This window comes from Rhagoletis pomonella, unplaced genomic scaffold (assembly GCF_013731165.1).
Source record: "Rhagoletis pomonella isolate Grant_MI unplaced genomic scaffold, Rhpom_1.0 Rhpom_scaffold_00005, whole genome shotgun sequence".
Lineage (NCBI taxonomy): Eukaryota > Metazoa > Arthropoda > Insecta > Diptera > Tephritidae > Rhagoletis > Rhagoletis pomonella.
The window spans coordinates 44135634-44207722 of NW_023458559.1; the positions used below are offsets into that span (position 1 = coordinate 44135634).

The window sequence follows — 72089 nt, forward strand, 5'->3', positions numbered from 1 at the left end:
CATTCCGGTGCACGTAAGAGACCATCTAAGTGTGAAGGGTACTAATAGACATATACCGTTTTGCAGTATCACCGACGATATACTACTTAATCGCTTTCAAAATGCGGTCTACTTCACTCGCTTGTGGTATTCCCTCAATGGTCATTTCGTATTTCCCTGACAACTCCATTAAGTCGGGGTGAAAATCACATTTTCCTACTTCTGAAAGCTCAGCAATCAAAGTGACAGCGAAATATTCAATCCATGCACTCAAATCAATGTAAATTGAAAGGCCCATCAACGCGCATCATCAAAAAATTACAAAAGAAAAGCGGTCTTGAATAAAATAAATATTTTTAACTTTTTCGTCGGCAGCATTGCCAACGCCGATGTGCCGAAAAATGCGAAAACTTTTTCAATTTCGGCTGCGTGCCACATGTAAGCAACTTTGTGTTGCAACAACAGGCAGATGGATAAAATATAAAATATTTTCGTATACGAAGTGGAGCTATGTATGCAACAAGAAAAAAGTGGAGGAAAAATACTTACATATATATACTATATTAAATAGTAAAGTCAACGAGTTTTACAACTGTTACAATGAAAAGCATAACAACAACAACAACAAAAATACAAACGACTACAAGCAATATGAAGCAATTTGTATGCAACTGGCAGCTGGCAGCCGTCACCAACATTTCTGATGTGGCTTCTTCGTTTAACGCACGCAGTGCGCCAGTACATACATAGATATGCCTTTAGTATACATACATACATACATAGTAGTGGATATAAGAATTTTTCATTCACTCGCTCAGTTCACCGCCCACACGCCACTAGGCAGCCATTCACTGAAAGTGTTGCTCTTGGCGCCGACTTAAACCACTTTGCATTAGCCACAAGTGCACTTGCTAAAATTTATTGCATGCAATTGCCGCACGATTATTGTGCAAAGTATTGCCTTGCATGGATGATGATGACCGCGCTGCCCGAAGGATGCCTGCAGTATTAGACAGTTGCGAATTAGTAGTAACCGCCTAAAACATGCGCTCGGAAGTAGGCGTGGCACGCAAGCACGATTGCTACAATGTTTGCCTTTGTGCAAACTGCAACTGAAATGCATCGTTGTGGTGATTGCACATTGCAAAATGGGCACACAACCGAATCACTGACTCACTGACTAACCAAATCGTCAGTGGTCACCGCTCGCCTGTTCGCTTTGCTTGCACCCTTTGCTTTATCTATGTACATATGTACGTTAGTGAATGACATTGGGTTTTATGTAGTTTACTGATTTGTGGCAGTTGAAAGTTTAGTTGCCTGTCAAGGGGTTAAGCTGAAAATTCAACTTTTCCTCTTAATGCGCATATTTGTTATGCACTTTCGTAGTTCTGTGAAATCGTTCATTTGGTTGTGGGTGAGTGCTGCGCTTAAGCCAAAGATAATGTCTGCTTAATTTACTGTGTCGGTGTAATCAATTTCCTGGTAGCAGCTGAGCGGAGATGTTGTGGCGTTTTTAAATGCACACACGCACACAGTTTTGTGCTGTTTGTGCGAAATTTTTTTTTCCCCATTTTGCGATTCGGAATTTGCATAATTTTTGTTGTCAGTCTATATGTTAATTTGCGAACACAATTGTTCTATGGCCAAAGTGTCGTAAGTTAGGCTACGTGGTGCACCAATCTTTTCGGAAGACAATGCGATACTTTTATGCGTCGATTACGGATAGCAACGCAACCACGGTTCGGTTGCCAGCTGGAAACGCAACTGGAAAGAAAATTTGTATTACGGATGTCAACTATCGTCAGTTACTGTAGAGTTATCGATAATCGAAATTTGACAGTTCGACAACCAGCAAGCGGCTGGAAACAAGCTGTGCGAGTAAAATTAAATTATTTAAAAAAAAAGGAACAGTCCAGCGCCTTCGTCTTGGCCTGCAGGCTGTATCGGAGATACAGCCGCTAAATTTAAACGTAGAATACGTGGTATGGTTAAGAGCATATCCAAGTAAAAAAACAAAAGCACACACTAAGCAAAAAATATCGATAACAAAAGCGATAATAATATCGGTAGCAAAATCGATAAAAACATCGATAAAGAAATCGATGAAAATATTGATATCAAAATCGAAAAAATATCGAAAGCAAAATCGATAGCAAAATCGATAACAATACTGATTACAAAATCTATCAAAATATCGATTACAAAATCGATAACAAAGTCGATAACAAAATCGATTATAAAGTCGATAACAAAATCCATAACAAAATCCATAGAAATATCGATACCAATATCGATAGCAAAATCAATAACATTATCGATAAAAATTTCGATAGCAAAATCGATAAAAACATCGGTAATAAAACAGACAAAGTATCGATTATTATACCGATAAACCCCGAAAAATGTACTTACGGACACATACATACTTTTTGTCTCCTTCCCACGCTTCCAATGCGTGCACGTGTTTGCAAAATTATGACGAGGTGATTTTGTATGGAAAATCATTTATGCCCATATATTTGAATAAAATAAACATATATAGAAGATATCAACCAATACTTCCCATATACCAAACGAAAGGAAAACTCTTGAATTTTTGATTAAAGAAAACAAAAACAAAATCAATCGCGCGGTTTTCGAGCATTTTGGTAATGAAAAAAATTTGCAAATTTTTTCAACAATTTTTTGCCTTAAAATGCTCAATATTTGTTAAATTTATATAAAATTTGTACCCGATAATATTTCTACTGCTCCAAAGAACCTATATCCCGAAAATGAAAGTTATATATGCCAACAATAAGTTGCTAGAGCACTTTAAAGGCTCAAAATTGACCCCAAAATAAGGCAATGTTTACCGTTGTTTTTACGACAGAAACCGAATTGGTTATTTACAAAAATGAATATGTCGACAGGTTTGGAATTTTATCTTTGAAACGCCACACTTTTCTTTGAAATCGCTTTATTAGTTCTCGTGCAATAAGCGTTTTTGTGAATCTCTAAAAATTACAACTACAACATTTGAACATAGCCCCCATACCTTAAGGTAAGACGTATTCTACGTCAAAAGTGTTTTAAACAAAAGACAGCAGTAAAGCTAAGTTCATCGCAATTATTTGTTTAAAAGGAAGAGAAGTGCGTGAATGCGACATTTAAACGATAATTCCAATCCTCTAGAGCTACCGCGTACACTGTAAGCAAAAGTTAGTGCTTTCAAGGTTTTTTGTTTTATTTCCCTTTTGTGTTCATTTTCAAAGCATATTGAGGACTTCCAAAAGAAGCTGTTGTATAATTGGTTAATAAACAGATGAACCACTTCGTTCAACTCCAATACCTTCGCTCATAAAATTTGGAAAACTTGATGTGTGGGTAGTTTTAAAAAAGGTGCTTCAGTTGATAAAGGAAAAAATTTTCGCTTTTGTTTCGCCAAAAAGGCGTACTCCACGGGAACTAAAATTTCAAGTTATTGTTTTGATATTTTCACCATATTCTGTAACAGCAAACTGCATTGCAAAATGTTAATATCGTGTACATGATTAAAAAGTAAAATATATGACAGAATATATTGTAGTTTGAAAATATTTTGATATAAGAATTATTTAAAAAGTAAAATAAAATATTACAGTTTGGCTATACATATATCGAAATTATTTTGAAAATGCTTCACTTCTGAAGTACATGCAGGACGGTTACCGCCTGTTTTAAAATTCAAAATCAACTTGAGTTAAGAAAATTAGGGAATTTAAATATATATGTATGTATGATACCCATTATCAGCCGAAGCAGGTTTTAGAGTATTTTAGTTAGAAAACATTTAGAAGAGGGTTAGAGAAAAGATAAATGTGAAAATTTCTTATATTTCGGCTGAGTTTAAGTGGGTGAGGGCAAACTAGTATGTAGTACATAAATCCCTCTTAGAATCGGCTTCAGCGAATATATACACAAAAGACTGAATAATAAGGAATGAGTTTATATTGAAAAATTTTCGTACATACATATTTACAAGTTTAAAGTTATTTAAAACTAAAATTTTATGGATATGACTCAGTGGAAAATTTACGTACAAAATAAATGGGCAATAAAGCTATTTGTAAGCACATCAAAAGTTATGCGCCGAATTGGCGCTGTGCAAAAAAAACGTATACAATGAGCCGTCAAAAGCAATGGAAAAACATTTAAATATGGGTCACTACGAGTATTTTATGTTTCTCAGCGCTATGGCTACCTTCACGATTGTTGTATTTGTTGTAAACAATGTACATATTTAAAAACAGCTCATCGTACGTCTCATGCTTGCTCTTATCAACTTTACAACCACCTGTGCGACTATCGTATACCCTAATTTGCAAGGCAATAATAAACAAAAGACAAAAGCGAAATGCAAAAAGAAAAAAAGTTAAATTTCAAAAAAAAAAAAACGAAGGGCTGCTCAAAGCTGGTGCTGAAAAATTGTACGCGCGGAAAACAGGAATTTAATTAAATTTATGCCGGCTTGTAAGTATGTACGATATACACACACACATGTTTGTATAATGTGCGAAGAATCGTTTTTCAATCGACGTGGGTGATGGGTTGCACCCGCTGCGTACGCTACTTTGACTCGCACCTCAAAAAAATACCTATAATTACGGTGACCATTCGTACCGATTTTGGCGGGACAGTACGGATTTTGAAAAAAATTGTCCCGTTGAATAACTTTTAAAAGTCGGGACGTAGATATAAGTGTTCCATATGAATAAAGGGCAGCCGCAAACATAGCCAGCATCATTTTTTCTATGATCTTTGGTTATGTTTTATTTTGTCGATGGACTATAAACCGGCATGCTAAAAAGTTCTAGACATTTTATTAAAAAGTTTAAAATATTGATCAACATTTGTTAAAATTCGTCGAATTTTAGTAAATTTTCTATAAAGTTTTAAAAATTTGATTGACATGGTTTTTTTTAGATAGTAAGCAATACTTTCATAAAAAAAATAATAAACATTTTTTAAACAAAGAAAAGTACCCTTAACTTGCGGAAATGTATATATTGCGTTATACATTTTCGCGATAATTTTCAAGTTTCTTTTTTTTAGTCTTAAATAAAACTGTATTAAAAGATGTTATGTCGTTTTATTCTAAAAACAAAATTGTATGCTCGGATTCGATGCTTTAAGAACGCCTCAATTTTTGTTCACAGAAATCTGGTAACCGTACCTAAATATAGTGTATACAATAGGTATGAGTATGCTTGTTTTATTGTGTGTATGCATAGGTTAGCGGGCGTACAATGGCGACATGTCGCGCACGTAATAAAAGCACGCAGTGACATTTAAAGCGGGCTTTTGGGGCATGCAACCGCTTGTGCACCAGCGAACAGAGCAGCTAACACACTGAATGGTAGCGGTGAATATGGTGTTTGTATGTACAAATATGTAGGTGTTTTTACTCCATGACAACCGTAACCAAACTCAGCATATTGTTTAAATGATACCCGCACCCACCTACTTTTGTTATTGTATTTTGTTATCAGCAACGGTAATTAAATGCTGCTGCTTCTGGTGATTGCTGCCACTTAAAAAGCGAATGAATTCAACGAACTGCGCGATACGCATAGCGTTTACAGGGAAGCGGTCTAGGCTAAACCTATTAAAATTGGCACTACTTTCCAAATTTGTATGTATGTACCTACATATAATGTTCAAATGCAAAAACTTTTCTTATGAAAGAAAAACACTCCAAAACGCGCCTGTCGGATGGTAGTATGCGCCACTCAGCTACATATGTATTTAAAAAAAAAATTCTGAAAACTTGTATCTTTTTACCCGACTTCCAAAAAAGGAGGAGGTTATCAGTTCGGCGGAATATTTTTTATTTTTATTATATATTTTTTTATTACTTTTTTTTATTTTTTTTATGTATGTTATATATTTGCATATTTTGGCGAAAAGGCATAAAAATGTATACAAATTATTATTTTGGTAATAATTTCATTAATTTGCGCATAATTTCATCTGACAATACCTTTGCGGATTGACAAGAGAAAAAGCTGGCAAACAATGGAAAGTGCCGTTATTTTCTAGTAAACAATTTTAATATACTCGTGAAAATATTTCGATGCGTATTTTTAGTGAAGTTTCACGCTAAACTGGTTTTGTGGTTGAAAAATTCAATCAAAATTTTTCGTTTTTAGCGAAAGCTGTTTAACGTTTTCCTGGGATTGCATTCTGTAACTATGTATGAATTTTCAACTGTATCTACAACGAAAATTGTGTGCACTTTTCATTTTGCGATTGAGGAGGTGTGAGAATGGGTTTTAACTGTAAAAATTGTGTACACTTCTCTTCCGAAAAACTCACTGAATTAAATTCGGTTTTTGGTTGTAAGTTTTGCACTCGGTGTACACTACATTTTCCCACAGTTACAGAATCCAGCCCCAGGAGTGTTGCGAACTGAGCAGGGAGATTTATTCTGCATATATTGTAACTGCTCAATATCAACAACAAAAATATTTTGTGTGAAGCAACACTTCAATAAAATGTTGCAATATTTTCACCTGGAGAAGTGTTATCTTTTAAGTTCTGTCCAACAAATTCTTGTGACGTAGAGCGTTCATATTCAATATATATATATATATATATATGCAAGGTGTGATTGACAGCTCAGGTCGGCTCTCTTTTAAAATACTATTATGCCAAAAAATATGAACAAACGATTCAAAATTCATAAAATTTGTTTTCAATTTGACTTTATAGGATAGGATGGTTCTTCTGAGAACAAGGTCAAATTCAATCGCACTTTCATAAATACAATTTGTATTGGTGTGAAAAAACTTTTTATGCGATCGTGAAAAAGATTTTCGTTATATACATTTTGGGGCATATATCAAGCATATTTTTAATATTTTGGAGTCATTTTATTATTACTCACAATTCAACACATTCCGGAGTCAAATATTCAACCAGTCGCAATGGAATGGCCCATTAATGAAAGTGTAGGTCTCTATGAAATGCTATCAATACTATATTACTATTTTCCTTTTATATTTGTTTGGTGAATGAAATATAGTTTTTTTTTTAATAAAAAATCTACATTTTCGAGACATAACAAAATGAAAAAAAATCATATTCACAAGGAATTGAAAGGAAATTTTCTTCTCACAAAATTTCTTAAATCAGCTCGCAGCTCTCAAGAGAAAAAGGTTCGCATATTTTCTCTTCAAGAAATTTTACAGCAAAAGCAAAGTACTTATTGAACCAAGAGAAATAATGAAAAAAGTTTTCTTGTAATTTTTCTTGAGAGCTGCAAACAGCCCTTAAATTAAAAAAGAAAATTCTGATATTTTTTTATGATTTTTTTTTTAAATCTCCAGAAAATTTTTTTGTATTGGAACTAAATGATATTTATTTCAGGCGTTTTTAGGCGTTTATAAATTAAATGTTAAATGAAGAAGATTAATCGCAATCCGGCAAAACGTGTGAATCTGCTTCATAAATATAAAAAAAACTACTATATCTGCAACAAATGGCTCTATACATACATATGCACAACATTGAAAGCACTCAAAAAATGCCATAAAAATAAATAGGTATGTATGTAAATATTTACATACAAAAATTAAATTAAAAAGTCAAAAAGAGTGTAAAAGGAACATAAGTAACAGAAAAAGCTGTGAAAAAGTCATAAACACAATTTCTGTTGTTTATTATATGCGATAATAAATATATATAAATAACCATCATTATATTGTCGCACGGCCACCAATGCGGATGAGTAATGCATGTAAATGTAACGAACAAATGCCAAACTCGAGTGATAAGCGACGGCAGCAATAGCTGTTTAACGACGATAATGATGATGTTGTTGACTTCAGCTTAATTAATAACTAAGAGTAGAAAAATTTGGAAGCTGCCGTTGCTAAATGTAGGAGTGTTCGCTATGCAAAAAATTTGTACAAGTTGGTACCAATTGTTACCAAATCGTGTTCGTTTAGCCAAAAACCCAGTAAAACTTGCAAGGAGAGAGCACAAATTTGACATTTCATTTGGAGGGGAAGTTACAAATTCCTGCTGGGAAAATTTTTGCCAGTAAGAATTTGCAAGCAGGATTGTGGCACACGGTTGCATTTTTGTCAACATTAATTTGAATCAACAAGTGCGTTAAATTTAAAAATGAACAATCTTGTTGCGATTTACTAATGAAAGAAATATGAAATATTTGTTTATTCAATTAATTTAATTAATTCCAAACATTTGAAAGGTATCGCACGAAAGGGAACGCACTCGACAGCGCTGTCGATATAGGAAATCCCACAGTGATTTCCTCAAAGAGGTCCTGTTTTCAATTCCACCTGAAATAATTTAAAAAATTGATTATGCTCGAAATGCAACCGTGGACGGCGGCTGACAGTGAAGCTTGCAAATGTTTGCTAATTCCTGTTCGCGCAAAACTTAGTAAGTTTCTTTTTTGGGAGAGTAAGGTACCATATTCTTCTGAATTTTGTTACTGGCCAATTCTTACTGGCAGTTACATAGCGAACACTCCTTGTTTTAGGGCGTCAAGCGCCAAAAAACTGTCAAAAAAACCCCATGCCCTTACAATTTGTATGAAGCATCCTTCGCTAAAGGGGGCGATAACGCCAAGCAAATGCAATTTTAATTTTTGACAAGGCCATATGCAGTGAAGTTGAGTGCAGAAAACAGCAAGAAATAGAAAAAAACGTTGAAGACAAAAGGAGATTAAAAACACGGAGATATGAGAAAACGTCAAAAATTGGACGCTTTTAATTGGGTATAGCACACCCTGTCACTCGTTGGCGTTAGAAAATGATACGCTTAGCGCTCCAATTTAGAGACTGCAATAAAATATGGATGGGATGCTTTTTGATTGGGTGCTTTGATAAGGTGCTTTGGCCTCTTTTTTACAAGCGTTTTTAAGAGCAGTTCGCATCTAAATTGTAAAATTTTTATGAAGAATACATAAACCCGTGTGAGAATTATAAACCCACCACATATTGACAAATTTTAATTTTTTATTTAATTTTAATTTTCTATGCATAGAAGTCTAACTTAAAGTATAGGAAGAAAAAGTAAGATAGTTGCCACATGTTTGAAAATTGCAGTTCAAGTAAATAGATAAAAAAAAGTAAATATTGCAATATAGGAGGTTTAAGAAGGCTTACAGCCGAAAAAAATATTTGTTGAGGGTTGCTACCTGTTTGAAAATTTTAATTTAATTTAATTGTTTATATAAAATGAATATTGCAATATGGGTATCGAACTGAAGCGGTTTAGGAAAGTTTAATGCCGAAAATATTTTTGAGGATAGTTGCTACCTGCCAATTAAATTGAAGTTTAATATAGCTATACGGACGGTGTCATTACTTTTCTTTCATACAAAGTACGCCCGGCTACATTTTATGTGGAAGAAAATGGGCCGCAAAACTGCATACACAAAAAATTTCTAAGAAATCTTATTAAAATGCGTAAACAAGGTCTTAAACTTATATTTATACCGTTTTTGTTAAAGAATAAACTACAAGTTTATAGAAAAAAAACTAAACTTAAGTAACAAAAAAACAAAATTGTTAAAACTTGTCAATAGGTATGTGGCGCGTTTATAAGTTTGACGCGGGATGTATTTTGGCCGCCCGCCCAACGAAGCATTATTTGTTCGTCATGAAAAAGCTTCTCATGAAAACCAGCTTAAATTCTCAAAGATAAGAAAATGAAGTTCGCTGCCCTTTTTGAACAAAATTTATTAACAAATTCGATCAGAATGAATGTATGCATGCCCTTTAGCGTTAGATATTCGCAAAAATATTATACTATTTTATTAATAAAATGGCAACTAAAATCAAGTATGTATGAGCTTTAAAAACAAACTTACCCAAATAATGTATTCAACACTGCAGATAACTTCTAAATACTATACATATTTACTTTAACTTTTAACCTTCACACAGCTTAAACCAAAACCATAAAAGCATAGTGAAACTAACGTAAAAATAAGCAAACAAAACCATCAAATAAACACTTGAAATCCAAACAAATAAACATTGCATAAATATGTATGCATAAAAATATATCGTGGGTGCGGGTCATTCATCCCCCACTGAAGAAACTCTTGAAAAAGAAAAAAAAATCTTCTCATAGGCCGATTTCTTCTGGTACATAAGTTGCCGCATCTCGATGCTAAAGTGGCACTTAGCTGCAGGCTTTCCCACCCAAAGGCAGCTTATCGCTTAACTAAAAATGTGTCTACACTTTTCATTCGCAGCAATAAAGACACAATTTACACCCCACCTACGCTTTAACAGCAAATCACACACATCGTTAGCTGATACATTTGGGTTCGGAAAAACAGTAGTTGGCTAGCAACATACAATTTCTTGCCTAAGTAGTAAAAGATAATGGAACACTAGTAGTAGTAAAAAGTAATAAAAATGTAGTAAGCTGGTAAATGAGTGTTTGAAAAAAATATATACATATGTATGTAGACCTCTTAAAGACACAAATGCAGTCATGTGCATTCAGCTGGCCAGTAGTTAAAATTGTGATAACATGTGCTTTCCCGTACCACCTGTTCATATAGTCCAACTAAAGAAATACTCAAATTTATTCAATTTGAATGGAAGTGCAAAGAAAAACTTGGACTGCGATCCATTACATTTTTGTAATTTTAATTCTAAAACGATTTCTCTAATTGCGTAGTATTTTTTACGGGAATATTTACCAAGCTCAGAACTCGTGAAATACAGGAAATTAATTTTCGGTCTGTCGTGATCTGCCTTGAGAGGTGATATCCGGTAATTTTTTCTTAGAATATTTTCAGAGATTTGGTGAAAGGTGAATATATGTATGCCTTATTGTTGGCTTACTATTTCTAAAGTTACACCGTAAAATTCATCATTTAAATCACTGCGGTAGTTGGCACAGATTGCAGTAGCAACCTTTTTGTGAATAGTTCCGAACGTAACTTCTAAAAATTTCAATCACCAGGCATGCATTAATCCGACTATTTCTTCCATAGGAGGTTAACATCGTCCATAATTGTTGGCTCAGAGTATTGTTATTCTCTTTTGGCTTGTTTACTGTTAAGGATTTCGTATATATTGGTAGAATTTTCGAGCAGGTATATACATGTCGGCCAGCATTGGCCAGCATCGGTCACTTCGTACCCTCGCGCCGTGTCATGTTCATCTACTTTTCTGCGCTTCTTACCTTCTTGGCATAGTTCTTCTTATTCCATCTTCCCGTTAGCTGCTGGTGAATCTGTATATCCACCTTCTTTGAAGAGAGTTTTCCTAGCGATGTTACAATTTTTCCACTGATGCATATTTTTCTTCCTTAACTATCTTCGCTGTTTTGGTGCCATTCAAACTCTTTTGTGACTCAATTCTCATTCTTTCCTCCGCTGAGCTAAGCGCATACGCGTCTCAGCGCACAGAACCTGCGGAGCGCTTCATAGAGATGCCGGTATAAATTTTCTTCCATCGCTCTTGCCCAAACTGGGTTTGCATACATAAGTACCGATAGAACTACTCGAGCCAAGAGAGCACGCTTTCTGCTTCGAGGTCCACTTATAAAAGGGAGGATATGTAGAAGGGCACCGTAAATCCTTGATACCTTTATTGTCGCCTATTCCGCATCCGAAGCGAAGTTAATTCTGCTGAGGTAAATGCATTTTAAACATCCAGTGTCACAACTGCACAATACTGCATCCCCCACCTCTCCAATGCTTTCTGGCGATCGCTTATGTTGCTTGCGAAAAGCATAAAGCGAAAAGCTTCCCCATACTGCCCAGTAGGCAGGAAGTTTCCCTGGTTTCGGGAGCAGAACTATTTTTGTTGTGTTTTTACAGATATCCGAAAAAATGTTGAAGACAAATCTGGAACATTTTAGCAAAAGCATGCGGACTTTCTGCTATTGCGGTTTTCAATGCCTTGTACAGAAATTCCATTCGGGCCTTGGGATTTGATGTATCCAAACATATTTCCTACAACCATGACTTCTTCCGGTATCGCCTCAACTACCTCGCCGATGTTTACTGGTTTTCTCGGCTTGCCAACTATTTTGCAGGTGAGGAAGCAGGGTTGTAACAATTTTATTGAGAATAATTGGGCATTTTCCCTGAGGAGTTGTTAAAATTTTGAATATTCCCACTTCGGGATATGCATCCAGGAATGCCAAAGATCCGTACACACTCTTCGGCTGCATATAGCCAATCCTCGCTGGGTTGTGGTATTTGGAGAAATAAGAAAGCAGACAAGTGCGCCAAAAAGGGTATCTAAGGTCGGATTAGTAGAAACGAGACAAAGGGAGCAGTTATCCTTTTTCACATTTTAGTTTAGGTACCAATGCTGTTTAAAATAATAAAATTAAAAATTTAACCGAGCTTTTAACAACATTTCGGCCACCTTATTTCACTGCCAGCTGAGAAAAATAATCACGCATTAAACGAGCATTAAATACTCTTCAGGGTAATTTCTAAAACTAGATTAAAGTGATTGCATCGCTGATCTTGATTTCCCTCGCCATTTATCAACATTATTTTTCTATAATATGCGTACACGTGTCCCTCAAAAGTCAGCAGTGCATCGCAACGACAGAACAAAATGCCAAGCTAATCAATCACCAAAGCGTCGAGCCAAAGCAGAAAAAATAAAATCAAACCAACAAACAAACAATTCAGATTGCGTGTGGTCAGTGCGAAGGCGGGAATGCATAGTAAGAATTTACATATATGTATGTACACTTATTTCTTTGCGTTATTTGTATGCATGTAGAAATGATTCAAAAACGCATTTTAATATACAAATATAAATATTTCATGTTTGTGTGAGTATACAGGAAAATACATACATATATCTTTGAATTTGTGTACGTTCGTTGATTACGCACATTATCGTATGTATGCATGTACTTATGTATACACACAAATGAGCGCGGGAATTTTTCTTTAAAATGAAGCGTAGAAAAAAAAAGAATATGAAAATGAAAAAAGAAACTGCATGCAAGTTAAATTATTGAATTGTTTTCATAAACAAACACAAAGCGCCTGACAAAAGCACAACAAAAGCAGCCACAGTTAAAAGTACTTAGCTACAAATTAAAAATAATACAAATATTACAAAAATAAGTATAATGAAAAAAGATACGTGCCAACAACGACAAAACCGCCGACTGACCCACTGCCACTGACGTCAACCGCAATACCCCCGCCCAACGTCTGAGAGACCAATAAGCAGCAAACTGGGACTTACTGTCGGCGTTTACTAAATTTGTAATACTTCTATATATGAATATGATGTCCGTATGTATGCATTTTTAAAGGGTTTCTCAATATATGTGCTAAAACTTTAATAAATTTGCTTACGGAATATGGAAATGGCGTTATGGAGTGAGGCATCGATGCTGTATGCCACGGCCCATCTCCGACGTAATGTGAAAGCAGTCCCGCAGAGGCGACTTTATCGCAGTTTCATATGGGCCACTTGATGGATAGTGCGCTACCCCGATGTCCGTATAAACAAAAATAAAACTGTAATAACAAACAAATAATTTAAATTGCAAAGAAAGTTACTACGTACAATGTAAAAATATTAACCTTTACTCCGTCACATATCGCACGTTTAATAATATAACGAAGTATTTCAAAATTGCAATTTTGTGGGAAAACGCATCAAAGTTTTATCGATTCATAGGGCTGGTTTCTCCAACTCAACTTAACTTAGTTAAGCCAATTTTCTTGACTAAGTCAAGAATAAGCTGTGTAAAATGTAGGCTAACTTTTGACTTAAGTCCAAAAAGTGGCTAAACTAGGTTAAGTTGAGTTGGAGAAACAAGCCCATAGAGTTGATATACCAAAAAGACAAATGGAAAGGCGAATACCTTCGCCATTTTTTTTTATGTTTTGTTATCAGTTAGGCTGAACACATTCTCCTTGTCAAGCTTAATAATTGTTTGATGAAGTCTCCAAAAAAGTAAATTTTGAATTAAATCTCCATATTATTAAACGTGCAATATGTAGGTATAAGGCCAACCCGATACAAGTAACAAAAATGTTTCGCATATACTTTTTTTAATTCATTCCACTCATTTAGTAATTTTCTGTAATAAAAATTCTGAAAGTAAAAGTAAAATTAAACATAAATACTACTCTTGCTGTGGAAAGGAAGATTTGCAGCTTCGGCAAACTTTTTGTTCTAGTAGACCACTTTGAAAATGTTACTGGTTTCGGTGGAGCCCCTGCTGCTACATTTATACCAGGCCTCGACAAAAAATGTGAATATTACTCTAATTATGGAAATTTGCGTCGCAGCTGACTTGCAACCCTAAATTCGGAATGGTAATATTTGGAGGCAGAACGCTCTTTTATGAGGAGGGACATGAGAGCGTGAGGGAAATATTGAGGTTAATACATTGAGTTATATAAAAAATTAATTTTATTTAAAGAACTCTGTTTCGTTTTTAACTCGCAAAAAAGGAAATCAAAATTGAATGGTGACGGTGAACAAAAAGGAGGGAAACATTTCCAAATTAATTTTTTTCGCGCTGTCTGTTAGGATTGCACGAGAAACACAGCTCCAAAAAAATGTTTGCCAACAAATCTGAAAATTAGAACCTTGAAGCTTTAAAATGCATTTTTGAAAGTCACACTTTAACCCTTTTTCACCGAAATACAGCCTGCCAAATATCACTGAAAAATTTGGATAGTTTTTTACTTCCCTACCCCACGTCTCCACCCTCTACAGATTCTGTTGAAAAAGCTGTGTTAAAGCAGAAATGACCAAATTTCCATTGTTAAAATATATCTGTCTTGCTGAATTTCTTACCATCACGGTCTTAACATCAACTGTCATTTCGTAGTTTGACAGCTCAATTTTTATTTTACCGCTCTATTTACATTGTGGGTGCATATCGATCTCATTGACTTGCTGCTATTTTGAAAACGAAATGTTAGGACAGCTAGTTGGCCTCATGCGAAAACGAAACAAAGTTAAAACAGAAATTTGACCGTCTTGTTTAATACACCTGGTTATACATGATTTATTTCTGTAAAAGTTCTTACTGTTCAAAAATTTCGTAGTTTCGTAAACTTGCTTGAAGTATATTAAACCTTTTAATCTCGATTTTTTTTTTTATTGAACTTCCACGAACCTAATCTAAGTCAGTTGGAAATTTTCTTCAGTGTATTATAACGCACCGCGTTTTTTTCATTTAAGCTCTGAAGAATTCCTTTAAATTCAAAAAGCGAAGTGGAAAGATTATATTGAAACACCTTGTACACACACATATGTAAATCGGTAAATCGTCTAATAGACAGCCTGGTGAAACGTGCAGTAAAATTGACGTTTTGACGCTGCTATGTATGAGTGGAAGATGCAAATATGCAATCGAAATTATTCAAGCAAAATTTTTTTTTGTAAAGTTCGCAACATCTTGAATGGATTTTTGACTTGACAGCGATGGAAGCAGGCAGGCATGCTGGCCGCTTTGCTGAAAGCGATTAATGATGAATATGTATAAATATAGACATGTAAATGGGTAGGGATGCATTTGTGCACTTAATTTGAAGATGATATTAGTAGAGTTCACTCTTTGATGCGAAAATGCGAAAGGCAAAAATTAGCGTTTGCTTTTTTTTTTGCTTTGCTGTGCAGCGTTAAAACTTCACTACGATCGTAGTAGATTAGCTATGATTTTTGACGAGAATTAAAAATTTACTACGCTACTCCGCTTTACCCAAGATCTACTTCGGTTTTCTTTCACAAATAATAAAGAGCACTCATTACAGTATCTGAACTCAAAAAATTGTCTTAGGGTCGTTTTTCAAGTAGCTTTAAAATTTATGTGGCCTTCAAATACATTTGTCGGTAAAAATAATACTGCACTTTTTTTTTAATAGAAGAGATCAAAGAGTGATTGGCTTCCAATTACACTGTATGTATGTAATTTTTTAACTTTTGAATTTTTCTAAAAAAGAGTATTCAAATGTTAATTTTTTTAAGATATTGGTGTTTGATTTTTAATGGTGCTTCATTCGTTCAAGGACTCGCTGAAATTATTCGATGAATAATTTTGTGAACCCCTTCAGGAGTCCTAATTTAAAAAAAATTTACTAACGTTCACCAAAAAACATGAACTTAGAATGTTATATAAGAAGTAAAGAACATTTTTACGTTGCTATTCCTTTATATATGCTAAATAGTATAGTTGTAGGGCACGGTTCAAGGCTATTGTTATGCATTATTTTATTTTTGTAATTAAAAAAGGCAAATTATGAGGAGCTAATATTCATAAAAAATATGTACTACGGAATTTTATTTTCTCCTACGCTTTTTCACTTCATTTACTCCGATTTAGGCTTGCTGTAGTTGTATGTTGAGGGAAGTCAGAATCTTTTGTTCACCTGTCCGAAAATTTGCGAGCTTTATTTTTACCTTTGACATACTCGAAGTGAACAAAATCGGTCAAGTACCTTTAGTAAATGTTAGAGCTGATTGCTAGATGCAAGATAATTGCAAATATTTGCATATAGATGTCAAAAAATTCTTACTTACACGGCCGCAAAAAGCTAATTTTAAAATGTCACTTTGTTGGACACGCAAATACAAATGATTGGCATGTTGTTGAATATTTAACGAAAAAATTAAACAATTAAGCGTAACTTATTATTCTTTCATTCAAAGTCAAATATTCTAAAGTCACTTAAATTTTTTTCATAAAATGCCACAGCTTTGCATACATATTTACATATCTGAATGTACCGGTAAAATAAGTATAAAATGCATTTCATACAAATTTTTACAGACATAAATATACCCTTACAATATAACAATATATAACAATAAATCAAACTTGAAAATTTGGTTATCGTATCTCTACTTAAATCGTAAGCCGTGCATGCATTTTCCAAAAACAGCAGAACATTGGATTTAACTTTAGATATTTAATATTTAGAGCACAAAAAAAATATTTTTTATACATTCATATAAAAAAGCTACGACTTAAATATACCTTTAAAACTGAAAAATTCAGGAAAATATCAAAAATTACCATATAAAACAAAGAAAGTGCCAAAAATTACGAACAATTCCTAATGGTTCCAAAAAAATTGCGAAAGTTTAAAAAAAAACTCCTAATGATCCCATTTATTTCGTAAAGGCTCCAAAATAATCCCAAAAATCTCGAAGAGTCTTTAACATAATTGGAAATGGCAAGAAATTCATTTTTAGACATTTATATAAAAAACATTTAAATAAAAATTTCATAAAAATAAAAATAAAAACCCAAATTAAAACAATAGAGCCACAAAAGATTACGAAAAACCGTAAATAACGCACGAAAAAATCTTCAAACACCCCGAAAAGACTCGAAAATACTGGGCAATCACAAATAAATTATTTTTGTAGTGTTTTTTTTTTTAATTTATTTTCTAAAGCAAAGCTTAATAAAAATTAATTTTTGACTTTTGTTTTTAGACAACTGAAACTGATAGCTCCCGAAAAATGCCGGAAATTCTCAAATAAGACAAAAAAAGTATAGAAAAATCATGAAACGCACAAAAGATAGGATAGGATCTGATAGGATTCGAAGTTGCGAAAAACACAGAAAATTGCGTATCACTTCGTCAAAGATATTCCAAACAGTTCCGAAAAGTCACAAGAAAAAATATACAAAAATTCGAATAAGATTTCAAGAGTGCTTTCCCCTCAATGTTGTCATCAGAAAGTCCTCAGTACTAATAGTCAAACTACTCATTTATGCCATACTACAAAAACAAATGTGTAAATGTGTGATAGAATTTTTGCCTAAAGTGCTCAGCAATGTCTCGAAAAATACGAGAAATTACTTATCACTTAACCAAAAAAGCCAAATAATTCCAAAAAATTCTGTAGAAGTCTCGAAAATTGTTGAAAACCACGAAATATTATTTCAAAGCATAAAAAACTAAGAAAGTCCCAAAAAACTGCGAGTAAGTTTTTAAATATCACGAACCAATAAAGAATTCCTTTATAACTGGTAAACAAATAAAAATCATATATTATATATCAGGCAATTTAGCCACAATTTTTAAATAAAAATTCTCGAAACATCCCGAGGATAACTCGTAAAGTCTCAATAACTCTGAAATATAAAAAAAAAGCGAAAAATTCCTTTAAAAACGCCGAAGAAATAAAAAATTTTTTCAAATGATTTCTTAAACAAATAACGCTGTCTTCAAAAAACTTACAGCGACAGCAAAGAACTTCTTAAAGCGACCGAAATAACGAAAATTATTTCTTGAGATTTTTCTTGAAAGCAGAATACTAACATTTTTTATGAAAAAACCCCAAATGTCCTGGAAAGAATCTCAAAAAATACCTGAAAATTCACGATTTTTTTTTTAATTTTTCAAAATAACCAGAAAATATTATGGATTCCACTTTCTCAAAATAAAAAATTAAATGAAAATATTCGTTCAAGTTTCGAAGTTGAACTGATTAAGTACATCCCGGTAAGGTATTTGCGCAAATATGAACACCCATAGCAAACTTTTTCTTTTTAAGTATATATGTATGTAGTTTTTGTCGTCTTCATACAAAGATTATTTCCTTTAATTTTTTTTAGATATTTAAAAATTCGTTCTTATTTTACAACCATTTGGCGAGCGCCAATTGCATTTAAGAAAGAATGTCATTAAAGCGACAGCCTTAAGTGTTAAAAATATGTTATTGGTGCATGTCAATATGCGTGCTTACACATAAAGTACAAATATACGATTCCCCGACATATGTACATATATACATAAGTATACATTGACATGCATAAATGCCAGTAGATGTATGTATGTACGTACTTACATAAATAATGAAACAAAAAAGGGGCCTTAAATAATTTTGTTCACTGAAAAAAAATGACTCATAAAAAGTAGCGTCACCATAAAATTTTTGTTTACGCGTATTGTCTCGCCAAAATTTATGGATAAATATCTAGGAGTATTTTATCTTTCTATTTACGTGTAAGAATTAGTAATCAAATTCAGCAATATTTGTTTTTGGCATAGAACAAAATAATTTTATAAAGTGACAAAGTGCATAAGTAATATATACAATTTGACATATAAAGGCCATATGCAGCTCTCAAGAAAAGCAAAGACTCCATATAAAATGACGTACAAAAAATGGCAAAGAAATTTTCTGAAGTCTAATTTCCTTAAGGCAGTACGCAGTTCTTAAAAAATTTGCTACGCTTTCTAAGTACTACGGTCTTCTAAAGTTTTTTTTTGTGGAAAAAAAGCGCAAGGCAAGCCATTGTTGCAACAGTAATATATGCCCGTTTCATTATTTCTTGAGGAAAGAGTGAGACAACAGTCTGTGAAGTATTAGATGTCGAAATTCCTTGGACACACACACACGAAATAATGGCAATTCTTTTCTTGAGAGCTGCATACTGGCCTTTCTGCTCAATAACAACTTTCCAAACAACACCAATCTGTAACTGTGAAAATGTACAAATTTTTGAACTCAAATAAAAAATTTTTGAAAACGTTGGTACATTCAAAAGGTTGCTTACTTAATCACTGCAAAACATTGGATATTAGACAGAAAGATCCGGCATGGAAACCAGTCCTTTCCATACGATCTAGCAGGATGACTCTGGACCTCGTCCATTCAGATCGCCTACCCGTAGAGAAGTCTATAAGAGGCGGCTTGGAAATTTGTCCTTTGCCACCGCTCAGTGTTTGCAGCTCTGGAAATTAAACTCTTGGACCGCATGTCATACACGTGATATATTTACGGCACTGCTTGGAATCTCGTCCATTTCAACAACATCGAGAATATGCCACTCTTAGTTAATTATACATAAATCATCTTAAATTGTAAAAGGTTATCTTACATTAAGCTTTAATTAATGAGTTATGACTCTTTTGAAGACGGTGTGCGATTTGTTACAGAGTATATACGTGTATATATATAGGTCAGATGACTGTAATAAATAAATAAATAAATAAATAAGTACCTTTAATTACTCAAAGACTTGTTCTCCATACCGTTGTGGGATGATACTATTTATATAGTAAATCAGTTATATTCCAAGAGTTTTATTTACGATTTTCTGCTTATTTTTAATATATTTGTACATACATATTTAAATTCACGCCTTTTTTGTGAATATTTCACTGGTCTATTTTAATTAGTTTTTTAATCTCTTACAACGATCACATTTTAAGACAAGAATGTATGTACATACATATGTATACACATATTAGTACATTGCATCGAAGTTTTATATAATATTCTCATTGAATATATTTAATTTGGAAATAAGCACACATAAACACATGAAAATATGGCACAACAAAATACATACATATATACATAGTATTTTTTTTATTTCCCATAATAATCTTACTTGCCTAAGTATATTATTTCGCATACTATTAATTATGTACATATATATGTATGTACATTAGATAGAACCACCAACCTAACAAGCTAACGAAAAAAGTTCGCGGTACATCACTGAGTCTAAATTATTTTTTTCACGGCAATTTCTATAAAAAGGATTTTTTTTGTTTTTGCCGAACCTATGGGTCGCCTTTTTTATATTTTTCGTTATATTTTCGGCATTTACAGTTGGATCTTAAATCATAATATATGTATATCGATGTTCTTGTCTCGAGGAGAAATATTTTTTTTTTTAAGCCAGAGTTCATTGACCGCAAGTACCCCGTTCTACTTAGAACTTACCCACCAGATGTCAGTTTCTACCACGCTAACGTAGCTCGTCAAAAATATCCAAACTAAAGTATTTTGATTTTTCCAGTAGAACTATTTTAAAGAAATATTTTTTTTGCCGAATGTATGTAGGTGTCACCAAAAAATTTGAAGACCCTTAGGTTCTGCGAAAAAATAACTTTTTATTCGAAATTGCCTTGCAAAAATACTCCGGCTCACCGTATTCGGCGAACTTTTTTTTTTGCTATCTTGTGTGGTGGTGAAGTCTAATCTACACCCATACATATCTACATTGAAAATAAAATAATATATGTACTTAATTAAATTTTCACGTGCACACAAACACTTGGCCAAAAACAATGTGTTTTATTAAAGATTTTATCGTCGCTATTCACTTTCATCTGAATTTTTGGCATAAATTTGTATGCCTGCGCTATGAAGTCATGGCAAAAAAATAACAACAGCAAAAAGCCGAATAGAATTAAAAAATAAACATTCCAATAAAATTTTTAACATAGAAAATAAACACATGGCAAGCAAATTAGTTCAACGTTGTGGCCAACTAATTGTAAGCTGACATAAAAACGGAAAATCGCATATAAAATTAGGCGATTAAAATTACTGTCACGTTTTGGCGAAGACATTACAAGTCGAAAAAAAATGGACAAAAAAAACCGGAACGGCCTGAGGCGGGGCGTTATTCGATACGCACTCCACTAAGGTACTCATAGTGAGCATCTAGTTAACCAAATTTTGTTGGAGATTCATGCTTTTATTTATTTGATTTTTTGTGTGCATTTTTTTTGTTTGTGGGCCAGTATTTTTAGCTATGATAGCGTGTCTCCTCAATATTCTCTTATTATTTTATGTGTGTGTGCGAATAAATTACTTTGATTTGAAAATAAATTTGTTGTGAAAATAAATTTGACGCATGTATGTTTGTTTAAAGATGTGCGTAGAAATTGATTTTTAAAGTGAATCTCGCGTCTTAGAGGTAGACTTCATCGGCTTTTTATTTGCTCGCCTTTCTTCTGCGCTTCAATATTTTTCGCTTTAGAGAATTGAATTCGCAAATAAAGACAAAAGTGGCGCACGGCCTAAAGAAATCGCATGAAATTATTAGCGATTTTTGTTATCATTTGTATTTGATCTTTTTTGATAATGTTTTCTTTGTCACTTTGCACCTGGAAGACGTAAATCTTTCATCGAATTCAAATTCTTTTAATACTTACTATAAAAAAACACGCATAACTATGTACATTTCACAATACATGTGTATGTATGTATGTACATTCAATGCATATAAATTAAATAGGTCAATTATTCGATAGCGGAATGAAAATGTTAGCTAGGTAGGTTTTTTTTTGTCTTCTGTGACTGTTCAAACTAAACAAAAAAACTTTAGTAATAAGTTTTAAATTTTATGCACAATATATATTTTAAAGACATTTTTCAAAATCTTTTTTTAATGCATACAAGTTGCGGTTTTTTAATAAAAAGTTTTTTTAATAAAAAATAAATAAATACCTTAACTCTGAAAAATTATTTAAATTTGCTGTTAAATTTTTAGTAAGGAAAATTATAATTTTCAGAAACTTTTATTTTTAATGCATACAAGTTTGCACTTTTTTATTTATTTCAATAAAAAAAAATACCATTTTAATTCTGAAAATTTTTTTAAATTTGCTAATGGGCTTTTGTGTAGTCGGAACTTGTACCACAGCGAAAGATATTTTTAGAACGATAACTAATGTATAAAATTGTTTTAACAAAAATACCAAACGATTTCTTAGTTTTATGTAACTATCATTTGAATGAGTGTGACTGATGGAACACTGAAAAGAACTCCATTTTACCCTTGTGTACTCAAAGATGAATTTTAACCAAAACACTCAATCTTCACGACGATGTTGTTGTGTTGTAAATTATGAATTATACGCTTTCGTTTTCAATAAAAATTAGGTTTATATAATCTTCAGAGAAATATTAAAAAATATTTAAAGTTGTGACTGGTGAGACATCTCCTTGCGACTGGTGTAAAGTAATTATACATGAAATAAAAATTTCCATAGACAAAAATTACAACTTATTTTGTTTTTTTTTTAATATTTTCCAACATATTAATGAAATGTAGTGATTTAACAAGTAATTTTTAGCAAAAAAACCGACTTCAACTCTCATATAAAAAAAGTATATATATATATATATATATATATATATATCTCATGATCCACTGATCGGATCGTAACCAGATTAGTATGGGACCATCTCTGAGACACTACTTTTCCGGTGCAATTATCGAAATCGGTTGCCGTGGTCCAAAGTTATGCGGTAACATAAAAAATTAAAAAAAAAAATTAAAAAAATTTTTCCGACGAACTGGTAACCTACTCCTTCTTTGGAAGTCGGTTAAAAAGAAGTTACTGCTGAAATAGAGATAATAAGGGAATATTTAAATTTATGTTGTTTTCCTCTTTTCAATGGAATGACCCTAATCATTATAAATTTGCTCAAGTTACTCGTTTTTATTAATGAAATTTGAATTTTGAAAGTTTGCACTTTTTAATTTACTTTAATAAAAAGAATATTTTTTTTTTAAATTCTGAAAAGTGGTTTAAATTTGCTAATCATTGTTATTTTGCAAACTCGAGTTACTCGTGTTTTAATGAAATTCTGCTAAAATTTTAGTAATAAATTTTATGTCCAAGATATTTTTCAAAATCTTTTATTTTCAATGGATACAAATTTCCACTTTTTTATTTTGAGTAAAAAAATATATGTATTTTTTTTAATTCTGAAAAGTTGTTTAATTTGCTTGTCACTGTAATTTGGAAATTCAAGGTTACTCGTTTTTTTAAGAAATTCTGTTAGTTTTTATTTCATTTTTTTTTTTAATAAATTGCATCTACAAATTCCTAATCCATAATCCAAAATACCATTTAATATAATAATAATAATAATACCATTTAAAATATTTAAAATTCTTTGTTTAAAAAAACCCACTTTATTTTTACTAAACAATTCAATTTTTTATTTCTGAAAAATTTGTAAATTTACCTACTAATCATTGTAATTTTGTATATTCCGGCTACTCAGTTTTTAAATTCTTTAATTCTCATAAACTAATGACAAACCTATCTCCCTTTGGCTGATGAAGATGATCGATTAACAGAAACGATCAGATACTGCTTGCAGTATATGTGAAATTTCTTCAATAAAATACTTTTAAATTTATTATTTTCGCTTTCGTAAAAATATAGGTTTTTTTAAATTATTTTAACGATCTATCACTTATTTCGATAAATAAATTATTTTTTAACAAAAAACTAATTAAAAAATTAACAAATTTTAATTATCCTGGAAAGAATTTAATTTGGAAAAAGGTTAAAATTTTCGCCACATTTTTATATATAGAAATAAATTTCAGACATGTATATCTAAAGACTTAGACAAAATAAAAATAAATACATATTTAAAACAAATTTTAGTTTTTATAGAGGTAGTAAAACTTTTCCAACAAAATTTTTCATAAATTTTTTTAATTCTGAAAAATTTTGTAAACTTGCCAGTCATTGTAATTTTGCAAATTTTTTAATGAACATCTGTTCAGTTTTTTAATTTACTTTTTAAGAAATTGCTTCTACAAGACTCATGAATACGTTATCTTTTTTTATATAAGTAAAATTTGTTTGAAATAAAAAAAATCGTTCAAAAGAAGAAAGTAAAGTCTAACAATTTTTAACTTTCATAGAGGCCATAACAATTTACCAAAAAAAAAATGCCTTCAACTTCCAGTACCACACATTTCAGGCGGCAGCAAAGAAGTCGGAGAAGCCCGGTACATAACTAATTATAATTTTTAACCCGATCATAAGGGATTTTAGAATGCAATGTACCTGAGAGTGCCAGAAAGGGCATGTTTCGAAATGTATAGAAATATCCAACTGAATAGTTGATTAGATACTGCAAATGTCTACAAACACGTAGTGTTTTTTTTCTGTGAAACATGGCTTTACTTATTTATAAATTATGATTTTAGTAAATTATAAATTTAAAATTTACTTATTATCGTTTGACGCATAAATATTTTTAAGATTTTTATTTTAAAATTAATTTCAAACAAATTTACTTTGAAGTTTTTTTTAATGAAAATTACCTTAGGTCTTATATGTACATACGTACTAGAGGTTTACGCCGACAGGCTTTGCGGCGGCGGCGTGGTCAACTTCAAAAATATTCGGCGGCAGCGGCGACGCCGGCGCGTTTGGAAACGCCGGCGCTATTGCTCATAAGGTAGATTTCAAAGAGCCATGAGGCTACTAATCTTATCATTTCAACTCGTCAGCGTTAGGCATTCGCGATGCCAATTATTCTGTTATTATAATTCTATTTATTTCTTTATTGAATTAGTTTTAAATTTAAATATTGTTACTTCCTACTTGAATTAAAATGTTGAGTGTCTGGCGCTGAGTGATGGGCGAACAGAAGAAGGTCTGAGGTATATACATACATAATCACACGGATCTCTATGTTCTCTACAGATCCGTTTATGCTATTGAAATTTAAAGAAATAAAAAAATGTTAAAAGTTTAGTTGTTGGGGTAATTTATGTCGCTCTCAATAAATTTTTGCAATAATCTTATCAACCGTTATATTAAATTACGGAGTTCCTACGATTTTTTGCGGATTACATATTGAAAACAAGGTTTGTCTACTTTTTTTCCAAAAGTTTAACCCATCAACTCGAACCAGAATGGGCCTTTTTGACCCACTGTTGGAAAAAATGGCTTATAGATGGTTAACATTTCCACTAAAATATGAAGCGCCAAATTTTTCTAACGAGAACCGAATGTAATGAAAAACAAGTAAGAGCAGCGCTGTCTTCGGCTATGCCGAAGGCTTCATACCTTTCATGAACATCTACAAATTTTACTTTGACAGATTACTGCTTTTGAATACATCTGCATACATCGATAGAGGAGTTACATACCTATATAAAAAATCGCATCTGAACAATCAGAGGTATTGAAGATATACCTTATATTAGCACCAATCTAAGTGATTTTCACTGCTATGTGATCGGTATGTAAACCGGTAACACAATTTATTGGGTTTAGTTTCCTACATAAAGAAGATATATCGCAAAAACTGGTATCTGAACAATCAGTGGTATAGGAGATAAAGCTTATACAGCATAGATTTTGACGATTTTCTCAGTAGACTTTGTATTATTATTTATAAAATATCTTACGAAATTTATCGGTTTTAGCTGTTCAAATAAAGGAGTTTTACAGTAAAATCCCATATCTGAACAATCAGATGTATGGAAGATACATATATGTTATAGTCACCCGATCCTTGTTATTTTCACTGTAAGTATTCTGTTGATAATGAGTGGAAATAGCGCAAAATTTCATGGTCCTAGCTATATAAATGGAGGAGTTAAAACGAAAAATCTCATATCTGAACAAACACTTGTATGGGAGCTATAGGTTATAGTTACCCCATCTTTTTAATTTTCACTGTAAGTTTTCTGTTGATAATTAGTGAAAACAGTGCGGAGTTTCATGTTCCTAGCTATATAAATGGAGGAGTTATGACGAAAAATTTTATATCTGAACAATCAGTTGTATGGGAGCTATAGGTTATAGTGACCCGATCTTTGTAATTTTCACTGTAAGTATTCTGTTGATAATGGGTGCAAGTAATGCAAAATTTCATTTTCCTAGCCGCATAAATGGAGAAGTTATAACGAAAAATCTCATATCTGAACAATCAGTTGTATGGGAGCTATATGTTATAGTGGTCCGATTCTTCCGGTTCCGACAAATGATTAATACATTATAAAAATACGCCCACCCACCAAATTTTATCCGCATATCTCGAAAACTAAGAGACTAGATTGCATACAAACAGACGAACAGACAGACAGACGGACAGACGGACATGGCTAAATCGACTCAGCTCGACGTTCTGATCATATAAGTATACATTTTAATGGGTCTATCTCTTAATATTCTTTCACTTACAAACATCGGACCAAAGTTATAATACCATTTCATGCTCATGAAAGGTATAAAAATACATAAAAAAATCAACTTGTCCTTATTATATCTCCACTAATTGGGGAGTTAGATGCAAAGAGGCCGCTTCTATTAAAACTTCTTTCTGAGAGATTGGCGTTAAAGTTTTTGTTGTGTTATAACTTTCTTGTTGTGTAGTAGGTGTATAAAAAGTAGTATTGTTGTAGTATTGAAAAGAATTGTCTACTGCCGAAAAAAATCGTTAGATTACCAGTATTCGACCCTAATTTAAATGTAATAAACGCTTTCGTCGAAAAATATGTTACCTATGTTTTTTCTGGGTTACGCTCTTTTTGGAAAAACAAAGAAGAACATATTCTTGTCTAATGACCCAAATTATGCAAAAAAACTAATTTAAAAATGTAATTTTCATTTCGTAAAATTGTGTTTTTATACAAGTAGTATTTAGTTCCTTCAAACGATGTATTCAATGTACATACATAATGAAAATTTTGTACAAAATTCCTTAGGCGCCGAACGCCGCCGCCGCCGCCGCCGCGCCGGTATTTTCGTAACTCGGCGGCGGCGCGTGAGGAATGACAAAAAACGGCGGCGGCGGCGGCGTGGCTCGGCGGCGTATACCTCTAATACGTACGTATGTGGTTTTGCAAAAATTCTTTAGATTGACCATTTTCAAATAAAAAGCGACATCTGAATCACCAAAATTAATTGCAAGTAGTTAACAAAAGAAAATTTCAAACTGTCAAACGAAATTTTTGATGCTAAAAATATAAAATTAGACATTCGAATTTGCAAAGAGGTTGCAAAAATCAACTGAAAAATTTACATAAATATGTACGCATGTGCATCAGGGTGATCCAAAAATACACCGGAAAATCCATTTTCTGCAATTTTCCTGCGTTCTCGGACTGCCTACCGAGATATGTCGATCTTCCACTCAGCCATCGATATAGTATGTGTGTATGTAAATAGCTATACACTCAATTCCAAACAACAAAACTTTTAAAAAAAATTTCCGCTCAGAACCATGTCAACAAAGCAAATGTTGAATGCGTTCGCGAAGCTAACAAACAAGAACAAGCACCATATCGCTGGTAACACAAAATTACGAAAAAAATTTAAATAAAATTAAAACGGTACAACACATAAAATAAAAAATAAACGCAAAAATAAAAAGCGGCCTTGTCTTGCTATGGCTATGGCCAAAGCACCTGTTGAACGCGCTTGAAAAATTGCAAGAAAAGTTTGCAATGCACACACACCGAAAAAAAAAACGAAAACAAAAGCCAACACAAATACCAGCGAAGGAAAACACAAGCATTTGTGCTTGAGAACACATATGCAGGTATTTATGAGCTGCTGTAACTTGTTTTATTAAATTCTAATTTAAATTTGTTTTTTTTCTGCTGCACAAAACCTAAAAAAAAACTCATTGGCGCACTTGAAGCAAAAATAGTAGAAGAAATAGAAAAAATAATTAAAAAAAAAAAATAAAATGCAAAGCAAATGCTGTCTTTAAATTCCATTTAATTTTATTAGCTATACGCTCTTCACTGCATTTTTGCATTTGTATTTACATAATTGCACACTTTGTCGTTTCTTCGCCAGGTGGCACTTGATTTGCTTTGTGTTCAACGCCACGATTTTTATTAGCAGCGACAAATTGTATTTGTTGGAATTTTTTATTTTCTGAAAAAACGCCGTTTTCACTTTTTTTTTGCTTAATTTTATTCAATTCATGCCGTTTTAACCGTTAGCAATGCAGCGCGCACGGCACGTCCCGCATAACACGTCCATTAACACCACACCGAAAAACAACCGTTTAACACCGTTAAACGAAGACGCACAACCGCAACCGAGGAACGACAAAACGCAACTGAATGCGACTCCGCCAACAGCTATTCAGTTAATAGCCAGCCTGTTCGTCGTAGCTCATATCAACCCGCTCATCGGCACCCAGCTCACGGACTACGGTGCGTATGTGGATTGCAATGCCTAGTGTGCGGCGGCGGAGGCGGCGGCGGCACTTGATCGTCGTAGTCGACATGTGCAACAAGGGGGGCGACCACCCACCCTCCACCGCCACCACCAACCAAACTGCCACCCATCGCTCATTGCCACTTCCGATGCACGCTTTGGCATGCTTTGGCGCGCTCAAAAGCCGGCAAAATAAGCAAATCGGCAGCCACGCGCATCACCACTTCGTCGTTGAATTTCGGTCGAAACTTCGCAGATGCTTTATTGCAAATTTCATTCATAAATTTTCACTTTGTTTACGCGGGTTGTTGCTTTATTGCCTTCCTTTTGGGGGTCATTGCTTTGCTTTTTTTGCTGTAAAAAGCTTTCTGCGCGCGCAAGCAATTTTGCACTTTGTGAAGTAGTGTTGTTAAGTTGTACGAAACGGAAGCTTTCCTGTCCATCCGTGCTAATCGGAAGTGAGTACCGTTAATCTGAGCGTATTTTAAGAGAATTCGATCTCAGCGGTCAGTGGGTGGCTCCTCATGGCGAGGTACGAAATTTTGCAGTGTTTACGAAACCTCAGGCCATCATGAACTTTCTTGGGTACTAAAACAAAAACTGTCTAATAGACCGTAACACCTTACAAGCAAACAAAACAAAGTTCAAAGTACTTCGGAAGTATTTTGGCAAGTAAATTTCGAAAAAAAAAATTGTTGCCAAAACCTAGGGATTACCTTTTTGCATTTTTCGGTGACAACTACATCCGACAATAACTTTTTTAAAAAAACTTTCTTAGCAAAATTTACATTATTTTTGGTGAGCTTTAATTTGTTGAGATTAGGGTGGTACGTTAGCGTGGTAGGAACTGAGATCTTGTGAGTAAGTACTAGAACGGGGTACTTGAGTTCAATGAATTTTGGTACAAAAAAATGTCCTTCTTGAGACAGGAACATCGATTTATCATACTTTCAGCTCCAACTCTAAATGCCGAAGATATGATGACAAATGTAGAAAGACGGCCCATGTTCAGAAAAAAAATAAAAAATTGTGGCATGTCTCTCTCGATAAGAACCTGCTCCATTGCGGCTCTAGATTCGCTTTTAGGATGGACTCCTCTCCATATTTTTATTCAAGTAACAGCAGCCACGGAGGTGTTGCAATTTCGATTATCTGCTTGTACATAAAGAAACTTCACGCAGGTATTCTTGGGAATATACCAGGTTTGGAAATATGCGGAGTTTCTCATTCCATAACCAAGAGGATTTGCTTTGACGGAAAGCTCCATCCAGTGAAAATCCCAGATCGCAAAGATTGGGCAAAGCAAAGCTCTGTCCTTGATCCCAGATACGTACATTGGTACACGTACGGTTCAAAGATGGAAGACAGAAAACCCGCAACCCCCATGTCTAGTTAGCTCCCGGTTTTCCAGGCTGAAGTTTTAACAATTCTTAGCTGACCCAAATTAAACATCTAGGCCTTCTCAAACAGGATGATGACATCCAAACCTATAAAAGACTGCTTAACACACTTCAAACCCAGCAGAAAAAATTAAGTAACTCTGTGCTGGGTTCCGGGCCACTGTGGGATCGAATGCAACGAGTTTGACACGAGAAAGATTCTTAGATGCCTTTTAAGACCGGAATTATTCGGTGGTCTCAGTTGGCCCTCTTCCAAAACCATAATAACTGAGTGGATGTACTCCGAACGCAGTAAGTACCGGAAGGCGGGGCCATAGACAGGTCAGGCTCTTTGACTACCCTTTCGGATGTTACACAAATAAGCAGAAATAAAATCAGGCTTTTCTCCGGGTATCTAACGGGCCAGCCTTGGCCAGGCAAAGATTAACTTTCTTCGAACCTTAATTGTTCAAACCCTTATTAAGGCGCTTTAGGATGGTCTTGGAAGCCCGATCTCACCATGATCTATTCTACTCTCCCCAGATCAAGCCGGAACACTCCAGCCAAGGACAATCGCAAATATGTACCTTTTTCCTCTAGGGAGCCGCGTATACGCAGTAAATTTTTGATAACCGCAGATTTATGCGGAATAAAATATTACAAATTGAAGTGAAATTAATATTTTAAGAAAACAACTACCATCGTTGATTGCAATTCATCAATTTAAGCTTGTATTTAACGAAAAATTACACACATAAACAATCTTTGCGATTGTCAAAATTTTCTATGCATTTGTCAAAAATTTCACTAGCCTCATGAGCAAGGCACATTAAACAGGTAGTATCAGTAGAGCAAAAACAACATTTGCGTGTATTTTGTTGTTGCTTCTGGTATCGAAAGTGTCAAAAACTGTTCTGAATTTTTTCTTCTAAATCAAAGCGTGCCATGTGAAATACAAAAAATTATAAAAAATAAAAAATTAAAATTGGAAAAAATAAAAATTTATGCAACGTTCCTTCCTAGTAAATTTGTTTGCTTCTCGAAGCATTGATCCATCCTTTGCAAGGCCCAGTAATCAGCGGTCGTGCTGCCGAGTTGGGCGAACGTTCCAAAAGCTGCTATTCAATCGCTTGTTTTGTATGCATGCAAATGGATTTTAACAATTCAGAATTTTTGTGAGAAAAAATTAAAAATATTTGACATTTTCGAGACCAAATAATTTGAAAATAAATCAAATCAGCTGCTCTACTGATACTACCTGTTCAATGTACCTTGCCTCATGAGCTACTGAAATTTTATTCACCTCATAGTTGTCAAAAATTTACTCGCCGCGAACTTTGTTGCCGATTCACACATGCTCATACCCTGCAAAAATCGTTGGACCATGTAGTCCATTTGTGGTATATTGGAGTACTTACAAAAATGTTCCTCTGTCATGCTGTAGAGGACCAACTCGTGTCTCTGCGCCAGCTTATTGTTTGTTACCCGACAACTGCTCGTGTTTTAACGAAATGTGATTGAAGTTGAGCATTTGAAAGCACATTTGCATGTCTGGCTGTAGCTGAACGTGTAGAGATGCTCGCTGTTAGTTGTGAGCTCCCAGCATGTTCGGGTTCAAATGCCGTCAGAGGCAACATGTAATTTTTAATTTTTGTCTTGGGTTTTATTAATTTCGAAAAAGCATATGAGAAGTGAAGAACAAAAGCGTGTACAAACGAAAAAATACAACAACAATGCCATTGTTAATATGTTGGAGTAGTTTTGTGCTACTCTGATGTAATGCAGGGATGGAGTATATGGTCCTGCCCTAGGACATCGCAATGTTAATTGGACCATATTTTTTATATGAATTGTGGTTAATTTTGGAGTATTCCTTGGTCCTTAGGGAGTACTCTTTACACGTATGCATGGAGTAGTCGCGATTTTTGCAGGGTAGTGAAAGAAAATGTTGAATTTCATAACTTTTCAAAAATTACCAATATTTTAAATCAAAGCTCTCTAATTCCTCAGTTCAGGAATACGCCGAAAATCTCTATTCACGGCTGCTATGCAACTCTGCTGCTGAAAGAATGCGTTTAGCAAAACAAAAATGAAAATCAGCTGTCCATAGGTGACAAAAGGCGAAGTGAATAAATTTTTCGTGCTGGATAAGAGAAAATCCATTTATAAATAAATAATTTTTGTATAAAAAGCATTGCTTACTGTGTGGAAGCATGCTCGCAGATGTGGACGTATTCATATCCAACTATACGCTAGTAGATCCAGAAATATACCAATTATGGATAGAGGGATTTTCCTGTAAGTGGCACCGTGCAGTGTAGAGTGGCACAGTTTAATAAACTTTGTGTAAATTTTAACATTTCAGCAAGTGAGGCCGTTTGCTACTTGAAGCAGAAGGGTTTTGGCAGCTTGTTTGGAGCACCAATCGATCTGATTGCATCCGATGTGCTGGATCATTATCGTACTTACTCGCTCATAGAGCGTCTGCTGCATGCGCCCACAAAATTACTTGAGCAGTCTTGTTTCCAGTTGGAGCCGCAAACGCGTGATTTGATTATTGAAAAGTAAAATAAATAATAAGGAAGCGATACTTTTACTGATATATTTGTATTTAAATAGGTACTACTCCATCGATGATGCAGTGGCGCGAGAAATTCTAGGCAAGAAGCTGTCATCGCGCTATAGAAAGGATCTCGATGAGGTGGCGGAAAAGACTTGCGTGAAGCTAAAGTCGTGCAGGTTTGTTGTGGTTGTGTTTTTGTAAGTTCCTGCCATTTATAAAGTTTTTTTTGTTTATAACAGACGCCAATTTGACAACGTTAAACGCATTTTTAAGGCAGTGGAAGAGTTACCTGGCAATATCACCAACAATATTAAGCAGCTATTTTCCGTTTCGGATGGATTGGCCAAGTGAAAATAATTAATTTAATACAAATTGTCGGCCTTTAAATAATTTTTTATTCTTGCATTTTCCCAGAAAATATGCTTCTATAGTATTTCTTGCTTGCTTACGTTTTGAAACCTCTAAGAAAAAGTTGCAGTATTTAACCTTTTCCGACTTGTTTGCTTGCTCGCAAGCCATTATGATTTATTGGACGTATACCTATCAGCATTCTGGTCCTGAGTATTACGATACAGAAATGGACAAAGAATTTCTGCTGGATTTGCGTGAGCTGCGTTGCCTATTGGATAAAGAGAAGGAAATCAAGCAGTAAGTAACATATCTGCTAGCTAGTGATTTAATATAAATTTTGTTTTTCATATGTATTTACAGTCTAGTTTGCTTGCGTTTAAAGCCAGTTCTGTTGGAGCGTGCTTACTTTGAGCTGGACAACAGCTTCCGGTAGCTACTAGTTTTTTAACATTAAAGTTCTTCCACTACTTACTTTTACTTAACTGCAGCTCCTACTGGCGCGCATTTATTACTATTGCTTGCAATTTACATCGTAATCGTGAATTGCGTGACTTATTTTTGGATCTTTGTGAGAAATTAATAGAACCATGGCGTCAAAATGGCTGGAGCCGAGAACAAGTAAATAAATTTTTGTCGGCCATAACGCAAAGTGTTTTGGATTTGGAAATTTCACGGTGAGTCATAAATAAAAGTAACAATATGTTTGTATGATTATAATAGCGCTAAACAGATGAATAGTGAAACATATAGTATAATGGAACGCAAGTGCCATTTTATCAGCAAAAATGTGTCTAAATTTTCCAAAGCCAAACCAGTCTGCACAAATACCTTTTATTACAATCTTTAGCTTAAATTCTGAATGACTTTCAAACCTGATGCATCGAATAACCAGCGGCAATGTTTAGCTCTCTGTTTTTCGACGGGAGATAATCATATTAACTGAATTTTAACGTTAATGCTATACAAAACTTGCGTTATTTTGGTTCTTAAAGAAAACATTTTCTACCTTTTACTTTCTCTTTCATTGCAAACAACTACTTTTGCCACAGTGACCAAGAAACGCGTTGCCTTTGGGATCGCTACATGCAGGTCATCAGCATTTGTTTGGACAGGATGTATCATATTTAATTCAACTAAGATGCCTCGTTTTTGTGTTGTTCAAAAATGTGTTGTCTCTCTTTTAATCACGGCTATCACTGAATTCGTCGTAGTCCGAATTTTTGTGAAATCTATGAAGCTGCTATCACTGAATCCCAATAGCTACGAACAAAGCATACACTTCGAGTTCATACGTTCGTAGCAATTCGGATTCCGTGATCGCATTTTCGTGCATTTTACGAAAATCGGGCGACGATGGTTGCAGCGATAGCCCAGATTTAATTTATAGTTCGAAAGTAATTTAATGACTAAAAAATTTAGATGTTAAAATGCAATGTGTTGTATTTAAATTTTAAAAACATTAAAAGCGCAGCATGACATTTTATAAAAAGTCTTTTTCCAATATGAAATATGGAATGCGACGGGTTTTTACTTTGGTATTGTGTTGTTCAGTACAACAACCACTTCAACTAATGTCAGCTGTGTTAGCAATATATTTCTTTTCATTTACATTTAAAAAACGGTATTTAGTTCACTTTTGTCGTGTTTTTTTACACAATTACCCACATTATTTATATTATTATTTATTATTTTATAATATTGCAATTTGTGTATTCACAATACATGAAAACAATATTACAGAGCAAAAACCTTCTCACATTATACTCCACACAACGATTTAATTAAAGAAATTTAACGGGGAGTTGCTTAACTATGTATGTTTATAAATAGAAATGTTAAAGTTAAACAATCGTCGATACATAATGGTTTTTGTCGCAAAGAAAATGATTTTCTTCTCTTCAATTTGTTTTGTTTAATTGCGTTTTTTTTTAGTTATATTTATTAAGAGTTTTACTGCTATATTAATAAAAAGAATAAAGTGCTATAAAAGTAGTAATTAAAATTTTTGTGGAAGAAGTTATTGGTTTCTATGCTCATTTATATTATTATATTATTATATTATTTTCGTTTAGATTTTATTTATTATATACACCATTCTCCCCATCAAAGGCGAAATATGCAGCTTTTGAAAGCTTTTTCTTCGCAATCACTCGCTTAGTGGTGAGCTAAACCCAAGGCACGTCAAACACGCACTCCAGCAAGTGCAAAGCTTTTGTACGCCTCAATGATTTCTTTCGTAGGTTGGCAAGGTAGTAAACAAGCAGTGGGGGTGGAAGATTTGCTAGTACTGGCATTTGCAGATGCATAGATACAATTGGCAGCAACCGCCCCCCACCCTATGCCAACCAACTCGAGAGTTGTGCAAAAGTTCACAGCAATGATTTCCAATTGTCAAATGCATTTTTCCATTCCTCATACTCACTGAAGCCTATGAACTGTTCTGAGTTAAGCTAGTTTTTGCAAATTCATTTGTAATGCAGTTGTAATACAGAAAAAAGGTAACTGCAACAAATTTTGGGATTCTTAAGTGATTGTTTTCAAAAGTTTAAATTAGAGTGATATTAAACCATACATTTTGAAGCAAGAGTTATAAAATCCGTGGAGCCATAAAAAAGGTGATTCGATGGAACGTAATCTGTAAACATATTTCAGTGGAAATTCGTCTGATTGCAAAACGTTAAAGAAGCGATAGACGCTATTGCAACATATGAAAGTGATTTTTGGTAGTTTAACTTTAATAAGGAAGTCCTTGTGAGTTTAATTGATACCAAAGACGGTTTTTGAAACCTCATAAGAGAAATTATTGGCGAGCGACATACAAAGCAAGCGTGTATCAGCGACCAGGCACAATTTCCAACCCACAAAATTAGTGCTTGCGGCGCGACCATGGAGGAAGTGGACGATGAAACATTCGACGATGCCAAATCTACGCGCACCTCAGATGAGAATCGCAAGTAAGTTTCATTAAATAAACTAATAACTGAGAAATATTGCATCCTAACACCTTTTATTTTCATATTTGCAGGCAAAACCACAGTGAGATTGAGAAGCGTCGACGCGACAAAATGAATACCTATATAAATGAGCTGTCATCCATGATACCCATGTGCTATGCAATGCATCGGAAGTTAGACAAGCTAACAGTACTTAAATACACAGGTCAGATATAGATGCATACAGTATCCTTGCTTAGTAGTTTATAATTGCATTCTCATTTTTGCTTTTTTTTCAACTGACTTGCAGTGCAACACCTGCGTGGCATACGCGGCAGCGTGCATCCATATAGTGGCGGCGATTATAAGCCCTCTTTTCTATCGGATCAGGAACTTAAAATGCTTATACTCCAAGCATCCGAGGGATTTCTCTTCGTGGTGGATTGTGATCGCGGACGCATTCTATATGTTTCCGAATCAGTGTCGCAAGTGCTAAATTGTTCGCAAATGGATTTACTCGGGCAAAGTTGGTTTGATATTTTGCATCCAAAGGATGTGGCTAAAGTAAAGGAACAGCTTTCTTCGTTGGATCCATGCCCGCGGGAACGCCTAATTGATGCTAAAAGTAAGTGTAAAATCTAGATTTAAATTGCTACAAAAGTATTAACAACAAATCTTATACTTGCCTCTACTTAATCATATTTTTCTTTCTCCAGCCATGCTACCCGTCAAAAGCGACATTCCACAAAGCCTTTGCCGCCTCTGTCCGGGCGCGCGTCGTTCTTTCTTTTGTCGCATGAAACTCAAATCAAATAACAACCAAATAAAAGAAGAATCAGACACATCCTCGAGCTCACGCAGTTCTACAAAGCGCAAATCTAAGCTAAGTGTTGATCACAAATATCGTGTTATACAATGTACTGGTTATTTGAAGTCATGGACGCCAATAAAAAACGAAGATCAAGATAGCGAGAGTGAAGATAATCTGACGAATCATTCCAGTTTAGTGGCTATTGGACGAATACCGCCGAATGTTTTGGAATCAAATGTGCCACCATCATTGGACAACCATCCTAACATTAGGCATGTGCTATTCATCTCAAGACACTCCGTGGATGGCAAATTTTTATTCATTGATCAAAGGTACACAAAGGCAAACGTTTTTGGGTAGCATAATTTATTTTAAGAATTGCATTTTCTTTTAGAGCCACAATCGTCATTGGTTTCTTGCCACAAGAAATGCTTGGCACCAGCTTTTACGATTACTTTCATCATGAGGATATTCCTGCATTGGCGGAGTCACATAAAATGGTCATTCAAGTGCCGGAGAAGGTAACCACGCAGGTTTATCGTTTTCGCTGCAAGGACAGTAGTTTCATACAACTGCAGAGTGAATGGAAGGCTTTCAAAAATCCTTGGACAACTGATATTGAATATATAATTGCGAAAAATACGGTTTTCCTCTGAATACTTCTCCGGCGGCTTTGCTATTTATTCGTAGAGTGAATATTTCGTAATCTAATGGAAACGACTTAAAAGTTTACTTTTCTACACATACTAGTGTGTTTTATAAGTATGTATTTTCATATTAGATTTAAGTTCATCGCGTAAATATTTTGCATAAATTCATACAAAGATGCTCTAGCGGAGGTTCGCAAATAAAAATTCATCATTTACACATTCTTGTGTGTATAAGAAAGAAAAATTGCGTACAAACAATATTTTTTGTTATCTAATTTGGATTTAATTGCAGCCTAGTAAGGAAATAAAATGCCCGTTGTTGTTGTAGAGGCCCTGTCTAGACTAGCTAGTTGTTGTTACTGTTGTTGTTGTAGCGGCTACAACAACCCCGCCCAGATCGGTTGATATCTCAGTCGTTGTCGTCAAGTTCCACTAACTGTCTGAGGCTTCGTCCACTGCATCCTACTAGTCCCCGGCGACCACACTGGTGCTGCGTAGTTGAAAACCGGCCGGCCTACTGCGTTCCCACGATAGCTGGTTCTACGTACCGGAATGACTCGGGTTTTACCCGACCAAGGGCTGTTGTTTCGGCGATCTAACCCCGTTTAGGTCGGCGATGAATCTCTGGACTAGCTAGTCTCTCAATTTTGTTGTTGTTGTTGTTGCTGTTGTTGTAACAGAAAAATTTTTAGAGAGTGTTGCTGGAGTGACAGTCGAGTGGTCAGATATAAATCTGGGTCGTTCCAGTTACGTAGACCCGACTGTCGTGGGAACTTTGTCCTCGAGGTCAATTAATGATAGGTCCAGGAAACGCGTTGCTTTGATCGGGTCGGACAAAAGGTAGTGTTATTAACTTAGTGCGCTTAACGGGGCTTGTGAAGAGGTGTTTAGTCTCATTGAGTTTGTAGCTTTTTCCATTTGTTCAGATAACCAAACTCGATCTATAGTTTAGAACTGACCTTGTATGTTGTGAACAACGGTTTTTGTTGTAGCATCAATGCTCAACACCCTACTGACCTCTTCAAGTGGTGTCCTCCTCATCCCCTGACTCTACAAACCTGAGGCCGAAAAAGCGGGCGACGTCGATGGGTGCAGCCCATAATGCTTTCGAAGTCAGGGCTCTCGTGTTAGGTTTAAGCGGTGAGGAGTAGGTTTTGTGACGACCTTACCCTCGTCCGGCCAGATGTTGCCCTTTTGAGTTCAGCAGAGAGAGGAAGCTGTGATTACTTTGCTGCTTTACAGTACTTAGCTGTCTTACTTGTTGTAGCGGCTACAACAACTCCGCCCAGATCGGTTAATATCTCACTCGTTTTCGTCAAGCTCTACTAACGGAGGCCCTAAGAAGCATGCATCCTTAATCGGGTCGGTCCATAGAGACAAAGGCGTTAGTGTTGTCGGGTTTTCCGGGCATACGAAGAGATGTTTCGAGTCGTGGGGTATCTCCGCATTCCGGACGCTCATTTGGCACATCTGCGTCTACACCTTTTCCAAGAGTACTTCAGAAAGCATCAAATGTACTTCAGAATAGTCATTTGTACTTCAGAAATAGTAAAATGTACTTCAGAATAGTAAATTGTACTTCAGAAAAAGTAAAATGTAATTCAGGATAGTCAATTGTACTTCAGAAACCGTAAAAAGTATTTCAGAAACTGTAAAGTTTTCTTCAGAATAGTCAATTGTACTTCAGAAACTGTAAAAAGTATTTCAGAATAGTCAATTGTACTTCAGAAACCGTAAAATGTACTTCAGAATAGTCAATTGTACTTCAGAAACCGTAAATTGTACTTCAGAAACCGTAAAATTTACTTCAGAAGACGAAAGTTACTATATACATATTGTAATTATTTAAATGGTATATAAAATAGTATTTTTAAATATATTTATTTTTTTAATATATTTTGGGCCATATTCGCCAATGTTGAATCCAATTGAGAATATTTGGTCTAAAATTAAAGCGTATGTTAAGACAAATATTGGCATTCCAGCTACATTTGGTCCGGGCGTTGTCGAGCAAAGGCTCTCGTACTTGGAGCAACTTATTGACGAGGCAAAAGCGACAGTTGTTAATGGAGATTGTGGCAGAGCCATTCAACATTCTACCACTTTTCACCCAGATGCACTATCTTTATTCGATATGCCAGCTGGTACATAATTTAAAACTGCATTAATAAATTAATTGTTTCATTCTTAAATGTATATGTAGTCTGCTAAGGTATGAGTTTAACCTGCTGCAGTAGCCAGAGAGAAGTTGGGCTATTGTGGTTGGGTCCGGTGGTTCTGCGGCTAGAACGGCATTCACAGGTCGTCTAAATAACTCGAGACTGACTCCCTGTGAATGGCGTTCAGGGTCTGTCGATATGCTGACGGATCCAGAGGTTGGTTAATGAACCTCTGGACTTCGTCCATCAGTTCGTAGAGACGCCTCCTGATGTGCCTGGACGAGGGCTCTTCTGCAAGCAGTTGTCTATTTGGGTGACCACGTCTGTGGCTCCCAACTAGAAACTGCTGGCAGAGTTTTGTGTTGTGGTCCTTTATAGGGAGCATTTTCACCTCGTTGTGCAGATGGTGTTTTGGCGACATCAGGAGGCATCCAGTCGCTGTCCGAAGTGCAGTGCTTTGTGTGGTCTGCAGCTTCATCCACTGCGTCCTACTAGCCCCCGGCGACCACACTGGTGCTGTGTAATTTAAAACCGGCCGGCCTATTGACTTATATGTTGTCACCAACGTTTCCTTGCCTTTGTCCCAAGTGCTGCCGGCTAGCGACTTGTGGAACTTGTTGAGGCTCTATACTTTATTGACAATAGCGGTTGCGTACGAAGAGAAGGAGACCAGCCTTTCGAAGGTTACTCCGAGTATTTTCGGGTTATTCACCGTCGGAATTGGTATGTCATCAACGTAGTCTGACCTCTTTCGACCAGGTGGTAAACAGGGTAGCCGAAGATTTTCTAGAGGAAGGTTGGCTCCTAGCAGTGAAGTAGCGAGAAATCTCGGAGAGGTAACCGTTTATCGCCATTATCGAACAATCCTCAGCGTAAGAGACAATCGAGACTCCCTCTGGTGGTTGAGGCAGCTTGGAAATATAGTAGTTAAACAGTAATGGGGAAAGGACACCACCCTGTGGAACCCCCTGTTTTATTTTTCGAGGTTTGCTCGATTTGTCTCTAAACATTACTGATGAGTGTCGACCACTCAGATAATCCGCCGATCTCCGTTTGAGCCGCTGTGGGAGAGAGGAGGCCTCTATGTCTTCTAGCAGCCTTGAATGGCTGACAGTGTCGAACGCATTAGACAGGTCCAGCGCTACTAGAATGGTTCTCTCATAGGGACGGTTTCGGTTAAGGCCACGAGTTATCTGGGTATTTATGGCTGATTTATGCTGATGCTTCGCTGGGGAAAGGAGTGTATCGGGCGATAAGATTTTCCTTTGTTGGCTGGTTTCCCCCGTTTGAGTAGTGGTACCACTCTGATGAGAGTGGCCATTGACATATAGAGGACCTCCGTTAGGTACGCTGCTCCCACAGCACCCAAATTTTTGAGCATAAACATATTCCCTTGGGCCCCATTGCTTTGGAGGCTTTCCCCTTCCCGATGGCCACCTGAACTTCACCACAAGTGAAAGCAAGGGCGGCACAAGTTGTTGGCAGTTTGTGCAGTCTTCTGGTCACTCGACGCTTGGCTTTGTCCACCGGAGGATGCAATATGAACTGCCGGCTAAAATCTTTCTCGCACGCTGTTCACTCTTACCCCTCTTCGGGTGCGCCTAAGACCTGCTTACCCGTTCTGATAACTATCTGAAATCAGAAGCCGGACCAAATCTATTCTTCAGATATATATGTATATGTATACATATGTACTTGAACACATCAAGTATTCAAAACACATTACCCCTAAATAATCAAAACAACAAGCCAGCTAGTCAAACATCAAATGTGGAGTGTGCCGCATCCCAAAGCATGAGACCGGCATACATACTTACATACATTTAAAAAATCGCCGGTAGTCGAATTAACAAAAGAAAAATAAATAAAACACTCATTCAAAATCCTATACAATGCAAATACAATGAGTAACAACAACAACAATAAATAATAACAATAAAGAAATTATCGACTTTTTCGTTCGAGCGCTCTACAGCTTGATAGCCCACAGCGGCAGGCCGGTGACGATCAGTTTTAGCTGAGTTATCGGTGCGACAAGACGGAAACCCAAAAACGGGCTGGCACTGCTGTTGGCGCACATTTCTTTGCTTAGAAATAAAGCAACAAAAACAAAAACGAATAGTTATTTATTAAAATTTAATAGCATTAATTAAGACATCACTGATTTGTGGTTATAAATTAAAAAAAGTGTTGATCGCTCGCGCTTGCTTACGTAACTGGCAAGTGATCGGAAGAAAACGGTTTACGAAACTTGACAAACAAATACGTAGAATAGATTTTTCCTAGAAGCTTCAGAAAATGAGCACGCTGCTGTTCCTGGTTGCCACGGTGGTAGTCTGTGTGCTGCACTCACTGATCCGGTCGCTTAAACGTCCACCAAATTTTCCACCAGGTAAGAAGGCGCGAGTGATGATTGGGTATTTTTTTTTAAATAAATCTACATTATTATTAGTGAGTGAATTAGTGAACTTAAAAGGATGTGTGTTTCACTAGAATTGGCAATAGTTTTCGGAACTTTCCGTACACCCATCTATCACTGGTATCCTCGCGAGGACGGTCCATAAATAACTTTGTGAGTCGGCGATCTTAGGCATGATTCGGACTTAGCTACAGCTGAGCTAATGACGCCAACGGCCGGAATCTTATGTTTTCTTCTGATACACGGGACAGTAGCTCTACTTTAGATTCGTTAAGACACACTTCTCGCACTCCGAACTCTGGGACAAGTAGTCTAAGGACCGTCGATCCCAAAGCATTTTCACTAACGGCTCTAAAATTATAACGGGAGGGATGCCGGGGTATACTGCCGGGAACTGAACGTCAGGTGGGAAGTAAGGTTACCTGACCAGTGCAGGATATTTCAATCAAAGGTTCTAGTTATGTCCACAGCAACAGAGCTAGTCTACATTGAAACGAAAATCAATTTAAAAATAGACTTATACGTAGACAGTCAGGTGGCAATTAAGGCGGTCACCTCATATAGTATTTCATTGAAAAACATCCTGCGCAACCGGGGAGCCATTAACAGGCTGGCCGCGAACAGAATGCTGCATATCTATTAGCCACAAAGAAATATACGGCAATGAAATATCAGATAATACTGCCAAGAGCGCGACCAGTCTGACTCTCGAACGAACAAACTGCATTCATAGACCACTCCAAAACTTGTTCCGGTCTGGATGGAATGAGTTAACCACCTGCAAAACGCCAAAAATTATGTGCAAAAATAGCAAACGTAATTATACTCGCTTCTTTTTTCGGCTATCAATGAAGGATTACAGAAATTGTTACCAAATTGCTTATGGAAAATATCCTGGTAGCTGCTCATGCAAAACCAATTTCAAAAAGGTGCCACACGAATTACTAAAGCGGATGAACAAAAGGGCTGCAAGTCGGTTATGCAATCCCTACAATTTCATTAAATATGGAGCCAGTTTGCCCGACAACGAAGTATCAGATACGATATTTTGCCTGGAGCTCGAGCCACAAAAGTCGTATAAACTCCCAAACTCGTATATTCCAGGCCGAGAACTATGCTGCTACAAAAAAAAAACTGAATCGACAGCAAACCTAACAACTCCGGACTCTAGTGAAAACAGCCGCGTTTTTGTTATCGTTGTAATGAGAAATTCAAATTAAATTAAATGACTGAGTAGAGACAGGATACGTCAACCGACATTATCCTCTGTGTGCGAGAAAAAGAAGGGATGAAAGCAAATGAAATCCACCCTTCTTTTAATTACTTAAGAATTTAACTGAATATTTTATCTCAAAGGGGACGACCTACAAATATACGCTGACTCCGAACGGCGATTCTATTTTTGTGAGAAGCTATTTTTCACTTCAGAAATACACTCTGAGGTTTGCCATTGCCCGCCGAGGGCGGCCGCTACTAGAAAAAAAAACTTTTGTTGTTGCTGGTGTCAGTCAGAAACTGAGCTCGATCCGTGACCTTGCAGAATTGTAGTGCGCACTTGTGACCACTACTAATTGTGCTACATTGGCTCAGTTTTCTATCCTTTGCGGCAGGATATTGCAGACCTGAACAAATATCTGAATACCAATCCACCAACTATCAAAGGCTCAATGAATGTAAGAGTAAACGTCGCCAGAACTTTGACAAAAGTAGATACTTTGAGGTTTGCTACTAGTATTTAGTAATAGTTGGTTGATTAAATAGTTGGTTTATGTGACGGTTAAAAGAAGGTTAGGTTTGGTTCAGTCCTTTGCCATATATACCGCATTTATCCCCGTTCCCCTGTAAACCATTTGGTGCTTGACAAAAAAGCGCAAACGCTTCTAACATCCATCGACATTATCGAATAAATATGTAACTGCCAAAAGCTTTTGCCCTCCGTTTTTTAAAGAGCCGGGCAATAGCAGAGAAGTTGTTGGATGGTTTCTTCTTCGTCCTTAGCTAAAGCTGGTCTTTGCTTCTCTATGGCGTAGTCATTTTCTGGCCAGCGTGTTTTGGCAATATGACAGTTCGGTTCCATTTGTACTCTTTTATTGCTAATTTCTATGAATTATTCATCCCGCAGAAATTTACGTGTTTTAAAATGGATGCCAAGAGTATCACTTATACCTGTATCGGGCAATGCCGTTTCATGACGTGTGAGTTCGTCAGCTTTGCTATTTCCATCAAGGTCGGAATGTACATGTACCTAGATCAGGGGTTTCCAAACTTTATTCACCGCGGCATCCTTGTTGTGCTAAAAAAAAATTAGCGGCACCCCCCTACTCTTCAAATGTCTACCAAAACAAGAAAACACAGTGCAAACTTTATGCTCCTTTAGCTCTAATGTGAGGACTGAAATTGTTTTGATGATTTCATTATTTCCTTTTAGTTTATTTGGAGCTTTGACGATTTTACACTGAAATTATTTGACGCTGACTTCACAAAAAGGAGAAGGTTATCACTTCGTCGGAATGTTTTTTTATTAATATTTATTTTTTTTATTTATGTATGCTACCGCATAACTTTGGACCACATTAACCGATTACTATAATTCTTTTTTAGAGAAAAGGTTTTGTCTCACAGGCGGTCCCATTCTAATTTGGTCTAAATCCGATCATTGGATCATGATAATCTTAAAATTGTATATGACAATTGAAGTCGGTTTGGTTTTTTGCTTAAAAATTGTTTGTTTTTGTAAGCATTTGTTGAAAATGCAGTCTCACATAGAAATGTAAAAGCAAAAGTCACTAGTATTTTTAATGCAATCTTGCCAACAGCAGTGTTTTCTGCATACACTTGCATCCAGAACACTCTTGGCTCCCTTCGTAGTAGTGAAAAATGGATTTGTTATCCAGCACATACCATGTACATACATACATATCTGTGTTCGTATGGAAAAGTAGCTTATATCCAAAGGCTGGGCTCGAATCGTATCATCCGTTCACGGGTCGAAAACGATACGAAAGAAAATTACGTGATACGTCAGGCAGTATAAGCTGAATGGGACAAAGAGTACGTTCACGTATGTCATAATCCGAAAAATGTGTTTTACGTGACGATCCGTACGATATCGTATGTGACGATTCGAGACCGGTTTAGTATAAATCCGCATTCGCAGCATACGATTGCGAATGACTCACTGGCGCAGAGCCGTTGTACAACTTTTGGCAAATAAACGTGCAAGAAATAGTTCCGATACTAGCAAGTCAATATTCTTATTAAGTCTCATCAAAAGATTCCTTGTCGTTTAAAGAATAAAGGGAATACCGCAATATACTAAAGCCAGCATTTCGACATAAGCTACTTTTCGAAACGAGCACAGATATGTATATATTTCATGGAAATTATCATTTAATCAAATTTTGAAAAAAGTTTTGTTTCTGCAGTGAAAACACGGCCATTCGTTTTGAATCTCGAGAAATGAAGTCGTTCATGAGTTCATGGATAAGAATGCAATATTGCTACATGGTTGAGCCGTTTTTAGTGCATTGTCGAGCACAAATAATTTTTCACCTTACGCAAAACAGAAGAGCTCCTCTTGTTCGAGCATGAAGACCCTGGAATTGTAACAAGTAATCTAATGAAGCGTACCAATTCAGGAACCAGTCCCACACACAATTTCACGCAAAAATTACGCAGACATTGAGCAAGCAATTTTTTAAAATAGCCGCCTGGCTGTCAGTGAAAATGTTGATAACATGAGTATGAATCGTATCCCACTGTACCAGTGATGCGGCCGTTAAGATAATCATTAGATCCGCCCGATTACCACTGTAGTCGTTAGGAAGGCAGAAGCTAAATGATATGCAAAATTATTCCGAATAAACAGCTCTCTCGAAACTGAACACTATTGTCGAGTTTTGATCCATCCAACCGTGTAAAACATCGTTTCTCGGGTAATAAGCTAGGTAAGCTAGTCGGTCCTATATAGTAAGCCATTTAGAGCACCTTAGAACTGCTCGATTGCGTTTCGATGATAAGTCAAAGCCGGGATTGAAGCTGCATCCAGCGTAAAGCCAGAACTTTGCGCCGCCTTACATCCTCTTAAAGAGATGCTGAAAATCAGTTGGCCAAGTGTTTCGCAGATGAAAGGATTATGAAGATACCAGAAAAATGGGAAAAGGTGATAGATAATAGTGATTAAGACTGATTTCCAATAAAGACATTTTTTTTTCAAAAACTTACACAAAAATCCGCGTATACTTTTTAAATGATGCAATATATGGGGTATATGTACGTACAGAATCATGAGGAAATACAAATTGCAGTGCATTAAGCTTTTTTTTTTTGCAAAAGTACCTATAGATATTAACAAAATTTTTAAACAGGTTTTTGTGTCAATAAACTTTATTCCACCATCGAATTTGGTGCAAACATACATGAGTAACAAACATCATCGTTGAAATGCAAAAAGTCATAACTAATAAAAAGTTCAAGATTCACTTTTTGATTATATGGTGGATTTCATCGAATTACAACTCCCCACATCATTGAAAAAATAAAAATAAAATATCGCAAATAAATAATATAGCAAAATTTTCAATATTTAAAATTTTTGGAAAAACGCAATCAAAGTTATATCAATTCATACATTTGGTATACAAAAAGACAGATCTTCGCCATGTTTGCGAAGTTTGGTTATCTGTTAGACTGAACATATCAAGCTTATTAATTGCATAACGAAATCTCCAAAAACGTAAATTTTGAGTTACATCTCTATATTATTAAAAGTGCGATATTAGTCACGATTTTTTCCATTTCATTTTCGATGTTATTAGGTCTTTTTGCGTTTCAGGTGACGATTTGTATTTGGCTGTACGCCTGCTGCATTCTGTGCTGGACAGAAATTTTAAAGAAAAATTAACAAAAAATAAAAAATTAATTAAAATTAAAAAATATATATATTTGCATCCACGCGCAAAGGAATTTGCAATTTAAATAAGTGGAAAATGATTTTTTCCCTTTTGTCCATTTTCATATCGCATTCAAATAAAAAAAAAAACAAAAATCACTTAAATTGCTTTCGCAAAACTGGCTATAAGATCCTTAAAATACGTAAAATCATTTACCAATCAGAAAACAGTAATGCCAACTATTAACCAGAAAGCAATTCGAAGCAATCATGTGACCACAAACATTTTGTTTGTTACGTATGTATGTACTTGCCTCTTTGGCGTTGCAGTCTTACTCGCATTTGTGTATAGATAGTCATTAGGATGCCCCAGAACAGAAGAATTATTTTCTTTTGACATAAATAATATATACATAGGGACCAAAAAAAAAACCGTTAAATATGCAGATATTTATTTGTAGATCATTGCAAAATAGTTATTTTCTGATTTTTATTTTTCGATCAAGAATAATCTCTAAATTTGGATTTTTCGCTTAAATTTAATGGTTATTTTGCCATTTTTACTCTTTTCGATGGAAATTGTGTCATTTTAATTTTTATCGATCAAAAATATTCTTTATTTTGTAATTTTTATTGTTATTTTTCGATCATTTTTAACAGTGTAAGCTAACATCATATTGTGTTTTTATGATCGGTTTAAATCTTATATGATCTAAAAAATTAAAACTGAAAAAATAAAGATAACGATCAAAAATTTATCGACAAAATAAAAATTATAAATTAAGGATTAAATTTGATCCAAAAATTTTAAATCCAATCGTAGCCGTTAAATTATGATTTTTATTATAAAAATCAACCGTTGTCGTCAAGTTCAACCAACGGTAGGCCCAGCAAACGTGCTGTTTAAACGAGATCGGACCAAAAGGAGAGAGCTGTTAGCTGAGTTGGTTTAATGGAAGAAAGTGGTTGGTGTCCTTTTGGGGTGCCTTCACAAGCCGAACAAACATATGCACATACAAATGTATGTATGGATACATATTGGGTATTTTGGGATACCATCTGAAAAACCGAGAATTTAGTTATGGCGGTTTCTCTATGCAGCTGCAGCTCTTCTTCTGCAATGCGAGGTGGCTGAAATCCGAGAATGGCATTAACGGGGCGACGGCTAGTAAAAGTGGTGGTTGTTTCTCTGTAAATGTTGACTAAGGCCTGTCTGTTCAACGTTGGCTCGAGTGCTCGTGCGATAAAAGTCTGGTTCTCGTCCATGAGTTCGTTGAGAGCCTGAAAGATGGCTCTGCTTCTAGCAAGTGCCTGTTCGGGAGTTTCCTATTGGCAGCCGAATTGTTTGCTGAGAATGAAGATACATATCAATAGACCCGGACTACTTTATCTCAACTGGTCGATAGCCGTCAATATGGGCGAAGGCTACCTGAGCTGGACGAACTATCCTAACTTTGAACTAACTGTATCGTACATATTTGAATATAGCTTAGTTTAATTTTAGTAAAGGGAAAAATCAGAAAAAATCGCTAAAAAAACATTCTGAGACACCCTAATAGTCACTTACTTACCACAGTATACGAAGGTAAAGAAGTAATACATACATACATTTATATAAATATGTGACGTCGCACTATAAGGCAATCGGACTGTGAGCAACCGACAAAGCGTTTCAAATAATAATAATAATTATTATTCGGTTAGTAGTTCTCGATTACAAGTACGCGTTGCTGTTGTTGTTGTTGATGGCATTACGTCTGATCAATGCTTAATTTATAGTTAATTTATAGTCAGTACATTAGAAGAAATTTTCCTATCTTAGCTATATAAGTACATACATATATGTATGTTGTTAATTAATGTTAATTTTTTCGCTTTTTACGATCCCGGGATTTCCGGGATGTCATTTTCATTAGATATTTATTACTTTCCAACAACTTTTATCGAAAAAATTGCTTCCATATTGTTTGAGAAGCTCTCCTATCATATAGTAAATAAATAATAAATAAATGGGGTTGAAACCTGCTTTTTTATTTAAAGTGAGGTTTTTATTTTTTCTCTCTGACGTCAGGATTTATTTTAAAGGACTTTTTAATTTCAAACCTATGATTAATTCCAAAAATTATTTAAAAAAATTCAATGCATTGTAGAATAAAAATATGGGTATAAAATGAAAGAGGAAATTTCTGTAGAATAAAAATAAAAATAAAATATTCTGGATTCACAAGGACGAATAGGTAATTTTTTAAGCTGATCAAGTTAGAAGGACAAAACTTGAGAATTCTATCGAGTTTGTATAAGTCCTTAACATATAATTATTTCAAACATTGCGAAATTTCAAGAATAAAATTTAAAAGGACATTTTCAATACTTAGCAGTCCTTATGCACAAAAAAATTGAATCTGCTTAAATTCTACAGAATATCGCCTTTAAGTTGAAACTCATACTTCTTCTCTTAGCACATTTCACTGAATTTTTTAAATAAATTTTGATTTACTGACGTCAGAGTGAAAAGCTAAAACCGCAATTTTACTATGTTTGGCCCATGGTTTCGCGAATATATTGATTTTTGTCTGTAAGATTTACCTTCGCACGGTTTATAGCCGTTTACAAAAAAAATATTAGTTATTAAATAAAAAAGAAATATAGCCAATACTGGTCAAGAAAAGGAGGTTATATTATTGCTATCAGTGCAAATTACAAATCCCGAAAATCCCGCGATTATTTGCCAAAAATCCCGGGCTTTTCGGAACCTAAAAAAGGCCGGGATCTCGGTATTAACATTCCTAGTATGTATGTATGTATTTAATTACGATTCCGTCCACGCAACGCCACACCACGCCATGTCACACCAAAGGCTGGCTGTCAGTCATCATCATTAGTCGAGGAGAGGAGGTTCGTCTGAGGACGTGCTACCATTTGTGGTGGACGTGTTGATATTTAGGCAAAACAGGTGTTTGATTTTTTCATATTTGTGCATATATGTATTTGTAAACACATAAATATACATATGCATGTAATATATGTGGAAATATCACGTGTGGTTCAATAAGAACACTGGATCACAAATTTTAGTTTGGTTTTTGTTCACCAAACGCCACTATCCACGCGTTTTCGCGAGATTTGCAATTTACCGTTATTCAGCTTAAAACAAAAAGCGGTTCCACTTAATCACGCATATCTTACGAACCAATTCAACCATCCTAAAACGAGATGACGTCAAATGAAAGCTAACAAAATTCTCCATAAGCCGCATATAGTTACATCACTGTCTGATAGAACTGATAGTTTCTGAAAAATTAATAAATCATTCCAGTTTTTTTTTTTAATGAAAGAATGAAATAAATCAAATTTTAACAGAGGAAAAATTTAAAAAAATACTAGGATCTGTGCCAAATTTTTGCATTTGTGCTAAAGCCTGTTCTGTTGCAATGAAATCAAGTTACTAATGAAGAAAATCGATCAATAAATAAGAAATAATTAGTAGTCAAATGAAAATACGCAAAGATTTTTATACCCGAGCGCACCTGTGCACAGGGGTATTATAACTTTGTTCTCATAACGGTTGTTTGTAACATGCAAAACGAATCGAGATAGATATAGATAAATGATCAGAATGAAATGAGAAATCGATCCGTCTGTCCGTCCGTCCGTCCTGTGCACACGATAACTCGAGTAAAAATTAAGATATTTTAACGAAACTTGGCACGTGCACTTCTTTCGGGCGTATGGCGGATGGTATTGAAAATGGGCAAAATCAGACAATAACCACGCCTACCTCCCATATAACGGTAATTTTCAGAAATACGAAAACTTCGATATTTTAGTAACCACCGAAGTTATTCACTCAAAATTGATATTTAAAATAATTATAGAGGAAAATTAAGAATTATACAAATATTTGGAAAATGGACGTAGCCACCCCCACTTATGCACATGCACATATCTTGGTAACCGCTGCGCACCAATTTCTTCCAAACTTGGCACAGTTGTTGGCCTTGAGACAACATACCAAATGGCCGAAAATTTTTCAAATCGGACAATAACCACGCTTACATTCTATATAACGGTAATTTAGAGAAATACGAAATATTCGATAAATCAGTAAATATTAGAGCTAATTTATTCAAAATTGATGCTTGCGACAATTCTTTACCAAGAAATACGTTTATGATACAATTTTGGAAAATGGGCGTGGCACCGCCCACTTATGATCACATATATGTATCTCGGTAACCGTTGTACCAATTTGTACCAAACGTTGAAAATTATTGAAATCGGACTAAAATTATGGCCGCTTTTCATATAGCGGTAAATTTCAGAAAAGCTTGAAACTTCAATATTTCGAAATTTAAGGACGCTAATTTAATCAAAATTGATACTAAAAACAATCTCCTGAAAAGAAGTAACATTGTTTGGAATTTTGAAAAATGGGCGTGATATCGCCCACATATGCCTATATAAGTTTATCACATTATGTATAACTGAACGTTCTATCGAAGATGTTTACCATGTAGCGATAGTTTTCAGAAAGCGGAAAACATACATATATTTAATGCTTGCGCCGCGTAATGTTCGGCCCGCCCGAACTTAGACTTTCTTACTTGTTTTATATGAAAAATGAGCCTGAGAGATACTCCTCATCTAAAGCAGAACTATCTTCGGATGTTTCCGTCTTTCTCATTGCCAGCTTGTCGGCTATGCAGTTTTCAGGAATGTCACTGTGCACAGTAGCGTGGGCCGAAAATCCGCATTTTTAGAATTTTGATTGGTAATAGCACAAATATGGTTTATTGCGCTCTAAAAAATATTTGTGCAAGATAAAAATTTTTGGTCAATATCTTAGGCCCGCGCAAGTCCATCAAAGTTCAAGTGGTAAATTTTTTTTTTTAGCTTACTTCGATTCCCTACAAAAATGGTCCATATACAGAATTATCTAGGACTTAAAGCCTGATTATGGCAACTTAACTTAACTTAACGGAACGTAGAACTTAGAGAACAGATTTCCTCGTGGCATTATGTTACGTTAGGATTCGGATGTTCAGTTATAAGCAACATCCATTTAACATTTTAAGTGAGAGCCGCAAGTAACGTTAAGTTGCCATAATCAGACCATAATACTTTCGAAGATAATTGCAATTTTAGTTAAAAAATGTGTTAATTAATTAATTAATTAATTTTTATTTTTTGAGCACATAGAACTTTGATGGACTTGGGAGAGCCTAAGATATTGACACAAACATTTAAGTCTTTCACACCGACTTTTTTTTTTGAGCATAATGAACCATATTTTTGCTATTACCAATAAAAATTCTAAAAAAAAGTGAACTTTCGGCCCACGCTAGTGCACAGGGACCCATACAATAGTCAAAGAGCATTTTAATGCCAGCAAATTTAAAATCCTTCTGCATTCTGTGGCTACTTTAGACGTAATCTAGTTGACGTAGATTATTCAGCAGAGTTTAAAGGTCTTTTAGGTGTCCGTATCTCAGGTCTCTCAACAGCTGGATCGCGTTTAGACTGGCAGAACTACAGGGGGCCTGAAATGTTCCATCGTGGAAGATTTAGCATTACTTCCAGAGATTTGGAGGGTGTAGTGGATCCTGTGATAAGAATGTGGCTCTGGACAAAGTCTTCTTTAACGTCGGTCAACATACGGCAACGTCATAAAAGAGGATGGGTCTAATCACAGATGTGTACATCCAGTGTACTAAACGTAGTTTTATTCCCCAGTTTTTGCCCGTAGCTGTCTTTTAGGCATACAGGGTGGTATTGGCATTCTTGGAGCGGTCTTCGATGTTTCGCTTCTAGTCAAGTTTTCCGTCTAGAATAACTTCGAGGTATTTTAACTCGCTGCAGAGAATACGTTCTACCCCGTTTACGGTGGCAGGTTTGAATAGAGAAATTGTATAATTCCCCGTGATGAGTGCCGTAGTAATATTGTTATTTTTAATGTAATTCCTTACCCGTGCAACTCAATTGCTGACTAAACGTAATCTGAAACTATGAAAAGAAATCGAAAGTGGTCTATAAATCAAAAATGCTAAAGATACCGATAATAATGCGTCCCCATACCTACCTACATGAAATGATCCACTATCAAGCAATTACGACACTGATTTCATTAGTAAAAGAGCAAAAGCGTGTACAAAAAAAAAAGAATAACTCAAGCCAGTAGCGTTACAGTAAACTCGATATCAATCGAACCAACAGAAATACAACTATGTTGTTGTGAACTCGTAATCATAATTCCTTTCTTGCCTGTTTAGAGAGATTATTTTTATCAAATTACTACCGCTTTACTTACATATTCCATCCTCCAGAATCAAACACTTAAGTCGACCACATTAGTTCAGCTCACTTCTAAGATCCCGGTGAAATTGGCCGTTCAGGCAATCGAAGCAAATTTCCACATTACGTTAGGAATGCTCCAGGTTACTTCAGCTCAACTGGTCGATAGGCGTCAATTTATCCTATCTTGTAGCCCGACTATCTTAACTCGAGTTATCTTGTTTCTGTACCAACTAACGATCCTATATCAGCTCTATCAGTCGAACTATCCTAACTCAGATCTTACCTACGCTGTGGACTTACAACACCTAGTAGTTTTGTGTGTACATATATACATATATGTACCATTATGGAATCCTCACAAAAATTTTTCTCCTAAATTCATATTTTCAGGGGCACAGGGGTATTGTTTGGTGCTCATCCCTTCCAGCGATATATCAAGGTACTCAAAGTACATATAAGTGAGTCCCATAATCCATAGTTCACCGCCTTAACTAATACTCGTATAAGTAAAGTTATCTACCTGACAATATTTCGCTAGCCAAGAAACTTCTATTACGGGTTGGCGGCAAACATTACTGTTTCCATGAAAGATCTTTTGTTGAGCCCCTCCTTTAAAATTCTAGGTTCTGCCTCCCTTTATATACCATCATTCAATATTCTCCTAAAATTCGCTACCATCTAAACTATTCTCTTTCTCCTTCCAGGTCCCGACTTCATGCCATGGATTGGCAATACTATACAGCTGCGCAAGGAGGCACGCGCCTGTGGTGGCACACATCTGGTATTTGAGAAATGGTCAATAAAGTACAATAGCAATGTGTTGGGACTCAAGCTGGGCAGCGAGTATGTCGTGGTGGTACTCTCCTATCCGCTGGTGCACGAGGTGCATGTAAGCGAGGTGTACGATGGACGTCCGGATAATTTCTTTCTGCGTCTGCGCACAATGGGTACACGCAAGGGCATAACCTGCACAGATGGCCAACTCTGGCAAGAGCATCGTAATTTTGCAATGCGACAAATGCGGCATGTCGGCTATGGCCGCACAGAAATGGAGCAGTATATCGAAAAGGAGGCGACTAATTTGTTGCGGTATATCGAGGATCTGCAGGGAGAGCCTGCATGGCCGGGCTCATTTCTGGCGCCCAGCGTGCTTAATGTGCTATGGACCTTGACAGCCGGTAAAGGCATCGATCGCGACGATAAGCGTTTGCAGAAGCTGCTTGATATGCTGAATCGACGCTCTAAGGTTTTCGATATGTCTGGCGGCGTGCTCACACAAATGCCATGGCTGCGGTATGTAGCACCGAATTGGACGGGCTACAATTTGATTTGTCAAATGAATCAGGAAATGCATGCGTTCTTCTTAGAAGCCATTAACGAGCATCACACCAGCATTACGCCGGCAAATGCAGAGAGTGATCTCATCTACGCCTACATACGCGAGATGAACGAACACAGCGCTGGGGTGAAGAATACAACGTTCAGTGAAACCCAGCTGACAATGACCATTTTAGATTTCTTCATAGCCGGCTCGCAGACAACCAGCAACACTACAGATTTGGCTCTAATGATGCTTGCGCTGCATCGGCGTGTACAGGAACGTGTCTATGAGGAAATCACAACTAATTTTGAAAAATTCGAAATCGCCGTAAATCTATGCAATCGCGAGTATTTCCCCTATACGAATGCATTCATTATGGAAGTGCAACGTTATTTCCATATAACACCAATAACGGGGCCGAGACGTGCCTTATGGAATACGACGCTCGAAGGCTACAGTGTGCCTAAAAATACTACAATATTGATCGGCTTGCGTTCTGTGCATATGGATAAAGAGCATTGGGGTGATCCGGAAAACTTCAGACCACAACGTTTCATCGATGACGAAGGAAAGGTGCTGCGCGATGAGTACTTCATGCCGTTTGGCCAAGGGCGTCGCCGTTGTCTAGGCGATGCTTTGGCGCGTGCGTGCCTATTCTCATTCCTCACGAAAATTTTGCATCGTTACCGCATAGAATTGTGCGAGGAAGCTATGCCTTCTGTAGTGTTACAACCGGGCATAACGCTGACGCCGAAGCCGTATAAGGTGCGATTTGTGGAGCGGAGTTGAACGTCGGCGGTGTATATTGTAGGAAATGGAGAGTGGGAGGGATGGAGGATAACGTATTTGTGCATAGAATGAAAATTTAAATTTTAGCTAACTATTTGTGCTTTCATCAATAAAATAATTGAAAAATTTGCGTCAATAACACTACTTACCATTTTAGAACTGGCACACTGATTTCCTTTTAAAAATATTATCACTGTAAGGGTTATATACATAAGACCAATTCGAAAGGTGAGTTGATTTAGGTGTTTCATCTCTAAAAAATACTCGAACTAACCGAGTAAGGATTGGTCCTGGGAATGAAACCATTATTTTAGGAAATACAAAGCAAAGCGTGGAAAGATACTCCACTTCCTATTGATGCCAAAGACTTATTTTAGATTATAGTACAAATAAAGAGGTTTCGTGACTGATTGGCGCTGGCAGAAGAATAACTCGATGTGACCGCTGCCAAAAAGCTACGATGAGTGAAACTAAGTGAAGCTATCTTCTGACAGGTAGGCTTTTGTTCACAAATTTCAATATGGTACGTAATACAATGTCTCAGATTTATAACTGCAAGAACATAAGTTCCTGACCTGCCCACATTGAAAATAAGTCCGTGATTATAGCCCTACAATGATTTCCGCTGATATATTCCCCATTATCAGTGGCCGACCGAAGGTTAGCTTATATGGGCTGCCTTCTTTTAAGTCCCTGGTAGAGCTTCACCAAGGCTTAAGGAGACTCGTTGTGAAAAGGTATAGTTGGTTCAATGTTGATTTCGACCGTTTACACAGAAATAGAGCCGGTTAGTTTGTTCGAAAATTCGACGACTACGCTGGCTTGGACATGTTGTATACATGAATGACGATGTTCGGAAAATATCCTTCCAATCTCGTCACCAATGGGTGGAGAACGAAAGAATGGGCGAACACGAACACAATGGAAGGACCAAGCGCAGAAGGATCTGTCTGCACTCGGGATGCGCAACTGGCGCAACTTCGCAAATAAGAAAGTCAACTGGCGAAGTTTCTTGATCTCGGTGCAAACTGGTGTAGAGCCAGACAAAAAGAAGTTTCTCTAATGAAACGTTTGACTTCACAGATTTTTGAATAGCTTAGGTCCGGCAGACAGTGGCAAGAAAATACTAGTGGAGACACTGCTACTACACAGCATCTATATAGTTGGCGGGAACATACGCTGTGGAACAGCTTACAGCTGCACAAAAGATGAATTGGCAAAACGTCCTATCTTCCATACTGTGCGACCACAACGACTATCGGCCGGGTTAGAACAGGACATGCAAACCTTTACTCTTACGTTGAAGTATAAATTTATGCAGAAAACGAAGCCTAAAAATATGAACGAATATTTTATCAGTCTGGGCAGGGAGAGCTCTGCTTTTTTAAATTTATTTTTTTACTCTCCAAAGACATCAAGTCTCACCTAGCTACTCTTTTAACGCAAACGCGGTACCCAACAGGCTAACCTACTATTTACGGCTTGCGTTTTGGTACGAACGCCGTCGAACAAAAATTGGAAATTGAGTTAACTTCATATGCACGTCGTTCAATTTCGGTTGGTCCTACACAAGTTGTTTGTGCATTAGCAATTTTTGACAGTAAATTGGCGCCGTGCGTGAACATTCGGTTAGCCTGCCAGGCGTTTAACGACACCAAAATAAGCCCTCAGGGACACCCGCTCGCAGGATCTTCTCAGGGCGGTAAAAGTCGGTTTTAAACACATCGAGCGGAGAGCTGAAAAGGGTGGCACTCAAAAATATTTTATCTTATTTGACAAAACTAAATGAGATGGAAGTTTAATCACTGCTACTAGAACCCTTTTGCCCCTTCTCATTTCAGAGAACGAACGTTGATATCAAGTTAATCCATACGGAAATTGACTATCTTGTGAAATATTGAGATATAAATGAAAATGATGGAAATACATTCGATAAATCCTTCCATGGTGGCACATTAGACCGCATCACCTTAGATATTATAATGAGGTATGCACCGTGACCTAGTGATCCATTGTGCCCCCTGCTCTTCACGATACATCCTCTAAGCCCAAATCCTTCAAGAGTAGCAGCAGCGCCTTCGGGGGTAGGGAGTGGATGTGCTCAAGCTGTGGCCACATCAAGTCCAGACCATCGTATGATCTTACAAGTAAACAAAAAAAGTTCACCGTCACCCAGTCTAAAATCTTTTTGTAAAGCAATTAGTAAAAAAAGTCGAAAGATCGACTTTTTACATTTTTTTTAAAGCTCTACAGGAATAAAAAATACTTCCTTATAAAAAGTTGATAGATTTTTGGTGAGCTTTAATTTACTGTCTTTTGGGATGGCACATTAGGGTGGTAGGAACTGAGATCTGGTGGGTGGGTAAGTACTAGAATGGAGAACTTGAGGTCAATGAACTCTAGAACAAAAAAAAAACATTTCTTCTCGAGACAAGAACAACGATATATGCTACCTTAAGATACAACTGTGAATGCAAAAAATATGACGAAAAATTCGTTCGGATCTGTTTTTTTTTTCGAAATTGCCTAGCAATTGAATTTTTTTTCTGATGCATACTTGCGACGGGCAGAGCACGATTTCGAAAACCTACTTTATTGCACTTCACTCCAATCAAGTTTCAATACTGGCACTCGGAAGAAAAATCACAAAACATAGTATGCAGTCATGCGAGTTAAATGAGTCAGGAGTGTAATAGAAGTTTATTACAAAATTTTTTAATATTTTTTTTTGTTTCGTTTTTGTTTTTGAAACACATCTCTGAGATGAGAAATGATAATAATAATAACAGCAGAATTAATTAGTAGTAGTATATTTATAAACTATGTGTGTGTGTGTGTGTCAATGACCGTTTTGCTTTTGTTTTCGTTTCTTTTTTTTTGTTTTTTTTCCTTCATTTTGTTTTGCTTGTAAGTAATTGTAACAATTAAAACTTAAAACTTTAAAGATTTTTTGCTTTTACTTATATTTAAAATCACTTTTTTCAACAGGTTCACATTTTTCATTTCGTTACACGGTGTTCAACAATGCCTATATTGTATTTTGTATTTTTTTTTTTATATACATATATATCCTTTCTCTTCTTTGTTGGTTTTTTTTTCATATATGTACATGTGTACTACACACTTATTTATGTGTAAATGTATGTAATGTTTTATTTGTTTTCTTTTTTTTTTTAACTTAGCTCGTACAGTTATGCTTAAAGTTTAACTTTATTAAATCGCTTCTTATACCTCTGCTTCGCTACAGCAACGTTTTTTACAAACACAAACATATCATTTACAATTCATCGTACATTCATGCGCCATACAAACATTCATACATACTTGCAAACTGCACTTGAACTTGGCGGTGTGGTTGCACTCTTTTGCGTGTTGCACATCGCTACAAGGATGGTAGCGTCTCGCAGATAACTGGCTAATATCAAATATAAAACACACCAAAATATCAAAAAAAAAAAATCCTATTTAGTCAATACTTCGGTTTACTTAATTTGGAATACTTAAGTTTTCTTAGAAATACGTTATAAATTTGTTTATTTTTCAAACTCTGCATTTTACGAGCCCAATTATTTTGGAAATATAAATTTCGGATTCGAATTTTTTACCAATCTCAATATTTTTTTAGTAGATTTGTTAGTGCTCGATTTTTTCGACAAAGAATATTTTTCGAGCTCCTATCTTTTTGGAGACATTTTTGTTTTTTTTTATTCGGCTTTTTTACGAATGTGAAGTTTTACCCAGCTGAAATTCGCTTCGGACTACGAACTTTCGAAATATAAAATTTTTGAACAATCTCCATATTTCTTAGGTCGACTTTTTTGGTGCTCGAATTTGTTGCGAACTCCCAAATTTTTTTATCCATTTTGATCCGACATTTTTTCGAAGTTAATGTTTCTCGATCTGAAGGTCCCCTCATTTTTTCACGCGTCCTCATGCTATTGGTTTTTTTCTTTGTGATCCCAACATTTTCGAACAATTTTAATACGAGTTGAAAATTTTTAGATTTCGAATTTTTTTCAAACTAAATTTTTTCTGACCCCGAATTCTTCTTCAACTGTATCCTTTTCGAAAGCGACTCGACTTTTTCACAAGAAAGATTCTTGGTAGAAGCTAAACTTATTTCATAACTCAATTTTTATAAACTCGGAGGCTAATTTTTAAAAACTTTCAGACGGTCAATGCGGGTCACTGATTTTTTTGCGTTCCCAATTTTTTCAAACCATATATTCTTCGGAGTATAATTTAAAAAAATATCAAAGATCTGGTAATTGCATTTTATTATTTTTTTTTCAGTTTACTCGATTTTTTCTAACCCGAAATTCTTCTTGAACTGCATCTCTTTCAAAAATAATTCGACTTTTTTTATAAGAAAAATCTTTTATGGATCAACCGTATTTCAAAGCTCAATATTTACGAATTTAGGGCCTAATACAAAATAATCACAAAGATTTTCAATGCATTTTACCAATTTTTTGCTTTGTGACCACAATTTATTTTAGATTTTTTAAGATTGGGACGTTTTTAAGCACAATTTTTTTTCGAACTACATTTTTTTCGAATACGAACTATGAATTTTAAGATTTTCTTATTGCTAGAATTTTTTTCGATTCCGATATTTTCGGAGTTGAATTTTCGAAAACTTTGAAAGACCTGCAGCATTTGTTACGGTTTTCTTTCCTTGTAAGCTATTTCTTTCAGAGTTGATGAATATTTGACAAAACTACTAGCTTTCTCGTAGCAATGTGCACATGCATTTGTGCCTGTACGCTCTCGCTTAAAAGTCAGTTGCTCTCTCTCTCTCACCAAAACTTTTTACAATTCATACACATTTTGAAATATAACCACTTTATTTTTCAATAATTCGTTCATTTTTCAATTTATTAACATTTTATTATCTCTATATATTTAGATCCGTACCCTTCCCATTCCCCGTTTCCTTATCAGCTACATACATATACCCAACCTGCTGCTTTGCTTTTTGAACACAAACAGAGACAAAGAAAAGTAAGTTAAATACGTTGGTATATCATTTGCTGGAAGAATTAATTGGGGTTTGATTTCAATAATCAAACTTTTTACGCACATATTTTTAAATGGATATTTTCAAAATAAATTTTTTTCAGAAATGTTTTTTTTTTTCATATACGCCAACTTTCTTAAATGCGGATTTTTCAAATTTCAAAATTTTCGAATTCGATTTTTTCAAACTACATAGTATGTATTTGAAAATAGAATATTTGAATTTTTCAAATTCAAAATTTTTTTAGGAAATTTAATTTATTTCGTTTTCGCTTGTTTCGAACTAATCTTTGAAAATTAGAAGATTTGAAATTTTTTAATATTAGTTTTTTTTAGAACAATTTTTTCAAATTCGAATTTTTAAAACTTTTTTTAGAAATTTTATTTTTTTGTATTCGCTCGAGGAGTTCAAAATTTATTTAACTCGGATTTTTTCGAGCTTCAAAATTTTCGAACACACAATTTTTATCAGCTTTAAATCTTGATTAGATTTTTTTTTAATTTCGAACTTTGACTTTTTCCGAATTTCCGATTTTATATCGCATAACTTCGAAATAACACTAAAGTAAATGACCTACCAATGCATTTTCCCACTTTTCTTACCTTTTCCCTGACATCTATATATAGACATGTATATAGATACATACATACATACATATGCATGTAATTTCATCACTTGATATAATTATAAGGTACGCGCTTCACCTACATTTTACTTTTAACTAATTTTACATATACATACATACATATAATAGAGTAATTTCATAGTTGAATTAACTACACTTAAGCCAATAAATTATAGCAGTGGGGTGGTGTGTTCTTTGTTACATAAATAACAACTTCTTTTCATATGCAGACGTTCATTGTTTGATATTTCAAAATTCTGCGTTTTTTATATTTATGTATGTATTTTTATTTAAACAACATGATTTGTGTTCTTTTGTATACTTACGTATGTATGTAATAAACATTCGTTTGCATCGCTTGCGTTAAAAAAAAAAACCAAATCGAAAACAACAAATATTTAAAAAATACAATGCACGCATACATACAAACAAACATACTTACTATAATAATTATGCTTTGAATTACATTTAAACAACTAGTCGTACATACTTACAACAAAGTAGTACAGGCAGGTGAGTGTTGCATTAAATGCGTTGCACTTATTTGATAAGTACAGTACATCTAAACAACAAAAAGCATAGGACACTTTGAAATAAATTATTGTTAGGTTCTTAGTTACGGGGTTTTCCAGGTAATTCTTGTTGCTTTTTTTTCTTTGTTTGTTAAACGGCAGCAGGAGGAAAGGGCAACTGTTGTTAGCTACGAATTTCATTATTCAATTTTTTTTTTTAATTTTTTTGTTTTTCAATTATATTTATTTATACACCTAAAAAATCTGACGCTTAAGCTTAACATATCGAAGAATGATTTGAAAAAAAGCCACAAAATCGCTTAAAAGAACATAAATTGTATTTTTTTATATTAAAAAAAAGTCATAATAATAATTGTAAATAATAGTGAAAGTAAAAACAACAACAACAAAAAGTTTTTATGAAACTTAAATTTTTGCGAGTAAAAAACTACATTTATTTAAAAACTACATACTTAAATTGATAAAGCCTAAATTAAAGGTACATATACATATGTACATATATACATACATATATATATATATAGGACATACATACATACATACTGTTAATATATATTACATTAATTATAACAATCAATAATAACATTAGAACACTATTTAACATTAATCATTCAATCAACAAATTTAGTAAAGAATTATGTGTATGTATATGTTTACGTACTACATACTAGTTATTTGGATTTCTATTTTTACCCCATTCGTTTTGTGTACAGATTTTAAACGCTTTTATTTTTTTAATTTAAATGTTTATGTAGTTTATAGTTTTCGAAAAATCAGGTAGTTACTTTATTTACACATTTATAAGCAGCAACGTCGATTTTGTTTTTTTTTTGTGATTTTTTTTAGTTTTATGTTTTCGCTTTTTGATTTTTTAAGTGCTATGGGCGCAGTATGAACTTGTAGGCAAAGAAATTAAAAGAAAAATTATGTTTGTAAGATTCTTTTTACTTTTTGGTTTTTGTTGTTTTCGACAGGGTTGTTGTATGATGTATTTTGCAACGAATTGCCTTCATTCCAAACCTAATTTTCGAAGGTATGATGGAAAACCGTTACAAAACACATTATTTAGAAGATTGGCTCAAATTCAAATAACTCAAAACTGGAAAAAAATTATAAAAATTTTGACAGTTCAGCTGTAGTATCGAGTCTTTTATTATTTATTGTTAATGCCCTTTTTTAGATAGAGATTTCTACATAAAAATTTTACCCCAATAAAAACTTTGTTTGAGTAGCCTTATTGCGATTGTCGCATCGAGTGCAAATCGTTTTTCGATAGTCGAGTCGATTTAAAAATTGCATGGCATTGCCTTAAATTGCGACTCGACTGAAGACGAAATTTTACTGAAACTGTAAAAACACAATATTTACTTTAGAGTGCATCACCCTTCATAAAAAAAAATCGGTACTGTTTTTCCAACGGAATTATATCATTTATTATACTTTAAGATATTAACCAAAATAGTTCGGAAAAAAATTAAGATTAACGTTAGCTGAACCGATTTGAAAAAACATCCAAAAATATCATTATTGTGATTCCCTTGATAAAATGTTCCAACATTTTTATGCAGACCTTTTAAGCTTAGACGTTTTTTATCATCTGAGGTGTAAAAATAATTTTATTTATTTTTTTTTTAATTTTATGTATGAAACTCTACTGTAAACATATTCATGAAAAATACTTTTGGGTATATATTGAAATTTTTTTAGAATGTTTCGACAAATTTGAATTTTTTTTAATTACCAATTTTAAAAGATAAAAAAACTGGAAAATATAAAATCAGAAAGTTTTCTAAGAAATTAAAAGTTTAGTTAAACAGTTGTAAAAAAAATCATATAAAAGCTTCTGAAAAGTCATTAGAGATTCTTTAACAAGTAATTTTTAGCAAAAAAAAACCGACTTCAATTCTCATATAATATATATATCATGATCCAATGATCGGATCTAAACCCTATTAGGGACCACCACTGAGACACTACCTTTCCGATGCAAAAAGAATTATCGAAATCGGTTGACGTGGTCTATAGTTATGCGGCTACAAAAGAACTCATTAAAGTAACGAAAAATATGCAAAGCAAAAACACAAACTCCGCCATGTGTCCGAATTCAGTCAGGTTGGGTAAAAAATACGCGACCCGATGCGTAGTGTTGTCGAGTAAAAAAAAAACTGCTGTATTGTGAATTGTTGGTAGGTATGTGTTAAATCAAATTGATAGATGTAGCACATAGCCCGTCGTTTTTAATATACTTCGAGCATAATGGAGTCTCATAATCTCTTTTTTTATTTCAAATGCAAAAATAAATTCATCTTCTGAAATTTATAAAATTTGGTATTGAATCTTACTATTTTCATCATTTAAATTTCATTAATAATTTTCGTAGGAAATATTCGGTCCTCCAGAAAACAATCATTTTGATCGAACGATTCTCAGGATATGCCTCGTCACTCCAATTTATTTAAAAATGTGCATACAGAATTTTTCAAATTTGCTACAAAAAAAATCGTAAACCTTTATTGTATTTGAATTCTTATAAATTTCTAAGATGCTTTTATATTTTTTTCTTTTATTGAAGAATTATAGATTTTTCCGTAACGAGTGGCATTATGGATTGGTTGAACCATTGGGATTTCTTTATTACTGTGTTTGTGTGATATTTATATTTAAAGGAGAATTTTATGGATATTAATAATTCAGTATTTACTTTTTTTTTTTTAATTATGAAAGTAAAGAGCTGGAAAAAATAACCTCGTCAGTCCAACTCCGGTTACGTAATTCACAATATTTTTTGCGCAAAATCCACCTCCAAATTTACAAAAAAAGTGCATATTTTAAACCGAAATATTTATTTTAAATTAAAGCTTAATCCTTTGGCTAGACGCGTATGTTAAAATTTTTTGATTCGGGTCACGCGTTTGGAAACGATATCCTAAAAGCATTGTACAAATAACCGAACCGTACCCGAACTATCTTATTTATGCATTTTTCTATAAACAAAATTTTTATAAAATTAAACTGCAGTAATTAGTTTTCCTCTTATGTGGATAATTCTTGTCACAAATATTTTGCGTCAGCAATTTGTCATCAAACTTCTGGGCAAAGCAAAAAACTTTATTTTTGAACCTTTGGACAGGTGTACCAAATTCTTGCAGTTTGTAGACGCACAAGAATTTTCTTCAATATTTTCATCCAACTTCCCTGACTTCAAACATTTTTTTTTTTACTTTTTCAAGAAACAGTAGTTTTGCTGTTAGTGAATCTCATAGCATGATTTTAGTTAAATGTCATAAATTTGTTAAAAGTCAAGAGGTCGGTAACAACAACGAATGTCAATAAATGAAACTACCTTCTATTTTTGTATCATGCGCGGAACCAACGCAAAATGAAAATTGGAAATTGAGTTAGCCTTTTGCATAAGAAATTTTTGACAGTAAATTGGCAGCGTGCGTGAATATTAGGTTGGCCTCTTAGGCGGTTACTGCGCCAAACAAGAAGAGATAGTTCTTTTCAAATCCGCGCGTGCCTCGGCTTGCATTGTTAAATCTCCAAAAGTGTTTTTCTAGAACGAGAACGGCTAGCGAGCTAAATTTAATAGTACGTATCTCAAATATTTTGAGACGGAGAATTCAGAAAAAATTGTCTCGTTGGATAAAAAAAAGTACCTTGATTTTTACAATGGGCTTCACAAATAGGCGGTTTAAATTTTGTTCTCTTTTTTCTGAAAACAAGGAACCGAAGAACACTTTTTAATTTTCATTTTATTTGAAAGTTCATTGCATGCTGTTTTTAGATCCAAAAAAGAAAGAAAATCAAAAATTTTACTTTCACAGGTAATTTCGAAGGCCTCATTGAATAACAAATTACCTTGATTTTAAGAAAATTTTTGAAATGAAAACAAAATTAAGACCGTCTATTTTTAAGTAATAAATTAAACAAAAAATAGTACAATAAAAAATTTTGAGCAAATAAAAAATAGTAAATAAAATAAAAAAAAAATCATTAAATAACTTTCACCCACAGCACTTCCTCATCGTATTTGCTTAGATTTGCCACCTTAATTTTGCTTTCTCTCTTTGTTTTAATGGTAGGTTTGCTTTGCTTTAGTTTTTTAAATTTTTTTTTTTAATAAATTTTTGTTTTTAACACATTTGTTTTTTTGTTTTTTTTTGTTATGTTTTGTTACTAAATTTAATGCACATATAAGCATGTGATTTTAATGCTTAACAATTTAAAATATACATATTTCGAACACATTGTTTGCTGTGTTGCTTCTTCAAATCTTCTTTTGTATGCTTATAATACAATTACATACATTTACATATATTTTAATATTAACCTATATATATATGTATATATCTATATATTTTTAATATAATAATATGAATAAACGCTTAAGCTATATCAATATACATATATATCCATTTTAAAAATATATTATTTATCTTTGCTCTGCCTAAACTGCCTAACCTTAAACATACATATCAACGCGCTCGTCATTTTCTACGTTTCGTTTTTACATTCTGCAGTTAAATTGCAAGTGTGAATGGTGATAACGTAAAATCCAAGTGCTACGAATTACCTTTTTAATGTAAATATATATATATATATATATATTTATATTATATACTTTTATCTTAACTTCCCAATTTTTTTGTTTATTTATTGTTTTCTTATTACTTTGTTTTATCTAAAAGCCAACCCTGGATTATTTCAGCGTCATTTGATAAAAAGCCAATCTATATCGTCTCCTGCCGCATTTGAAGCGCTTTCGTCACATTTTACACGCGCCTGCTTTCACGTGTTCCAACACACATACAAAAATATGTACAAACATTTCATAGCCCTTTTTGTATTTATGCTTTTCGTTTTGCATGCAGCATTTCCATGAGTAGCGTCTGTGTGGGTGCACTGCCAGCGCAGTGTTTCGAATAGAGATGGTCTTCGCCACGCGAGGCCATCGCATGAATATCGGGAAGTATGCTGAGCAGCCTCCGAAATTTATCCTACGCAATTAAGAGCGAGAAAGATGAAGGGATCAGTAAATGGGTTACAAAAAAAGCCATATATAATATAGAAGAGCTAAACGATTTTTTTTTCATGTTGCCAAAAAATGTGACTATTTACATCCCCTATGTGGGCAACAATGTATACAATTTTCCTTGCACTTACCGTCACTGATGGATAACAGGTGAGCGTGTAATCCAGTAGCGCTGCTTGCACATTCTCTTGCCCCTCCAAAACGGTCTTCTTGTTGACAATGCCACGCACGTCTGTTGAAATAAATGATTCACTATATGTTTTTTGATAAGCCAAAAAAAAAACACTTACCTGGATTGAGTAGTATTAGGAATTTCATACAAACATAATCGCCCATATCGAATTTAAGATCTTGCAATCGATTTTGCAGCTCATTAAAATAGTCGGACAATTGCGGTACACCCAGCAGACCCAGCCAAAGTAGATTGAATACTTGACCGTTATTCAATTGCGTTTCATCGGGTAGGCCATTGTGTATTCGCTGATGCAAATGATCCAGCACAAGCATATCTGACCAGGAATGCTGCAGCAATTTCATTTGATCATCAACCTAATGGGGAAACAAAACGAAAAGTTTAGTTGATTAGATGACTTTTAAAACATACTATTGTGACAAATTAAGGAGGAAAAGGATATATGGGACAAAAGTCACCAAGTGTACCGGGACAAATTTTATCAACGATTTTATTGTTGTTGTTGTTGTAGCGGCCACAACAACCCCTCCCAGATCGGCTAGTATATGAGTCGTTGTCGTCAAGCTAAACTAACGGAATACCCAAGAAGTGTGCATCCTCAGTGGGGTCGGTCCATAGGGACAGAGGCGTTAGCTGTGGGGGGTTTTGTGGGTATGCAAAGAGATGTTTCCAGTCGCAGTCCAGTATCTCTCCGCCTGCCGGACGCCCATTGGGCACATCTTCGTCTAGTCTGCTCAGGTATGAGTTCAACCTGCTGCAGTAGCCAGAGCGAAGTTGGGCTATAGCGGCCCGAGTCTCCCGAGCCAGACGAAGCTTCGTCTCGTTCACGTCAGGTGGTTGTGTTTCCAGAACGGCATTCACAGGTCTGGAGTCTACGTAACTTGAGACCGACTCCCTGTGAATGCCGCTCTGACTTTCGATATGCTGTCGGGTCCATAGGTTGCTGTATGCATCTCTGGACCTCGTCCGTCGGTCGGGATATGCCTTCTGCCATGCCTTGACGAGGACTCCTCTGCAAGCCGGTGTCTGTTCGGGTGTCCACGTCTGTGGCTCCCTACTAAGAATTGCTTGCAGAGCATTGTGTTGTGCTCCCTTATGGGGAGCATTTGCGCCTCGCCATGCAGGTGATGTTCTGGGTCGTTCCGAAAATCTTCCGCAAAATCTTTCTCTCGAATACTCCAAGAGCCGCCTCATCGGATGTTGTCATTGTCCATGCTTCTGCGCCATATACCACCACGGGCATGATCAGTGACTTATAGAGTGTGGTTTTCGTACGTCGAGAGAGGACTTTACTCCTGAATTGCCTACTCAGTCCAAAATAGCACTTGTTGGTTAGAGTGATTCTGCGTTGAATTTGGATGCTGGCATTATTCCCATGTAAACGAAATTCTTCACTTTCTCTAAATTATAACTGTCAACAGTGACGTGGATGCCAAGACGCGAATGCCCTGAATCCAACTTAGAAAAGGCAGAACAGACTTCGCGGTTTTTGTTACGTCTGGTGCTTCGTAATTTAGAACCGGCCGGCCGATTGCCTTGTATGTTACCAGCAACGTTTCTTTATCTTTGCCCCAGCAAAGATTAAGCTGTGTAAAAAGTAGGCTAACTTTTGACTTAAGTCCAAAAAATGGCTTAACTAAGTTAAGTTTAGTTGGAGAAACCAGCCCATAGAATTTGTTCCTGGTACCCTGGTGGATTTTTCCCCATATATCTTACAGAGGCTTTCAACAAATACATATACATATATTGGGCCTTATGCATAAAGAGTGAGCTTAAACTCAGACTTGAGTGATCTCAAGCTATTGGATTTGTACTGAAAATCGGGTCGTAGCTTAAGCTCACTTTTTATGCACGAGGCCTATTAAGTTGAGTCTCAAGTTGATTTTTGCCGAGATTTCGGACGATACATATACAATGGAAATACCATAATTTCATTCTGAAGAATGAGTAGGCCACTAGCATATCGGAGTTAGAACAAAAGAATTTTAAAGATACATATGTATATGTACATGTGTATAAGTGTGCGCCTACTGCCTACGCTGATAAGCTTAACCAGTGTCCTCCGCTTATTGAATCTCTTTTCTGTGATGATCAATACTGCGCCTAAAAGATACTACATATCTTTAAGAACGCTGTTGAAGTAGCTAAGGTTTGTTGGGGATGAGTTCGTAGCATAGTGGGTTCACATTTTCTTTTCTTGAATTAAACCCGTCCTATTATTCTGAAAAATGCTAGCTTAATCGACAATATTCCTAGAAAATACCATATTTTGTAATACTATCGCGATAGCAATCTTTTGTAGTACTTAAGCAAGAGTTTCTATCGGAAATGTGGTGGAAAATATTAGCAAACATTTTGATATCAACACTAATATTTCACGCATCAATAGAGCATTTTTGCAGTAATCGCTTTTAAAGCTGAGCCCTGCAACAGGAAGCGATCATCTCAGTCGTGGGGTTCTTGAACAATTTGACATAGCTCAATGACGAAAGTCAAAGGTGTCGAGTGATCATAAGCCTGCACAATTGCCAAACTGCAAGTGAGCCGCTTATTTTCACCAGTGGCGAAGTTCACGAAGCTATCGAGAAGCCATAAACACAAAAGCTACTACACTCGGTGGTATATTCATGATGATGTTGAAGCATGTGCCCCCATGGCTTCTCGATGGCTTCGTAAACCAATATCCTCAATTTCTCAATGACCTCATAATATTTGATATGGTGTAGATTTCGGAGCATCATTATTCATACACTATTTCTCCATAGAAATATAGTTTTCATTCTATTACCTAAAAGTGAAAGGGTCCATTTTTTAATCGTTCTGGAGGGAGAAAAAATATATGTAAGTTTCGCATTATCTGTCTTTCTGCATCAAAAACAGACGACGAAGAAGATCGCAGTTAAAGTTGAGTGTTATAATTGTGCCTATAACAAGGTTGGATATTGGCATCGTCGCACAGTGTATTGTTTCCACATTCTAGAAAATATTAATTACATTATTTTATGTCGCCAAATTTTAAAACAACGTCAACAACGTTTTTAGAAATGCCTGCTAAAGACGAAACAATAACAATTACAAAATATAAACCGAATCGATTTGGAAGATTACCGAGCGCAGTATTATCTAAAATTGTATACTTAAAACTGAATCTCAATGTTTAATTTGTTGGCGTTATGTGATTTATGCAACAATTGCTAAAATACCATTTTGGTTTAGGTATGTTCTTTTTAATGAATATACATTTTTGGGATTTTAGTAAACTAGGACTGAGTATTTCATGTTAAAGTAAAACGATGTTAATTTAGATTTATTTTTAGCAATTTATTAATTTCATTAGACCCGCAAACTCGTTATCTGTTACTATTCGATAAAGTTTGTATCTCAGTTTATTTACCACTCCTCTTTGACTTTAAACAACACAATTTTAGCTGCTGGAAAGTGCAGGTTTTAATGAAATTTTCATTTTTCAGGCCTACTAGTAATTTCATTTTCTTCGAGTAATTTATTGGAATTTCATCTCGGCTGAGACAAATTCTTGTATTTCCGCTTTAAATAGAGAAAGCCTAATTCATAACCTTTCTAATAGTATCTCACTTTTGTAAACAGAGCAAGGAATATTGAACTTAAAACGGAATTTCGTTGACCCAACTTGATTTTTTATCGATATTTTCCACGCACATAATTAAAAAAAAAAAAATATTTTTAAGTCCATTTTTGTCAGTTTATAATTCATTGTTATAGGGAAATTCTAAATATCAATTTTGGGCATTGTTTGTAAAAAGCTTCGCCTATCTTATAGCATACCTTGTGAAAAATTTCATTAATCTATCTTCAATAATTTTCGAATTACAGAATTAAAAGCAGCTAGATGGGTAAAATCTTACACTGTGCGTCGGCCTGAGAACTAGGGACAATAGTGCAGCATTTTGCAGTTTAGAAAAAGAAGCGAAAGAGGTTGGTCTGGGAGTGAACGAGGACAAGAGAAAGTACCACCTGGCAACACATAAAAAAACCTAGCGTTTGCAGTAGCGAAGGACTTTGTCTACCTATGATCCAACAAAAACACCACCAATAATGCCAGCCTGGAGATAAAGCGAAGAATAATTTTTGCCAACAGTTGATACTTTCGGCTCGGTAGGCCATTGAGAAGCAGAGACCTTTCTCGATGAACAAATACTAGGCTATATAAATCTCATCATAACCGTCCTTTCATATGGCGCAGAAACATGGACGATGTCGAACAAAGATGACAAGCCTCTTGGGGCTTTCAAGAGAGCTATTGTAGGCCAAATTTATGGCCCTCTTCGCGTGGGCGACGAGTACCGAAGAAGAAAAAAAGATGAAAGAACTGTGTGACAAGGACATGGTTAAGCACATAAAAATACAACGATTGCGTTGTCTTGGCCATGTTGAATGTACGTATGGACGACATCGCTTCGGCGAAAAGATGCTTCGACTGGGCACCCATGGTTGGACAACAAAAGAAAGTGCCCACACGAATACAACGGAAGGACCAAGTGCAGAAGGACCAGTTTGCAATCGGGAAGTACAACTGGCGCTAACACAATAGCGACGAATGGAGGGATCAGTGGCAAAACGATTTTCAGACGAAATAGTTGACTTGGATGTCGGAAGCAACGGCGCTTCGACGGTCGTTTGGTATTTTGGATTTGGATGCCTCTTCTTCTTTTCCTTTGCTAATAAGGGAAATATATCTTAAAATAGATTTTTATAACGTTCAGAACATTCCATGAACCGAACTCGAAAACTAAGAGTTCAGTTTAACATTTTTGATTGCGAAAAGTTATGGCGCTTAACGCGTTAACACTTAAAAACAGATTTAAGAACCAATCATCAGCATTTTCGCAGCTCAGCTTAAAGCGCACAACCCAAGCGCTTTAATTTAACGCGCTCTTTTCCTCGACACTCGCAGCAAAGAGAAGCTTCAATTGCTAAGAGGAGCGCGGAGAGCAACGCGCAATAACAGCGCTTACAACACGTGCGGGCTGGCAACTCGCACTGCTGTGCCGTGCCGCCAGGTTTGAAATCAAGATTTTCTTTCGCAGAGCGCCACACTCAATGCGTATATGTGCTTCAACGGTAACGCGTTTCGTTAGCTCATCGCCGCAGCCCCAACCTCAATGCAATCATTGGCATGGACGTCTATGGAGATGTCGGCGGCCGCATTTTATTGCGTTTGTCCATGAATGTGCTGCGCGCACCCGCTTACAAATACATATAGAAAATTTAAATAAAATAAAAATAATACAACACACACATACATACATGCAACGGAACAAACTCGCAAATCGACTTGGTCGTTCCAAATTGTTTGTTGCTGTGTTGGTGAAACCTTTGTGCAATGTGTGTTGTTGCGTCATATGAACAGCATGAATTGACTATAGCCGACTTTTGTGG

The 72089-nt window shown here is 35.3% G+C and overlaps 4 protein-coding genes across 7 annotated transcripts in view; 3 read left to right on the plus strand and 1 right to left on the minus strand.

Annotated features, from left to right (window-relative positions):
* Positions 1–32198: 32198 nt before the first annotated feature.
* Positions 32199–34499, plus strand: LOC118739902 (acidic fibroblast growth factor intracellular-binding protein-like). Its single transcript, XM_036471401.1, has 8 exons — positions 32199–32382; positions 32450–32648; positions 32704–32823; positions 32887–32994; positions 33062–33295; positions 33359–33427; positions 33487–33672; positions 34048–34499. Exons 1-8 carry the CDS (start codon positions 32298–32300, stop codon positions 34124–34126), a joined length of 1080 nt encoding a protein of 359 aa, XP_036327294.1. The 5' UTR covers positions 32199–32297; the 3' UTR covers positions 34127–34499.
* Positions 34500–35390: 891 nt separating this feature from the next.
* LOC118739035 (protein cycle-like) lies at positions 35391–37594 on the plus strand. Of its 2 annotated transcripts, none has more exons than XM_036470128.1 (6): positions 35391–35496; positions 35584–35952; positions 36024–36157; positions 36242–36556; positions 36648–37074; positions 37137–37594. In XM_036470128.1, exons 2-6 carry the CDS (start codon positions 35885–35887, stop codon positions 37396–37398), a joined length of 1206 nt encoding a protein of 401 aa, XP_036326021.1. In that variant the 5' UTR covers positions 35391–35496; positions 35584–35884; the 3' UTR covers positions 37399–37594. The 2 variants fall into 2 exon arrangements, with proteins under 2 accessions (XP_036326021.1, XP_036326020.1); XM_036470127.1 differs by having other exon boundaries at positions 35394–35496; positions 35580–35952.
* Positions 37595–41588: 3994 nt separating this feature from the next.
* LOC118739036 (probable cytochrome P450 305a1) lies at positions 41589–55443 on the plus strand. Its single transcript, XM_036470129.1, has 2 exons — positions 41589–41943; positions 53860–55443. Exons 1-2 carry the CDS (start codon positions 41850–41852, stop codon positions 55263–55265), a joined length of 1500 nt encoding a protein of 499 aa, XP_036326022.1. The 5' UTR covers positions 41589–41849; the 3' UTR covers positions 55266–55443.
* A 10362-nt stretch (positions 55444–65805) lies between these two features.
* The window catches only part of LOC118739040 (nuclear hormone receptor FTZ-F1), a 628268-nt gene continuing 621984 nt past the window's right edge, over positions 65806–72089 (minus strand). For all 3 annotated transcript variants that reach the window (XM_036470137.1, XM_036470138.1, XM_036470136.1), the window contains 3 exons: positions 66769–67027; positions 66610–66710; positions 65806–66443 (listed from right to left, as the gene is read on the minus strand). In XM_036470137.1, the coding sequence (XP_036326030.1) occupies positions 66294–66443; positions 66610–66710; positions 66769–67027 (510 nt within the window). In that variant the 3' untranslated portion in view covers positions 65806–66293. The remainder of the gene's footprint in view (positions 66444–66609; positions 66711–66768; positions 67028–72089) is intronic.

Coding starts and splice junctions, on each gene's coding strand:
- LOC118739035 (XM_036470128.1), top strand. CDS start 35,885: ATGGAGGAAGTGGACGATGAAACATTCGACGATGCCAAATCTACGCGC. Junction 36,158..36,241: donor AACAGTACTTAAATACACAG/GTCAGATATAGA, acceptor ACTGACTTGCAG/TGCAACACCTGCGTGGCATA. Junction 36,557..36,647: donor ACGCCTAATTGATGCTAAAA/GTAAGTGTAAAA, acceptor TTCTTTCTCCAG/CCATGCTACCCGTCAAAAGC.
- LOC118739902 (XM_036471401.1), top strand. CDS start 32,298: ATGCTCGCAGATGTGGACGTATTCATATCCAACTATACGCTAGTAGAT. Junction 32,995..33,061: donor GTTTCGGATGGATTGGCCAA/GTGAAAATAATT, acceptor GCATTTTCCCAG/AAAATATGCTTCTATAGTAT. Junction 33,673..34,047: donor TTGGATTTGGAAATTTCACG/GTGAGTCATAAA, acceptor CTTTTGCCACAG/TGACCAAGAAACGCGTTGCC.
- LOC118739036 (XM_036470129.1), top strand. CDS start 41,850: ATGAGCACGCTGCTGTTCCTGGTTGCCACGGTGGTAGTCTGTGTGCTG. Junction 41,944..53,859: donor TCCACCAAATTTTCCACCAG/GTAAGAAGGCGC, acceptor TTCTCCTTCCAG/GTCCCGACTTCATGCCATGG.